Source organism: Quercus suber, unplaced genomic scaffold (assembly GCF_002906115.3).
Source record: "Quercus suber isolate HL8 unplaced genomic scaffold, Cork oak 2.0 scaffold_191, whole genome shotgun sequence".
In the NCBI taxonomy this organism is placed as follows: domain Eukaryota; kingdom Viridiplantae; phylum Streptophyta; class Magnoliopsida; order Fagales; family Fagaceae; genus Quercus; species Quercus suber.
In genome coordinates, this window is record NW_027069649.1 from 134,501 (window position 1) to 196,961 (window position 62,461).

The 62,461-nt window shown below is 35.3% G+C and overlaps 4 protein-coding genes and 1 long non-coding RNA gene across 11 annotated transcripts; 2 read left to right on the forward strand and 3 right to left on the reverse strand.

Annotated features, from left to right (window-relative positions):
• Positions 1-814: 814 nt before the first annotated feature.
• On the forward strand, positions 815-10,592 carry LOC112017956 (putative disease resistance protein RGA1). 7 transcript variants are annotated; one of them, XM_024050425.2, is made up of 12 exons: positions 815-1,755; positions 2,051-5,610; positions 6,465-6,585; positions 7,178-7,273; positions 7,928-8,042; positions 8,577-8,688; positions 8,835-8,961; positions 9,036-9,168; positions 9,268-9,388; positions 9,465-9,673; positions 9,879-9,992; positions 10,089-10,592. In XM_024050425.2, the coding sequence occupies exons 1-2, from the start codon at positions 1,256-1,258 to the stop codon at positions 5,487-5,489; spliced, it is 3,939 nt and encodes a 1,312-aa protein (XP_023906193.1). In that variant the 5' UTR covers positions 815-1,255; the 3' UTR covers positions 5,490-5,610; positions 6,465-6,585; positions 7,178-7,273; positions 7,928-8,042; positions 8,577-8,688; positions 8,835-8,961; positions 9,036-9,168; positions 9,268-9,388; positions 9,465-9,673; positions 9,879-9,992; positions 10,089-10,592. The 7 variants fall into 7 exon arrangements, with proteins under 7 accessions (XP_023906193.1, XP_023906192.1, XP_023906190.1 ...); XM_024050424.2 differs by having other exon boundaries at positions 8,835-8,949; XM_024050422.2 differs by having other exon boundaries at positions 8,835-9,168.
• A 2,776-nt stretch (positions 10,593-13,368) lies between these two features.
• On the forward strand, positions 13,369-15,947 carry LOC136069818 (protein TAB2 homolog, chloroplastic-like). The gene is made up of 4 exons (XM_065778810.1): positions 13,369-13,684; positions 13,931-14,103; positions 14,409-14,548; positions 15,587-15,947. Exons 2-4 carry the CDS (start codon positions 13,979-13,981, stop codon positions 15,607-15,609), a joined length of 288 nt encoding a protein of 95 aa, XP_065634882.1. The 5' UTR covers positions 13,369-13,684; positions 13,931-13,978; the 3' UTR covers positions 15,610-15,947.
• Positions 15,948-24,860: 8,913 nt separating this feature from the next.
• LOC112006925 (uncharacterized) lies at positions 24,861-31,585 on the reverse strand. Its single transcript, XR_002882414.2, has 3 exons — positions 27,418-31,585; positions 27,054-27,128; positions 24,861-25,197 (listed from the first exon to the last, which is right to left on the reverse strand). It is a non-coding gene; the product is annotated as an uncharacterized LOC112006925 (long non-coding RNA).
• Positions 31,586-34,748: 3,163 nt separating this feature from the next.
• On the reverse strand, positions 34,749-36,632 carry LOC112017672 (uncharacterized). The gene has a single exon (XM_065778811.1). It carries the CDS (start codon positions 36,494-36,496, stop codon positions 34,817-34,819), a length of 1,680 nt encoding a protein of 559 aa, XP_065634883.1. The 5' UTR covers positions 36,497-36,632; the 3' UTR covers positions 34,749-34,816.
• Positions 36,633-42,111: 5,479 nt separating this feature from the next.
• Positions 42,112-52,506, reverse strand: LOC111983211 (mannosylglycoprotein endo-beta-mannosidase; the record flags this gene model as incomplete). Its single annotated transcript, XM_065778795.1, has 10 exons — positions 42,112-43,236; positions 43,672-43,899; positions 43,987-44,655; positions 47,102-47,306; positions 47,394-47,563; positions 48,955-49,185; positions 49,498-49,546; positions 51,206-51,264; positions 51,409-51,636; positions 52,276-52,506. Coding segments are annotated over 10 exons (2,868 nt in total), but the record flags the coding sequence as incomplete, so codon positions are not given.
• Positions 52,507-62,461: the final 9,955 nt, after the last annotated feature.

Sequence of the window (62,461 nt, forward strand, 5' to 3'; positions counted from 1 at the left end):
AAGAAGTTCAATCAATTATCCAATTAGACTCTAATTGCACTCTAATATTGTGTCAAGTGCTTATAATATATATATATATATATATTGTGCCAAGTGTCATTCTAATTATCCCCTATTATTTGATGGCAGGTGTCTCTATATTGTAAATACACTACAATTTCAAGCTAAGTGTTCTTCTAATCATACTTAAGGTGTGTCAATTATGTTTACATCCAAATTTATATATCTAAACCAAGAAATTATATTTTTTTAAAAAATAATTTGAATTTAATATACTTCTATGTATTACCATATATATTTATGCTACAAAAACAGTTGAGGAACATAATCTAAAAACATATAGAAGCACTCCACTAATCCAACTTTATGGTCCACTTCTCTCAAAAAAAAAAAAAAAACACTTTATGGTCCACTTTGTGCGGTATATACAGTTATACACAAAAAAATAAAAAAAAAATAGAAAACACAATTTTGTTAAAACTTACTGATTTGTTGTGTGAGTTTAATAAAAAATTTAAAATATACAATTGTTGATCAGGATGGGCAAAACTTTGGCATGACCTGTCAACTTCAGCTTAGAAATATGGCCCTCTCAGCCTATTCAACATTCGACGCTGATGATCGGTTTAGATTGAGAAGAGTGGGAAGGGGAAAGTAGAATTAGTTTAAAATTAATTTTTTTATTAAAAGAAAATTTTATAATTTGTTGAACTGAAATTAAAATTTTTTTTTTCTTATTGTTTTTCCCATGCATGATAATGATTGTTGTAAGAAAAATTGGTAATTTGGTCGGTGGAGGACCCACCTTTAATTTGACATCAACCACACAGTCTTCATTGGATTCATTCTATGGGAAATTTCCTTTGTGTCTCGCTTTTCTGCTTTGCTTAATTCTTTTTTTCTCTCTCTTCGCACTGAATTTTCCTCTCTCTTTTCCTATCAACCCGGTTCTACTCCGTCAAAGAGAACCCAAATCAACTGTGCCAACGTACTCCGATCCACCGTGGTCAACGTCAAATAGAGAGAGAGCACCGATCTGTGAGCTTTGATCTCAGATCTCCAACAGAAATTTTCTTCTATCTGTGAGCACGTAATTGCAAGTAGACGGCAACAGTGCTGTGTCTGTCACTTACAAACTCTCCATCCAGTGCTCTGCTTTCTTCTTCCCCAATTTATTTTCCTTTCATGTGTTAATTCTTACTAGTTAAATAATTTTCTTAATACATATCTTTAATATTTTTCCGATAGCAAATCGATGGGCCCAGAAAACGCCTTCTCCTCATGTTTTCCTTCTTCTTCTACTTCTACGCGCAGAAGGACATGTGGATACGATGTCTTTCTCAGTTTCAGCGGCTCCGACACCCGCAAAAAATTTACAAGCCATCTGTTCGAAGCATTCAAACGGAATGGCATAATCGCTTTTAGGGACGATGAAAGTCTCGATCGAGGAGCATTCATTAAACCAGAACTCTTGAAAGCAATAGAAGAATCAGAGATTGCTGTCGTTATTTTCTCTGGAGGCTATGCTTCATCGAGTTGGTGCTTGACTGAACTAGCAAAGATCGTCGAGTGCATGTACAAGAAGACGCTGACAGTTCTGCCTGTTTTCTATGATGTGGATTCTAGTGATGTGCGCAAACTGAGGGGGACTTTTGCGGATGCCTTTGCAAAACATGATAACACTGAGAATGTGCAAACTTGGAAAGATGCTGTGTCAGATGTTGCTGGTATCTCTGGATGGGATTTACGGGATGAGTAAGAATTTGTTTTTGTTTTTTGTTTTTTGTTCTTTTACTATTTTTGGCTACTTTCTTTATTTGGCCACATGACAACTTTCATTGTCTCCTGTATATTACAAACCTAGGAAAAAATTATAAGCTTGAATTGTAATTAGGTTGAAAAACATTGCATGCATAATTTGTACCACATATGAGTTCCCCTTTTGCTGCTGAACAAAGCTAAGATTTTACTTTTGATGAATGTTTTATCCCTAAATTAACGTATCTAGCTCTGCCTCATCAAAATTAATGTTTTGCTATATTTTTTGCAGGCCTGAATCAACAGTTATCGAAGAAATCATTCAGAGGATAAATAATGAGTTGGATCCACCTGCTTTCCAAGAGATCGGATCGATTCGGGATGTCGAAGATGAACTTGAAAACATCAAGAATCGTTGCCATCAAGACAAGGACTTGCTCGAAAAGCTCAAGGACGCAGTTGATGAAGTAGATGACTTGTTGGATGAGTTCCACGCTGAAGCCAACACTGAAGCCAACACTGAAGCTTTACGACGAGGAAGGATGAGTGGGAATATTACTGAAAACTTCAGTGAAAAGGTACGCAGTTTCTTTTCAACTTCAAACCCACGTGTTTTACGTCGAGAGATGAGTCGTAAAATAACTGCAATGAAGCTGAAACTAAATGCAATAGCGGAATACAGCAAAAAATTTCACTTGAAAGAATACCATGTAGAGCCACCCGTGAGTATGTATAGGGAAGAGACTCACTCATTTGTGCTTGATGAAAAAGTTATTGGGAGAGAAGATGATAAAAAGGCCATCATAAAACTGTTGTTGGAGCCTAATAACGAAGAGAATGTTTCAATTGTTCCTATAGTGGGGATTGGTGGGTTAGGAAAAACCACACTTGCTCAATTTGTATACAATGACAAGAACATCAAAGAACACTTTGAGCTAAAAATGTGGATATGTATATCTGATGTCTTTGATGTGAAAATGATTATTCAAAAAATAATATCGGCTACATATAAGAAACGTAAAGACCATAGCATGGATAAAAAAAAAGAGCTTAGCATGGATGAATTACAAGATCAGCTTCGTGAAGGAATTAATCAAAAGAAATACTTACTTGTCTTGGATGATGTGTGGAATGAGGATCCTCACATATGGGAAAGTTTGAAAGACCTTTTAGTGGGTGGTGCTAAGGGAAGTAAAATTGTAATAACTACGCGTGCGAGATTGGTAGCAGAGATTACATGCCCAGCTTCAATATACACTCTTAAAGGTCTCAATGAAGAGCAGTCTTGGTTGTTATTCAAGCAAATTGCATTTAGAAAAGGGCAAGGGCAAGGGACCAATAATCCTAGACTAGAAGAAATTGGAAGGGAAATTGTGCGCAAATGTCAAGGGATACCCCTTGCCATAAAGTCTATAGGAAATGTATTGCGCTTGGAGAAAATAGAGCATAAATGGTCATATGTCAACAATAATATACTAGAAATTGCAACTCGACAAAAAAATGACATTTTTCCAATTCTAAAGTTGAGTTATGATCATCTTCCATCACAATTAAAAAGCTGTTTTGCCTTTTGTTCCTTGTTTCCTAAAGATTATGAGATCGATAAGGTGACACTCATACAACTATGGATAGTGCAAGGTTTTATCCGACCATCAAACAAAAACCAAGAATTAGAAGATGTTGCAGATGAGTATTTCAAGGATTTGCTTTGGAGGTCCTTCTTTGAAGAAGTGACAAATGGAAGGGGAGAATTAAAATACAAGATGCATGATTTAATTCATGATCTTGCACAATTAGTTGCAGGGGCAGAGTGCACAATAATGACTTTGGATGGAAACAATTTTGATGAAAAAACTCGTCATGTGTCACTTCCATTTTATAAGAACTCATCTTTTGTTGAAACTTCTTGGCTAGTTAGAGCAGAGAAGTTACGCACTTGTCTTCTAACAGTTGGAACTAATCTGGGGGCAAGGGACATAAACGAAACAGAGTTTTTGGATAAACTAATTTTGAGTTGCAGAAGATTGCGTGCATTGGGTTTAGGTGGAGTTTATTTGATGAGAGTGCCAGATTCTATTGAAAAGTTAATACATCTTACTTACCTTGATTTTTCTAATAATTGGAGTATTAAAACTCTCCCTAATGCTATTTCTAGACTTTGGAAATTGCAAACACTAAAAGTCAATGGTTGTAGTAATCTTAAAGAATTACCTAGAGACATTAGATTTTTGGTTGGCCTCAGGCATCTTGAGAATAGCAATTGTGGGCGTTTGAGTCATATGCCTGATGGATTAGGGCAAATGACATGCCTTCAAACGTTATCATTATTTGTTGTGAGAGACAACCGAGCTTCTACCTCTGGGCCCATTAGTAGTGGGCTAGACGAATTGAATTCACTAAACTCCCTGAGAGGAGAACTACAAATCTCAAATTTGAGATGTTTGGAAGATGTTTATTCAGAACCCATTGCTGCCAATTTAAGGGCGAAACAATTTCTTGATCGGTTGACATTATCATGGCATGCAAATGATCCTTTTTCTTGTTCTGATGACGACAGCGATGGTGATGAGAAGTTATTAGAGAGTCCAGAGAAGTTATTAGAGAGTCCAGAAGATTTGGACTCGTTATTAGAAGGGCTCCAACCACACCAAAATCTTAAATTTTTGTCTGTGAATGGGTATGGGGGTGTGAGATTTTCAAGTTGGCTTTCTTTGCTCACAAATCTGGTTGATTTATCTATATATGGTTGTAAGAGATGTCAACAACTTCCACGATTGTCTCAACTCCACTCTCTAGAATCTCTATCGCTTAATAAAATGGAAGTTTTGGAGTACATATCAGATGGTGATATAAATGAGGAGGTTCCTACTTTATCCTTCTTCCCATCGCTAAAGTCAATTTATATTGTCAACTGTCTTAATCTGAAGGGATGGTGGAGGAGCACATCAACAACAGATCACCAACAACATCCGCATCACCAGTCACTGCCTTCATTCCATCATCTTTCTAAGTTAGAGATTCGGGTATGCCCTAATCTAACTTCCCTGCCTCCATTTCCGTATCTTGAAGAAAGTCTATCTTTGCATTCAGTCAGTTTGAAAGCTTTACAACCGACAATAGCGATGACTTCTACGCTTCCTTCTTCCTCCTCTTTTTTGTCCTCTCCTTTCTCCAAATTAAAGTCTATGACTTTAAATTTTATAAAGAATACAGAGGCTCTACCAGATGAGTGGATGTCAAACCTGAGTTCTCTCAGGAAACTAAGCATAGAAGGAGGCTCTAAGCTGAAATCTCTATCTCTAGCTGTGCCCCATCTCACCTCACTCGAGCGCTTGGAGATTCGCAATTGTGAGCTGTTTGATTCGATTAATGACATGGGTGATGATGGCACCGAATGGCAGCATCTTAAATGCCTCAGTTCTCTGCGTTACTCAAACGTTCCGAATTTGAAGTCTATTCCTTCTGGGCTTCAACACGTTACTGCTCTGCGAAAGCTTGAGATTTCTAAATGTCCCAAACTAACATCAATTCCCAATGGGATTAGTAATCTCACGTCCCTTGAGGAACTTTACATTTACTGTTGTCCAAATCTCAAATCACTTCCTGATGAGATGGTTTCTCTCAAGTCTTTACAAAAGCTAACAATTCATGGATGTCCTGACTTAGAGAAAAGATGTGAAAAGGGAATTGGGGAAGATTGGTTCAAAATCGCTCATGTCCCTGTTATCTAAATTCGGAATTGGTTTGCTAAAAAAATGTGAACCAGTCCATTTTTCAGTCAGATCCTCTTGGGCTACCTAAAGAACACTAGCCCTCTCAGCCTCGACCATGCCACTCGCAACATAACCTCTGGTATGTCTTCTGCAATAGCTGAGCTTGGTAGCTCTTCACTTTTTACTCTCTTTTTTTTTCCCCTTAATTATCTTATATAATTTATGTATGGTTGCTGAGAAAACATAGTAAATTTTTGGGAATTCTATTCTTTATATTTTGTGTATTTCCAAAAAATAAAGAAATTTTTAATTATCTTTTTTTTTTTTTTGGGGTGGATTTCCAAAATATTAGAACAATAAATATACTCAACCATGGTATATAATTGTATTGGGTTCACTTTAGTGAAACTTTTATGTTTTTCACATTTTCTAACAATGAAAAATCCAAGATTGATTTGAAAGAAACCAAACTGTTGGAAATTGTTTAAAAGTTTTACTTTTGGTTATTTTTTCAACAAGAAAGATTTGGCCAACCCCAATATCATCCATGAACAAGTGCTTTTCCACTGGTTCACTCTCTCTCTCTCTCTTTTTTTCTTCATTTTTCTTTTTTGGAATGCAACTCTCTTTCTTAGTTTATTGGGTTTTAATTTAAGCCTTTTGTAAAAACTGATTTGATATTTTGATTCATGCAATGAGGAGCCAAGGATTCCATTGTTATATAATGGCCATACTAAGAGTTTTGTTAAGAAAGGTTAAAGTGTGATACTCTGTTTTGTTGTGAAGAAATTTTGCCTCAAAATTAAAGCTCTATGATATTCAGATTGCATTTCTAGGATGCCAATAGTGATGCACTGAAACAGAATTTAATGTTTTTTATTTTTCGTTGTTATTGAAATATTGTTATCCTTTTTGTCATTGCATAATCCTGCTCCTTTGTAATTTGTTTACATGAATGGCCTTAAAATGAATATGCCTTTTGTTTATAAACAGATTTAATGGGATTAATCATCGAGTGTGGATCATCTAAAGAATTTGAAGATTTTTGTGGAAAATATAGCAAAGGATCTATTCCCTGGATACTTTGAGGATTTCGGAAACTGATCTAGCTCAGGTACTTGGTTAGAGTCACCAGTAATCAAAGGTTATTGAGTAATTTGGAGTAGTGTTCCAGTGGGATCTCTGATTTTTGGCATTTAACACTATGGCGATATTGAGTTAATCAATTTTCTTCCAAATAAAAGAAAAAAAGCTTAATAAATATCACAAAGTCACTAATGGGGAAGAGGGGATGGTCCAACTAAAAAAGTTCATGTCCTATAGTTGCAGGGCCTGAACTTGGTTCATCTTCTATATTTCTAGATAAATGTAGATTAATTGTGAATCCTAATCCTTTGTAGAGACTCAAATGCGAATGTTCTTAACTCTTCTTCTTTGTTCTCTTTGTGTTTTTATGATGATCTAGTCCAACCCAACAACAAAGCTTTAGTCCCAAAATTTTTGTGATTGGCTCTGTTATACTGGGATAAAATCAAATGTATTTTGGAAAATGATCTGCTCCAAACATATCAACAAAAAAAAAAAAAAAAAAAATGATCTTCTCCAAAGTTTCTATCGGTCCATATATCTCTGTAAAAATTCAATCCTCTTTGTCCCCTTCAATTAAGAGCATAGTGATTTTTTTGGTCATTTGATTCTGTGTGCAGAATATAGGCAAGCTTGGAATATAACAGAAAAGATTTGTTGTTTATTCACAGCGAGTTGCTATAGCAATTATCTAGCCACAACCGAAAAATTAAGAGGTAAATTATTTAAGTTTCATATATGGTTATTTATTTATGTACTCAAACTTATGTTTGGTAGTATGGCATGGTTAAATATCACACCTCGGTGTAAACACTCAGAGCTTTACGTCTTCAAGGATAGATTTATTTTGTGGGTACCTGATATTTAGGATATTTGATGACTTTTTTGTGAAGTATCAATTGTTTGCTCATGTTAAAATTTTCCAAATATACTTTTTTTTTTGGTATAAGTATATTGCAAATATAATTATTTTACTAGACTATATTTGTGTTGCAAGTAAAACAGGTTGTCCACAACTCTCAGTTTGATGTTTTCTACTCTACAAGTCATTTCACCCTGTGACCATGAATCAGACAATCATTAATTGTGTTGTTGTTTATGATATACTATAATCCTATATTTACTTTTATATCTCATTATGTTATTGTTTGGGGAGGAAGGAAAAAAGAGTTTTAACTTTGGCTGATGCTTCACAACAGCAATAGTATATACTAAATTTATAGATCTGGTATCAGTTGACTTAGAAGGATTTAACTCATCTGATTCTTTATATTCATGCATTTTCTTTCTAAGTTCCCTGTGAATGTTAGAGACTACTCTCTCTCTCTTTTCATTCCTGATTTTCATTTTTGGTATGGTGAGTTTCTCAGTTATTGGAGTCTGTCTACCAGAGCTTTGAATCCTTAAACAAACAAGATTTCAATAGTTTGTGTCTTCCGACCATGCTGGTAAAACAAATATGGAGCAACTAGCAAAAGTAAATTGGTAAGTCTCTCATTCTCGTCTTTATTATATCTTACCACATTGATTAGGCTAAAAGGTTCATTTGATAAAAACATTGTTATTTCCATTCTTTTCCTTTTTTTTTTTTTTTTTTTTTTTAATTTAATTTCGATTGGCTGGAATGGATGAAAATGATGATTTAGTGGTAGCAATCTGATTACTACATAGTTTCAGATATAGCTTAATATCTCATTCCTTGTGAAGCATTAGTTTATGTTCATGTCAAAATATTGCAAACATTTACTTTTTACCTATGTACATAAGCAGTGCTCAGAAAGCATCACGTTGAAATTAAGTAGTCACAAGAACTATTTTAAGAAATAAGGTAGAGTTACATGGAATTTTTTCAATTTTAAATGGGAGGTAGAGTGGAGATAGGATTCAAACTTAAGAACACCTATTTTGATGCCATGATAAACTACCAGCTGTCCCAATAGCTTAAATTGATAGGAAATTTTTCCTAAGCTAAACATTATTGTAACAATTATAATGTGGATTTTGTCCTGACTAAACTAGGTAACTCACCTTTTACACAAAAGCCACCAAATTGTCTCTTAAATCTATGAAGTTGTTGCATCAACAGTCAGATCAGGGCTTGTTCTTTTGTGCAGTAGAGTGGAGAAAAAAGGTAAGATTGGATATTGATTAAAGTATTATGTCTACTTTTGGCTTCTTGTAGGATGAATGCTTTGACATAAGGGAAATTGTTGTTGCACACCATGGAGTGCACACCGTACACACAATTGATATGTGTTTTTGCTTCTCTCTTTGCAGGAATGTTGCCTCCAGCATGCTAAAGATCTATCTTTGTGTCATCAACAAGCATTTTGATGTTTTGAGGCTAAGATATATCACATTCTTAATCTGAATCATTTTCTCAAGTCATTAAGTACATTCTGATGTAAATTCTGTTTACAGTGTGTTTAGGCTGATTCCTATCTGGGTATTATAGATGACCATCAAGTTCTTGTACAGCCTCAGGTGGATATGAGAGAATTTGGATCTGTTACTGATAATCAACTTGCTACATCATTTCTCTTTTAGGAACAAGATCTATGAATCTATCATAATGAATATTCTAGCTCAGAATTTATCTAGCATTACTTAGGTATAACATTTTATCAATGGACAGAGCTTTTACTACCCCTAGTAATCTCTCTCTCTCTCTCTCTAAACTGTCTATCTCTTCTTGTTATGCTGGTGGCAGGTAACTTGACTAAGCAACTGTCAGAATCATTCACACCTGATAATGCCATCAGGTTTAGTCCATGATCAATTCGACAACAATTAAATGGTTTCCATTTCAAGGAACCACTTTCCTTCTTTGGGTATGCTCTTTATCTCATTTTTTTAATTCTATCTCAGCCAATAACCTTGCAGTCTGACATCTGCCTTTATCTGAAGTATAAAAAAATTGGCGGTTGGAGTGGAGTGCCAGGAGTGAGGTGGTCTGGTTAAAACTCCAAGTAAATATGTCACAATGAAGAAATTTTTCAGAAACTAGCTTTTCCTTGGAGATGAGAGTAAAGAATGATGTAGCTGAGCACCAGCCCAACCTGCCACAACTCATACGTGCTATTTAATTAAACAGAGCTTAGAAAATTTTGCCATTGGTAAATTTCATTCCATTTTCTTGTTTCATATCACCTCAACCTTGCTTGAATAGGTTTTTACATATACAATGATCCCCTCAAGATGGAAACATACACCATATGGAGCAGATCAAAAAATTTCATTTGTCACTGATCAAGAACTACTGAGCATAGATTATAATATGTACTTCTTTCCTAACTATGCCTGGTGACTCTTATTTCTCAGGTAACATTACAGTTGCCACCAATATCATCTCTTGACAACGTGAATTAGTAGCTGCATCAACAACTTGATTAGAATTTGTGCTTATGTGGAATAGATTGGCACTAAAATGTTCAGGTAGATATTGATTAAATAACTGTCTACTTATGGTTTATTTTAGAATGAATTGTCATATAATATGCAATCTATCTCATGACTACTTTTACTGTCCAGGCATGCAGACATTTACGTCACATGTTGGAGCAGATGGTGCAACCAGTAGCTCTGACTTCATTTTTACTTGCCCAGAGGAATTTTCATTTGTTATCAGTGTCTTACAATTCCCTGCTTTACAAGAAATGTGGATTACCAAAGAAACAAAGTGTTAAATGGTTGACTTAGTTGTGTATACATGTTCAACACCTCACCAAATTTGACTCAAATTTGGTGATTTTTTTATCAATAGGCTGAGAAGAGCAGCTGTATAGATAACCAGCCATGCATAGTTCTTTAAAAGACACAACTTTGGTCTTTTGTAAACCAGGTTTAGAGAATTTGAAAATTCTTGTGGTGTGCTAGTTGCGGTGAGGGAGAGTTATTTGGGTGTAAATGGGACTTTGGATTTGTGAGAGTGTTGTTGTGTCAATTTTGTAATCTCCTTATTTTTTTAGTGAAAATTTCTTCTGGATGCTGCCCGTGGACGTAGGCCTAAGGCCGAACCACGTAAATCTTTGTGTTTCTTGTGTGCTTGTTTCTTTTATTTTTCTATTTTTATTTCACATAAACCCACAATTTTTTGCATCACTCATAACAAATAAGTATCAAAACTTGCGCAATCTCAACAGAAGTATAACACTTTGACTAGGATGAAACTTCAAAAGCTTGTTTGGAATTCATGCACTAGCGATGGCAGGTATTTAAGATTATATGATGATCTCTGTTGATGATTTTTTTTATTTTTTTGAATGAGTGTGTCACCAACAACAATTGCAAGACCCTGATTTTAGTCATTTTCATGAAGAACTGAACTTGCAATGCTTTCTTTCTTTCTTTTTTTGGGTTGGCTTTTGCAATTCCTTGGTCACTGTTACTGTGAGGTATATGGTGTAGTATTTTGGTGAATCCATTTCTAAGTCCGTCTAAGTACTTGAATTAATGATGAGGAAAATTAGAGGCTCTCTCTATACATCAATGCCAATTTTTGCAATTCAAGTTTCACTGCATTGGAATTTTTTGGAGAGATACTTATTAAATGCTAGCAAGTTTAATTATGAAACATATACTTCAATGGAAATGTCTTTAATTTTGCATTCTTGTCTAGTTTCTATTAGGCAATCCTGTCTAGGTTCTATTTATTAGAGTACTCACATTAGTTGGTGTATAATAGAAAAAATTGTAAAGTAAAAAAAAAATGGTAAAATTACACCATTTTAACTAAAAATGACTCACATCAATCAATTTATAATTAAATAAATTTAAAAGTTTGCTCTAGCGTGTAAATTTACACTGGTACGATTCATTTTGCATTCAATTTTTTGTTCTTTTTTTTTTTTTTTTTTGGTATCCCATGGGTAAATGAAAAAAAGTGGATGATGGTTATTATACGTGAAGAAAGAGAAACAATTAAAGAAGAATATTGATATTTTAATAAAATGTTGTGTAAAAAGATAATCTGATGTGAAGTATTTTGAAAAACAAGTATGTGAAATAAAAAATAGAATCTTATGTTAAAATAGACATGAATTTTTTCACAAGCTAACACAAATGCTCTTACATTTTACCATTTAGCAACATAGCCAAACTTTGTTTTTTTGAATTTCACAAATTGAGGTAAAAAGTTGTGGTCGGAGACTCGTAATGAGAGAAGTTTGCTCAATTGGATTGGGCCTAAGCCCCTAATAGCAAGCCCACAAAAATTAAAGCCCAGAAATTAAATACTGAGAACTTTATTTCAGTTTGGGCCTAACCTAAGAGACCAAAGCAGTCCAAGAGGTCAATGGGCACGACCCAAGAGTTGATCAAAATTCGGACGCTTCAAAGGTCCAAATGTGGATTGATTTTCAAAGAGTTAGATTCGGATGATTGTGTTGGATTTTGGCTCCTACTAGACTTGCCACCTCCACCTGTATAATTTAAATTTTTAAATAAAAGAAAATAACTTACTAACACAATCTCTCAAAATTATGGGGGTGTTTAGTAAAGGAGTTTTGAGTAATATTATTTGGGTGTTTTTGATATACGTTTGGCAGTGTGAATGAAAAAGTGTAAAAAAATATGTATAACTGTCTTTAAAATGCCCAAAAAGTTGCTTGAAATGCCTGCCAAAGGAGCTCACATATCACTTCAGACATCCTCGTTGCAGAAATGAATGAATTAGGAGAATTTTGTATTTGAGGGTATGCCAAGCTAATTAATTGGTTGATTAGTAACTATTAATTAAAAAATATATATATATATATATAATTTTAAAAAAGTATAATTAACAATGCTCTTTATGGACTTTTTGGGAATCAATGAAGAAACTCATCCCATTCAAAAAAAAAAAAAATTTTTTTTTTTTTTTTTTGGTATCCCATGGGTAAATGAAAAAAAGTGGATGATGGTTATTATACGTGAAGAAAAAGAAACAATTAAAGAAGAAAATTGATATTTTAATAAAATGTTGTGTAAATAGATAATCTGATGTAAAGTATTTTGAAAAAAAATATGTGAAATAAAAAATAGAATCTTATGTTAAAATAAACATGAATTTTTCCACAAGCTAACATAAATGCTCTTACATTTTACCATTTAGCAACATAGCCAAACCTTGTTTTTTTGAATTTCACAAATTGAGGTAAAAAGTTGTGGTCGGAGACTCGTAATGAGAGAAGTTTGCTCAAATGGATTGGGCCTAAGCCCCTAGTAGCAAGCCCAAAAAAATTAAAGCCCAGAAATTAAATACTGAGAACTTTATTTCAGTTTGGGCCTAACCTAAGAGACCAAAGCAGTCCAAGAGGTCAATGGGCACGACCCAAGAGTTGATCAAAATTCGGACGCTTCAAAGGTCCAAATGTGGATTGATTTTCAAAGAGTTAGATTCGAATGATTGTGTTGGATTTTGGCTCCTACTAGACTTGCCACCTCCACCTGTATAATTTAAATTCTTAAATAAAAGAAAATACCTTACTAACACAATCTCTCAAAATTATGGGGGTGTTTAGTAAAGGAGTTTTGAGTAATATTATTTGGGTGTTTTTGATATACGTTTGGCAGTGTGAATGAAAAAGTGTAAAAAAATATGTATAACTGTCTTTAAAATGCTCAAAAAGTTACTTGAAATGCCTACCAAAGGAGCTCACATATCACTTCACACATCCTCGTTGCATAAATGAATGAATTAGGAGAATTTTGTATTTGAGGGTATGCCAAGCTAATTAATTGGTTGATTAGTAACTATTAATTAAAATATATATATATATATATAATTTTAAAAAAGAATAATTAACAATGCTCTTTACGGACTTTTTGGGAATCAATGAAGAAACTCATCTCTCCGAGTTGGCCTTTCCAAGATTGATTGAACCTGAAGAAATCGACCAACCCACCGTCATCTGATCCAAAATTTGATCGATTCGATGAGCTTGTTAGTCGGCAGCAGTTCTGAAAGATGTAGATTCGACAAAGTCGGTTCAAGTGACGGGTGAGAGGGCTTGAAACCCAACAAACCCGACTCGGACCAAAAACCTTCTCTTCCACCCTTTTTCCAGCGAGTTTTCTGGCCATTTAAAGGTTCCTTTGCCGTCCACATCAATATTTCGGTCAAATTTCATTGTCTTTGCCTCATTTTGGTGAGATTTTTCTTTCTCTCTCTCTCTGCAGATAAAAAGATCTCTTTCTCAACTTTTTTGTTATACTGAGAGTTTGTTTTGCATAGGCTATACCCTTATGTTTTTCTACAGTTCTGTTTGCTTTTTGTACAGTCCCCTAATTACCCAAATAAAAAAATTCTGACTTTGAGTTTGTAGTTAGAACTGCTCCATATATATATATATATATATCCTTGCTTATTTTTGGTTGAATTATTATTTTTTCAGTGCCTTTCACTACTTCTATGGCTGGAAGAAAGTTATGAGGCTGTATATATGCGTCATCCTGGTTTTCAAAAGGGATCTAAACCGCTTCTAGCATTAGACAACCCTTTCCCAATGGAGCTTCCTGAGAATCTGTTTGGTGAAAAAATGGGCTTTTGTCCAATTGCCAATTTCAGGTACAGCACAGCAGCTTTTACTTTCAATGATAATGATAGACAGATACTACACTAACGCACTCAACACAGACTATTTATGAAACGTTCATATCTATGTTGCATTTTAAACTGCATAATAAATTTTTTATGCTATTATACATTAGTAGCTATCAGATATTAGATACTTTTGAAGATTCAATTTTAGTATGATGCCATTTCACTAAAGTGTTGCACAAAGAAGTCTCACTCAATTCAAAAGCGGATGTAATGATTTTCTTTTTCAAGGATTTCACTTGCCTCTACTGATCTTACTTTCCCATTTTCAGCTGTGAGAAGGTCTCATCCTTGGAGACAAGATTGGTGTTTGGTGCAGGTCTAGATTTGGATTTACTGGGAATTGAAATTGATGATAAGACATTAATTCTAGGACTGGCTGTCGCAACTTCACGTGCTAGACCTTTAGCAGGTATATATTCCTTTTTGTATCTTCACCTCTCATAATTCTTAGTGATTTTATATCATGATCATTTTATTTGGTTTGTTTTACCAATATGTTTTTCACATCTTTTTGAAACTATCTCCAAAAACAGCGCACATTGGTTAGCATGGCAGCTATAATCTGCATTCGGGATAGTCTTAAGAAATTTGATTCTTGCATGTAATTTTTATATACAAAGTCCAAGTCATAGGAAATGCATGGTATCGAAGTTCCTAATACTGATTGTTAAGGTCTGGCATGTCTTGCCATGGTAGGTAGCAATTATGCACAGCCTCAAATTAGTAGTGCTCAATGAGACCTGCTAGATTAATCATTGCAATAACCAAAAAGTTAAAAAGTATTTCATTCTGGGTTTGAAGTGTAATCTGATTAATTTAGGTCCCTAATTACAAGTTAATTGAAATATACTTTTCATTTTTAAGATCGGTTCCAAAGCCAGATGGATAGTTTATGAGAGTGGCAAGAAGCATTATGCATTTTCTAATTCTTAACTGCTATAGGAGGATTCGTGTTGATAAGGTGCATTTGGAGTTCTAACCATAGTTACTCTTAGCCAAAGCTCAATGAGACCTGCTAGATTAATCATTGCAATAACCAAAAAGTTAAAAAGTATTTCATTCTGGGTTTGAAGTGTAATCTGATTAATTTAGGTCCCTAATTACAAGTTAATTGAAATATACTTTTCATTTTTAAGATCGGTTCCAAAGCCAGATGGATAGTTTATGAGAGTGGCAAGAAGCATTATGCATTTTCTAATTCTTAACTGCTATAGGAGGATTCGTGTTGATAAGGTGCATTTGGAGTTCTAACCATAGTTACTCTTAGCCAATTTATATCAAACAAGCAAGAAATAGGATTCCTCACTTCGCTACTTGCTCATCCACTTCTTTAATTTTGATTTAATGTCCATATCCAACTCTATATGGATTGTGGAGCAATACTTTTTCAATTTGCTATCTCATTCCAAATATGCCTTACGAACTTTTATGCTGCTTCTTTGGCTAGCATGTATCGTTATAAAAACCTAGTGATGTACTCTTGCATCTTGGTTGAATGGACTTGAAGTCTGTTCAATTGAGGTTGAACTCAGTCGTGCTTCGTTGATTTTATCTGTTGGAATTTCTACTCGCTATATCTATGCTACCTACAAGAAAACTCCTGTAACAACAAATGAAGCTGAAGCTTGGGAAGCAGCTAAAAAAGCCTGTGGAGGTTTACATTTCCTTGCCATCCAAGAAGACTTAGATTCGGATGATTGTGTTGGATTTTGGCTCCTACTAGACTTGCCACATCCACCTGTATAATTTAAATTCTTAAATAAAAGAAAATACCTTGCTAACACAATCTCTCAAATTATATCACTTCACACATCCTCATTGCAGAAATGAATGTGACTACTTTTTTCTTTGTTCTATTAATTTGTTCTGTGCCAGGTTTACCATTTTGCATTTGCATGTTATTTGACTTGGACAAAAATAAATATGATGCATTAGAGAAACGAAAAACATACAACGAAATGCAATGTCTTAGATGATAGTGAAAGTGGATGTCATTTCTCTATCATTTGCAGGTGAGAACCATTAATCTTATCAAAAGGTCTGATTTCTTCAACATCCCCCTTCCCAAACAAAATAAAGAGAAAAGAAAAACTTCTTGCATTTGCAAACAGACATAGAGTTATAGATAGAAGGAGAAAACGTGTTTCTACGTAGGGCATGCTTGGAAGATTAAAAATAAATAATTCTTTGTCAAGTGTGTGTATTCACTGGTTGAAGGTATACGTAAGGATTTTCTCATACAATTGACGCAAAACCTATTTTTCCACTAATGTCAACCAAGGATTTGTCAAGTGCTTGAATCTTAATATATAGAGGAGAAACAGTTGAAACAGTTGTTTAGAAAGGCTAAGTAGGAGATGGTGATAATGATATAGTTACGATAACTTATACAACAAGTTGGGAGCGAAGGAGGGAGAGAATCAAATTTATAAACCCACTAAGATAAGGGAAATAAAAACAAGAGATTTGAATGGTGTTCGGTACGTTAAAGATGAAGATCAAAGAGGTAATGAAAGTCTCATGGCTTTTCACCAAAAAAAGAAAAAGAAAAAGAAAAAAAGAAAGTCTCATGGCTTAGTGGTTGGCGTGACAATAAAGACATTGGTCGATATGCCATAATGCCACTGCTTGTTTACTAAAATCATCATAGATTATTAATGCTGCAAAAAATTGCAAAGGAAGTGTTAGGAAAATAAGAGGAAATTAAAGAGAATTGGAAAAGTTATTTTGATAAAATTTGTTACGGAAACAACATAAAAGATTAAAGCGATTTAGGTAGCCCATTAGCCCAATAGAGGATAGAAACCACAGATTTGTCCAAAGAATTAGGATGACTGACACAAAAAATGCATTAAAGAGGATGAATATGGGAATAGCCGTGGGACCGGAATTTCCATTGAGGTTTGGAAGTGCTAGGGTGATGTGGGTGTATGGTGGTTGACAGACCTTTTCAATATGATTTTAAGTGTCAACAAAATACCTATTTACAAGAGTAAGGGGGATATCCAAAACTTTACAAACTACCGTGAAATTAAACTTACTAGATAATTTCTCGCGCGATGCACGGACACTTTGAAAATTCATTTGAAATAATTTTTATGTTTTTTAAGACCTATTTATAATACTCATTTTATTGTATAATATTTATGTTTTACCAAAATATTGTTGAATGCTTTGAAACTCAATTTTCTTAATTCATATTTTATATTAAAAAAAATTGTCATAGAATTGGCTTCGGAATAATATTGAGTGGAATTGCTCTACTAATCTAAACTTTTAAGGTTGGAACTATCAAGTTTTTTGACATTTGTAGGAGACTTAACATATTATATTATTTGTAGACTATATTTTTAAAATTGGTTAAATGATTTTGAAATTGAAATTTATAAATTTAAATTCAAATCATAAAATACTTTCATATCCTAAAATTACAAAAATTCAAGCAACCTCCCAAACACTTCCTTAACCAAATACCGATCCCTAAATCTCAAACACTCATTTCATTATCTCAACAAAAGGAAATTTTATGTAAATACCGGCATAAAGAGAATGTGATAAGGTATAGAAAAAATAGTTAAAACAATTCCATTTATCAAGATTTAATTGCCTTTAGCAAGGCTTCCACATTTAAAAAAATAAAATAAAAACTTAATAGAGCACAAAAAACACTCTAAAATAATCATTGACTTTTACTTTTATCGTCATAGCTTATATTGCTATTGTACTAAATAGTAGTAAAAAAACTACAAAGGAACTTGTAAATTATGAGTTCTAAAACATTATAAAAAAAAACAACTAATCTCATCAATAATCAATTATAAGGTTTCTTTTTATTTCTCTTTAGTTCTAAAAAAATACATTTATGGCTTTCTCACACTAAATACCCAAAGACTTAAAGCAACCATAACTTTTACAAAACCCAAAACATCTAACCTCAACATCAAAACCATATATAATCCGTCTTCACTCAATAAAAAAAGCAAGCCCTCCTCCTTGGTTATAGCAAACTCATACGGGTTAAGATTAGATAGAATGACGAAGTTGGAGTTGGATAGGTATCATTGAAAGGTTGAAGATAAATGACATCATTCTTGGTCAGAATGTATTTGAGATGAGATGCATGAAGGGTTGTGGGCTATATATAAAGGAGTAAAAGTGCAAGAGATTTATCTTGAAATATTGAACCAAAGAAATCTAAGAGTCATACAAAGAATCTTTATTCTTTAATAGGAAAAGTCTTTGGCTTAACAGTATTTCAATTCTATTTTCAAATAATGCGCCACAAAAAGTCTTTGCTTTTATATATATATTGATGATTGATTGATATGAACATAGGTTAAGAAAGAGTGAATGAACATAGGTTAAGATATGCAACAATAGTATTAGAGAATCAATTTGGTTCTATGCCAGGACGATCTACCATGGGAGCTATTTACTTAGACGTCTAACGGAAAAATATAGAGAGGCATGTAAAGATATTCATATAGTTTTCATTGATTTTGAAAAAACATATGATAAGGTCCCTAGAGAAGTTATGTGGTAGGTTTTGGAGATGAAAGTTCTTCTAAAGTATGTTGAGTTTTTTTTTTTTTTTGCTGAATAAAGTATGTTGAGTTGATTAAGGATATTTATGACGGGCTATAACAAGTGTGAAAACAAGCGGAGAAATTAGAAGTGAGTTTCCTTATCATTATAGATTTGCATCGAAAATCAGCATTAAGCCTACATGGTCTTCATTGGAATTATTGTATATTGGCAATTTGTTCAGGTGGAGGACCAACCTTTTGACATGGTCTTCATTGGAATCATTGTATGTTGGTAATTAGCATTGGTGGGGGACCCACCTTTAATTTAACACGGATCACACGGTTTTCATTGGATTCCTTGAATATTAGTAATTTGTTCTGGCTATTGGCTGGCTTACTGCACCATAAGGACTAAGGTCCGTCACAACGACCTTGACTTTAGCTTCAATAATGTAAAGGGAACACCCTACTCCACATTGCACGGTTTTTTCTTTGCAAAGGGCCAATCACTGACATGTTGCTTCTTGTTATTTTCCACTTTTAAAACTTGATTCTTCTTAGCTTTCTTATCATTATCTTCTAAAAAAAAAAATTTCTTATCATTAACCAAAGTTTATTTCTTTTTTTCTTTTATTTTTTATTTTTATAATCATTAACCAAAGTCATTTAGGTCTACGAGAAATTGGACATAAAAGTGTGTTATCTTTTCCTTGATTTCTCTTGAAGTTTGGTAATTCTGTCTACGATTCCTCCTCTCAAGCTACTTTCACATTTGCGAGTACATTTCTATTGATGTATCATATCAATAACTAAGTCAATAAATGATTTCTATTCACTATGTTTCAATTATCTAAAGGTGACTTCTACAATAACTCTCTAATAAATATGGATTAGGATGACTTCTTGAGTTAACTTCATAATAAAATTCTTAAAATTTTATCTATCTATTTTGAAATGAGTAAATTGTGTTTTTCCATAACATCAGTAATTTAAATTAACACTAAAATTGTGATAGTCGATGTTTTTTAAAATGTTGAAAAAGTGGTAAAATATATTCCGTTCATTTGAAAATGAATGGTCGTGGGTGGATTGCTCTAAAATTCATGAAGGATCTTATTATGATTATAAATTCCATTTATCTTTGGAGGTCGTTTAGACTTTTAGAATATACAAACTAGTGTTATTAGATTTACATCTATAACCAAAATAATTAAATTAAATTTACAAAGTTTAATCCTTTTTATTTTGTACGACATTGTAGCTCTTAGCATCCACCACGTTACGATCTATGGAAAGAACCATTAGGAATTTACATTATATTCCAATGATTTTGCAATATTTTTGATGATTGGTTGGCTCAATGTCAAGGAGGGCTCAAATTTGGTGCAATTGAGTGGCAGACAAAAATTAAGCTGTAGATTTTTATGTAACCAGTACACTGGTTTTTTTTTGGTTTTGAAAAATGGGATTTAGATATTTATTGGGTATTGTTTTATGTTTATAGTTCCCTTGGAGCATTAAAATTTTTAGGCTTTATATAGTATACTCACTCAAACACATGTTTTTAATTTTTAAACAATATTACATGTATCATTACCTATATTTTTAATTTTTAAATGCACGGATCAAAACACCTCCATAATATTCTAAAAAAAAATTTGCATCTAAGTTTTATTTATTTATTTTTAACAATCCAACCTATAAAAAACGTCTTTTATTATTGGTCTGATAAGACAAAGGAAGATAAAAAGATAATTGGTCATCAACAATCGATCACCGATTTAGAGAGATCCGATCGCTGGTCATCAACTGGAGGCAGCAGCGGACGACAACGCCGACAAGGACAACAGCGGATATTATCAGAGATTTGACTGAGCTGAGGAGTGCGGTGGCCGACGAGGGAGAGAGGTGATCTCAGGTGAGGGAGGGTCTGAAGGGAGGCGATTTTTCTTGTGCTTGAGGACTGAATGATGGAGATCTGGTTTGGTTTCTAATTTTTACTTTTTGAGCATCTTAAACGACGCCGTATAGGGGAAAAAATAGCCACAGTGATGCCGTTTACGCTGCTTTGACTCTTTGGGAAATTTCCTCTGTGTCTCACTTTTCTGCTTTGCTTAATTCTTTTTTTTCTCTCTCTTCGCACTGAATTTTCTTCCTCTCTCTTTTCCTATCAACCCGGTTCTACTCCTTCACAGAGAACCCAAATCAACTGTGCCAACGTACTCCGATCCACCGTGGTCAACGTCAAATAGAGAGAGCACCGATCTGTGAGCTTTGATCTCCGACAGAAATTTTCTCCTATCTGTGAGCACGTAATTGCAAGTAGACGGCACCAGTGCTGTGTCTGTCACTTACAAACTCTCCATCCAGTGCTCTGCTTTCTTCTTCCCCAATTTATTTTCCTTTCATGTGTTAATTCTTACTAGTTAAATAATTTTCTTAATACGTATCTTTAATATTTTCCGATAGCAAATCGATGGGCCCAGAAAACGCCTTCTCCTCGTGTTTTCCTTCTTCTTCTACTTCTACGCCTAGATGGACATATGAATACGATGTCTTTCTCAGTTTCAGAGGCTCCGACACCCGCAAAAAATTTACAAGCCATCTGTTCGAAGCATTCAAACGGAATGGCATAATCCCTTTTAGGGACGATGAAAGTCTCGATCGAGGAGCATTCATTAAACCAGAACTCTTGAAAGCAATAGAAGTATCAAAGATTGCTGTCGTTATTTTCTCTGGAGGCTATGCTTCATCGAGTTGGTGCTTGACTGAACTAGCAAAGATCGTCGAGTGCATGTACAAGAAGAAGCTGACAGTTCTGCCTGTTTTTCATGATGTGGATCCTAGTGATGTGCGCAAACAGAGGGGGACTTTTGAGGATGCCTTTGCAAAACATCGCATTGATAACACTGAGAATGTGCAAACTTGGAAAGATGCTGTGTCAGATGTTGCTGGTATCTCTGGATGGGATTTACGGGACACCGTGTCCTATATTGGGCTTTGGACCCTGGCCTGGGTATATGGCCCATGAGGCCAATCCCCTTCTACCCGGCGGCCCACCCCCGGGCCACGCATACTGCAGGCCCAAGCCTTGCCTCTTCATCGTTTCTCGGCAACACCTTCCCAAGCAGTGATAGATATTTGACTCTCGGGACGCCCCGCGCTGTACCTACCCGGCTGTGCCTCGGAGAGGCACCGCTGCCGAGAACTATCGTAGAGGTGGGAACCAAGTTCCAACGCCACCCTCACCGTTTCCCACTCCCACCTGACCACCCACTTACGATCGATCATACTGGACCGCCGGTTGCACTCGTTGGCAAGTAATTATGACCTCTCCACTAAACTATGGACTATAAATACAAGAAGTTTTGAGAAGACAAGGGTTGGAAAAAGGGAGGGGAGAGAAGAGTGGCAATAGAAAAGTGAAACAGAGAATATCTGAGGGGAGAAAGAGGAAGTAGTGTGTTGCCGAGAAAGAGAAAAGTGATCTCATTGAGTTCTTAGTTGGAGAACTATCCATAGTAGGAAATTCAGCCCAACAAACAAATAAGTTGTGAGCCCAAGTGGGGCTGAGCCCATAGGCCTCATTTGCGACTCGTACAGCTTGAAAAACAAACTCATATCTTATTAAGTCTTTCATTAATTGAGAGTCTGGACCACATCTCCAAATTAAATGGGCTTCATAATATACTTGTATTGGATTGTGCTTGAGTTTGAATTTGAGTACGGCTTGATTAATGAATCAAGCCAAGTCAAGCTGAGCTCAAGTTTTTGGACTTTCTTACAAGCTCAAACTCATATATAATTTGTAAGCTTGGTTTAAGCTTAAACCAAATTTGAACATTTTACATTTGTTGTTGGGTTGAGTTTGAATTAGGCTCAGCTAGTTTACAACCTAAATTTCTAACAAAATTTCTACACATTTATTTGCATCCTAAGTGTAGCATCAATTTGATGAATTGCATAGTTTATTTATTGCCTAAAGATAGTAGTGAGTGCTAGTTTTGAGTATGTTTTGTATATTAGTATTTTGTTTGAGATAGAATCCATAATGTTTCCTACAAAATTGCTTATTCAATCTTGTTCTTTTATAAAGGGGGTTTGCATAATTCTAATCCCAAGCAAAGAATAAAGTTGTTCAAGGTCCTTTTCTCCACAACAACAACCAAAAAAAAAAAAAAAAGAGAAAAGAAAAAGTTGTTCAATGTCCATTGAAGCTTTCTTTAGGACTAGCAAAGCATAAAGTTATTTTATACTTATTGGTTAAATCCAATCTTGTTATGTAATATGCCCCAAATACCTTCCAAATTTCCAGTCTTGTCATGTAATATCTTCTTACTTGAGCCCCCTAAAGAAACCGCACAACTCTATCCTTACTTTGTTAGAGAAATGTAAAACCATGACTGAGTTAAAACAATTATAAGGGCTGATGATCACTACATTAGTTATAAAAAATGTAATTCTTTGTATAGGCTAACTGATTTTTGTGCAATTTTTTTTACACTAAGGATACGTTTGGTACGCTGTAATAGCTCATGTAATGGAATAGCTATTCATATGTAATATCAATTCGGTCATTTGGTTACATCTTTATTACATGGATTAATTATTACATTGGAATAACTATTCTTTAAATTGAAGAATAGCTATTCCTCTTTAAAATGGATGTAATAGCTATTTCTCAGTGTATATAATAGGTTTTAAAATTAATATATTTCCAAAAATGTAAAGTTTCCTTATACATCTTCTTTTACAAGTTTTCCATATGTAACAACCAAACTAATGAATAGTAATAATTATTTCATTACAATGTCTTCTATTCCCAGTAATAAAGATTACTATTCCTAATGTAATCTGCATTCAGTGTACCAAACGTACCCTAAGATCTCAATTATGCAAGTACCTCTTTGCCACAAATTTTTTTAAAAGCAAGTTCAAAAGTTACTTACGCAAATTATGGATGTTCATAATCCCATTGTGAAAATTGGGTTTTACTTGGATGTGTATGCTTCTACTGGTTTACTCCTATTTATTTTTTTGACAAGTTGGTTTCCTCCTATTTATCTGTTATGTTCAGATTGGAAGCTACATAATTGAAAAGCAATTGACTTTATTTCAAAGTGGAATGTGGTGGTCAGGACTCGTTTGATTGCTCAGAATGTAAATGACAGTTGGGCTAGCTAGGCTAAAGAGATGTTTAACGATTACCATACTTACAGAATATGGGTTCATGGTTGTGTCTACCAGCTTGGATATGATTCTACTGATTCAAATTTAGATTTTAATATGATAATTGCAATTGATATTATAGGTATGTATGCAAAATGTGACTTCTTCAGATATGCAAGGGAACTGCTCGTCAAACTTCCCCAAAGAAATTTGGGGCATTCCATTCTATGATTGGTGCTTATAATCAGTATGGCAGGGTTGAGGAAGCATTATGTTTGTTCTTTGCTATGCTGATTGCTGGAATTTTTGTTTGGGTAATTTTTTTTTTTAGTATGGTGTGGATAATGTTACTGGGATTGGTCTTGTGGAAATCTAGGATTGAGATCAAGTGCAATACCTAAGAGTTGAGATTGATAGTTGAAAAAAAACAACTTTCAAGTTCAACCCTTGAATAAAAAATTTTAGAAAGTGTAAAAAACTTAAAAGTAAAAAAGTAAAAATGGTAAAAAAAAAAATATATCTATGCCAAAAATTGGAGATGCAATATTATTTCAATTTATGTTTCATAGGCAATAGGAAATTTTCTAAGCTGGATTCACTGAAAATAAATCTACTTGATTTCAATTGGAAGACTTCTCGAGGAAAAAAAAAAAAAGATTTTAATTTGAAGTCAATTGGCGCTGTAACTGAAATTAGAAATTCTATTTTGTGCAAAATTAGGAAGTTCTTCAACTCTATTTTCTCACAAGTCATTTTGCACCCTTTGTTAAAAAATTTCTATTACATTAATCTTACGACTGAATCTCTGTGCTCATAAAGGCAATGGCCAATTCATTACACACTAAACAAAATAAAATAGCTAGCTGGGAATTTAGATAACACAATCCAAGCATGATCTCCTAGAATATTAATTAAATGCCAACGAAAAATGGGTTATCTCAATTTTTCAAAGGCCTAAAGAATTTTTTTTTTTTTTTTTAAATTATAAGAAAGGCAGTTATTTTATTTCAATAAGTAAAACATGGATAACAAAAGCAGCAAAAAGTAGCTGCACGGTAAAGAAGTTACAACAACACAAGGAAAACACATCAGTCAAACAATAACCTCATACAAAGCTGCATTCTTCTTGCTAGATGTCCATATTTGTGGATTCTCTCCTGTGCACATTAATGCTGCATCAAGTATATATTTAAATGCAGCATTGCCCAAGCCTTTGTGAAGAACAACTTAAGCCCCCTAAAATCTGAATACACCTCCTGCTTTAATGAGGCAACCAGAACATCCATAATATGTTTAGGAAATGCAAAAGCCATCCCATTTCCATTGATCAAGCCTCCTCTCCAATCCCCTGTCCATATTCTGTCTACAAGGAATTGGACTTGTTAGCAAGAAGCATTTCACAATTTGGTTTAATCAGAATTCTTAATGAAGGATGAAAAAGATGATAAACGGAAAATTTCCATGTAATTCAACCATCTTAGTGAAACAAGTTGATGATTGCTAAGTATAAAGTTGAAGTTACAGACAATTATTGATATTGATTGCACTACTTGAGCAGCTAATCAGTGAGAAGAAACAATGTCATAAAATTATAAAGAGAAAGAGTTACGTTAGTTGCACAAGGCACGCTTACATGTCTTTATGTAAAAATATTTAAGAGTAACTCAACTCAATTTAACTAAGCTAAACCTTTTTACAACAACATTGGGGTGGGCTCTAAAGATCCTAATTAACTAACAACGGTTATATAGCCAAATTCATTTATTTTAGACAAGGTAAGTCAAGAAACAAGAATCATAATAAGCTAATCATATGCACACCTGTGGGTATATAACCAATTGATGCTCATAGAAAACCAACATATCCTTTTAGTTTGACAAACAGACATAGAGAATTGGTACAGAAAGGGGAACATTTTGTTAATCAACTATAGGTCTTAAAAGATAATGTAGCACACACCATCTGCTAACTTCTTTCCCTCCCCTATTTGGCCCTTATCTACAAAGTTTGCAAAGTAGGCAAAACCACTTAGAAGTTCAACTAGCTTTTAAATCAGGAACAAGCTAATAATCCAAACATCCAATTAAATTGAGAGATTATCCGACCAAACATAGAACATTAGAAATATTTGAGTGGTTAGTAAATCAAACCAATGACTGTCCCTTCCCATCTTGATCCAAGTTGTAGAGAATGAGCTTCTTATGTAGAACTTATCCTTCATCTGTCATGTGTCTAAACAACTCAGCCAAAACCCCATATATGTTTCCATATTGTGCATGCATTCTGTCCACAACAACAAAGCTTTGGACTTTCTTTTCAATCTCAATCCAACTCATACCTGTTTCTTTTGCCACCTCATTTCCCTTATTCTCTTAATAGTCCTTGCTCTCTCTTTCCATCTCCCTTTAGAAGAAAATAGATAGTGGACAATAAAATATAGGGTGCTAGGTTTTTAGGTGCCGTTGAAAAAAAAAACTGATCTGCAGCATATATTCCCATCTCTGAATCACCATGAATGCTACAAGAACCAAGGAATGCTTGCCAATTCTTTGGTAATCCATCAATAATATGTTTTGCTTTAGTAAGAAGTTCTGCCCAACCCAACAAGTCAACAACACAAGCATAGTGTTCCGATCTTAGACTCAACCCACGATCTTTAGCCATGGATTCCAATAACTCCATGTCCCTTTCAACTAAGCCAACATGGCAGCAAGCATGGAGTACGGACAGCAATGTAACATCAGTTGGCTGTATGCATTCCAATCTCATCTCTTCATACATTTGTAGTGCCTTGGAGCCAGCCCACAAAGGACAAAAGATGCAATTAAGGAGTTCCATGAGACTGAGTTCCTTTGAGACATCCAACTGAAGACTGATCAAATCCTCCAAATCCCTGCACTTGGAGTAAATGTTTATAATTCCATTCCTGACAAAAGTATAATCACTAAAGTTCTATTTGATAAGCATGAGTACTTCTTTCTCCACAACCTCAATCTCTGTCTTGTTAGTTATACATAATTACTATTATAAAGTTGGCAACATTCTCCACAAACATTAGAAATGATAATCAAATGCAACCCCTCTCTGCTGTACATGTCTCTGAATAAACAGAATTGTACAGTGCAACAAAAATTGAGGTGAGAAACTCTAACGACAAAGGACAAAACCCACTGCAATCTAAAATAAGAAAAGAGGAAAAAGATAAGGTAAGAAACTCACTACTTTAGCAACTGTTCACTTTCCAATGCCAAGTTCTTATGCAGTCTCTTGTTCCATCAAAGATCCTGCATTGCACTTATATTTAATAGAGGACTTAGAAGTTAGAACCTGGATAGATGGCTAATGAAAAAAAAAAAAAAAAAAAAAAAAAAGGATATCAGCCTATCACAAAACCTACTAACTATAAAACGCCACAGAAATCAAACAAATACTGTATCTTGCTTGTGGAAGCAAATAATAATAAGTTAATTACAGTAAGATCATTTTGTCTTGGGGATCTGGGTAAAGAGGGGGGATGCGGGGAGAATAATCAACAAAAAGTGATAGTAGGATCAATGTGGAAGGATTATAGCTTAATTCTTACATCTTTGGCTGCTGTTACGCCTCGTTTTTCAACCACAATGGGTTACAAAAAGTGATAGTAGGGTCACACAGTATCAAAGATACTCAGTTCCTTCGCAAAGAGCAAAGCTCTTCTGCAAGCTAGAGCTTCAACAGTTGCTGTTGAATATGGGATTGGGATGTGCTCAGCCAATGATCCAATCACCTGTCCACAAGCATCACGAATTACCACACCTAGACCCACTGCATCCACATCAGAGAAGACAGCCCCGTCAAAATTGATTTTGTTCTGATTGGGTATGGGAGGTACCCATCTAGCAACCCTTATAATATCTGCCATGCCCCTGCTGACACTGACCTGGGCAGACTTGAACTCCAACAGGTACTGCTCTGCCCTTGCCCGTAGCTGATGGAATTGGAAGACAGGTTCGCCCACTCATGCAGCATTTCTTCTACTCCAAATAAGCCACCAGATCACGGCCAATAGATCTACATCCACCCTATCCTTCCTCATGAACAACACAGCCAAGAGATCAGCAAAAACCATAAACTTCTGTCTAGTGAGTTTCATCAGCTCTTCATCATCTTCCCATATCACAAGTAGCCTCCGGCAACTCCATAAAGCATGACCCGTATCTTCACCATTAGACTTACATTTGGACAGTAACTTGAATTACCACCTATCTGCGTAACAGGTTATGAAGTGTTGGCAATGCTTCATTCACTGCTCTCCAAACCAGATGCTTTACCTTGTGTGGTACCTGCAGACTCCAAATACACTTCCAAAAATGTTTGTTCCCTCCATCTGAAGAGCTACCTGGCAGCAAGTTTCTGTTCTTCTGTGCTAATAACTGGTAGGCTGATCGGGTTGTATATTCCCCATGTTTCGAGGGCAGCCACACTTGCTTATCTTGAGTGTTATGCCAGCTCAAGGGAATGCCTTTTATCATAGTGGCTTCATGAGGCATAATTTTTGGTCAATCAAGGCAGATTTCCATATATGCAAATCTTGGTCAATAATGTCACAGACCTTGAGTCCAAGGGCAAACCCGATACTGTTGATATAACTTTGGAACCCAAAAATTTTGGAAGCCACTTATCCTCTCGGATCTGAATGGATTCACCATTTCCAACTCTCCAAATCCTGCCGACTTCAATAACATGTTTGGCTTGAATGATGCTCTTCCACGCATACAACCCTTTATTTAAGTTCTCACACTCCATGATAGAACAATTAGGGAAAAACTTCACCTTAAATACTTTATGGAAAAGGCCTTCTCATTATTGGCAAGACGCCAGATCTGTTTAGCCAAAAGTGAATCATTGAACTTACTTGGCTCTCTGAACCCCATCCCTCCCTCACCCTTAGGCCGGCACATCTTCTCCCAGCTAACCCAGTGTATTTTCCTTTGTTCACCGCGATATCCCCACCAAAACTTCCTAATGAGTGACTCAATATCATTGATGAGACCTTTAGGCAATTTGAAGCAGGACATTGTATAAGTAGGAATTGCTTGTATTTGCCTTGACAAGAATCTCCCTTCCCGCTTGTGATAAAAGTTTCTCTTTCCAGCCCTTCAATTTCTTCCATATTCTCTCCTTGATGATACTAAATGACTTCTTTTTTGCTCGACCAACCAGTGAAGGCAAACCCAAATAGTGCTCATATCTTTGGGTAGTGGGGACACCCAAGAAAGTGGAGACAGCATCTTGAGTTCGAGATTGGGTATTGGAGCTGAAAAAAATGCTTGTTTTTCCAAGTATAAATAAGTGTATCATCTTATAGCATGTGTACTTGATCATGACATAATCTAAATTCCAAGTCATTACAAAATAAGCTAAGATTAGAGGCTCTTCAACTTGCCTCAACAACAGACTTTGAGTAACACAGGAAAAATGATAGCAGTTTTGAATTTCATGGAAATTTGATCTCTATTTCAATTTGAAATGATGCTCTAAAGGTCAGGTGTTAAAAACAGGTGTACAATAAGGTGTGCAAATAGCATTCAAGTATTTTAAGTGTCAAACAACTATAGTATCACTTTTGAAAGTGCTTATTAATAACAAAAATTTATGTTGCCTCTTCATTCAATTTGAAAATTTCACCTAATACTAAGCCAATCTATACAAACAAGCTCAAGAACTTCATCTTTGATATCCAACTTACCATTTAAACCAAAAACCAACATACCTCTAAATCTAATCAAGCTCACCACTTTCATTCTCAAAATGATTCTCCATTTTCAGTTCTTCTTTGTTTCTCACTTACTCTTGGCAAACTTAAGTTGAGTCTCCATTTTTAAGTTCTCTATTATTTGCGACCTCAATCTGTGTCTCAATTTTTGGGCTGTCATTATTATTTACAAAGCCCTTGGTTTCTACTAGCATTCAAGGACCATTGTGAATTTTTGCAAATTCTGCCCCTGAAAGATTGATTTCAAAACCATGGATATTCCAAAAGGCGATGAAAAAACTAGCTGTAAAATCCTACTAACAATAAAATCTTTGAAAACATATGGTCAAATAATGACCAATGAAATTGTTAGGGCAGATTTTTTAAATGAAGAGGCTTGGAATTCATTTGTGCAAAACGCAGGAGATATAGTTTGAGTCCAAAGATATTACTATTTTTGCAAGAACAATTGCTAGGAAATGATGTGATTTGCCTTACAGTGATCCAGACCATGGGTAAGTCCATGACTAACAAAACAATAATTAAGCTATGCAAGAATGCACTCGGCCAACAGCTATGTCCTGTGCCTCATTATGGGAGTATTGAGAAGGACATATATCTACCGCTAAAATTGAGCTATAAGTCTTTGCCAAGCAAAAGTCTTCAGCATTGTTATCCAACTCCATCTTTGAGGTTTCCATCAAAACCTAAACCATCATCTTCACTCTCTCCCACAAAGATGACCTAGAATTACCCAAGCTAGTACAGCATTCAGCTACTGATACTGATCATATTCTACCCCCCGCATCATCTTCCAATGTCCATCTAACTCCTACATCTTAGACCTTTCAGTCAAAGACGAACCTGCCTTCTTGTAAGTGCCAATATCTTAGCCAGATAATGGACAATGTCCCATCATTGTTATTAACAAACACCCAACTCGAAAACCAGAATTATTGATTGAAGAACTCTTAAAATTCAACCTTGATTTTTACACATAATAGGACATTTTAGATGAATCCTTGAGCTGCACTATTATTTCAACTTTAATCAGCTCTGGCATCTTTAGAGCTCACTAACCAGTTATGAAGTGGGGACTAAAAGAATACACAAATACATGCTATCATCAAAAAAAGAAATGCTGAGCAAGATAAGTGACAAACCATTATTAAGGTCATAGAGAAATTACAGAATTGTTTACAACTTTTCCCCCCATCTTGGGTTAAAGAAAATGACCACTTTCACATTCTTGTCATAAAAACTGTATGCAATTCAAATGAATAATAGTACATGCCTTTATTTCCATTATAAACTCTTACAATGTTTCCAAGTCAATAGATGGGTGAAGGAGCTATTTCTACCTGGATGGTGACATTATATCACCAATTTTCCAGTGGGTCCACTACCAAACTCAAAAGATGCACACTTCTTTCTAAAATGAATCACCTTGAGGGAAACAATTAAAGCGAGTCATTGAATTGATCTATTCAGAGGAAAACCAAAAGTTTTTGTTTTTGGTGGTTTCACAGCCTGCTTTTCTCGATTCTTATCTTCTTTAAGATTGCATGGTTGCCCTCATTGGCTATTTTGGTCATCACAACTTTCCTCTTCAATCAAGAAGATTTCTTCATACTTAATGCAACAAAGTTTACATTTTTGGTATATTGGGACTAAGGAAAATAGTAAACACCTTTTAGAAGAAAAGTCCAGCTTTACATTTTCACATATGAGGGCAACCATGATCAATCACTCAAATTCTAGGTTTGATGATAAATTGTAGTAAATTTAAACTCAGTTCTCAAAAAGACTCTGAGATCTCAGTTTTATTTTTTAATAAAGTTAATGTGGTAAGTTATCAAGAATAAAATGCCAATTATAAATGTTAGTAAAGGACTTCAGAAAAATGAATATAAGTCATTTAAGAAGAAAAAAGGGGTATAGGGAAGCTCAAGAGATGCCAAGCACTTTGTCTTATGGTGGCAAATAATGCCAACTATGGTAATTGAAGAGTCATCAAGAGANTTGTTTCATATTTTTTTTTTTTTTTTTTTTTTTTTTTTTTTTTTTTTTTTGTGAATAAATTATAAGAACCAACCATCGTGGGGATGTGATGAACTTTTATAAATTGCATATAATCTACTGTATCAAGTTTGAAAAACCAAGGAAGCTTACACATTTAAGCCCAAAAAAGCTTTCAACTTGGTTTAATCTTCTCACTCACAAAAAACATTAAAGAAATTGACTGGTAAAAGACAGTCAATTGTTAAGAAAGTATTTATATGAATAATTCATCAATTTTTAATTTTGATGGGAAAAAAGGACTGCTAACCCGTTTAGAACAGGCCAGGAAAAATCCTATGTTGCCAAATAAGACTAGTACACCAAGATGAGACTATAGTTATCGTTAGCAAATAAAAACTTCTTTCAGCATGCGCCAGTCTAAATTCTAGTAGATCAAAACCGCTACATAAAACGAAAGAGTACAATCCCCCATGAAAATGCTCACTAACTTTGTGAGACCCCATTTCAATGTAATCTCGAGAGAATTCAAGAATAATCTCACATATAGACATCTCAAGGTGTGAATCTGAATGCAATTTAGCATTCACCATGCCACTATCTTCTATGTAACACTCAGTTGAAAAGACAATATCCATACGATCTCAACCTAATTCAACACAACACTTACTTCAAATTGATCTTTTATTTGTGAATCCTTTGACATGTCTATATAACAACATTTTACATATCAATGAACCCAAAAAAAAAAAAAAAAAGTTTCCATGCACCACCAAAGAGCCCAAACAAGGAAATTTTCTCAAACACCATGTGCCCAATAGGCAATAGCTCACCCATGCTTCAAAAATAAAAACCCAAGACCATATTGGATATCATGCCTTAAAATAAAATGGTCCATGTAATACAAACTTTGAGTAACACAGGAAAAAATGAGCTACTGATATCATATAGAATGAGCAAACATGAGATGCTCTTCAATTCACCTAAATTACAGACTTTGAGCAACATAGGAAAAAATTATTGCAATTTAGACATTCAAGGAAATGTGAAAAACAAGCATATAACAAAGTGTGCAAATAGCATTCTTTTGCTAACATCAGCCAATAGCATAAAATTCCAAATATCATGTGTCAAACAACCATAGCATCACTTTGGAAAGTGCTTGCTAACAATGTAATTCTATACTCATTTCATTCATTTTGACATGTTTACCAGGTACCAAGCCAGTCAATACTTGTAAGCTCAACAACTTCATTTTGGATGCCCAACAAACCATTTAAAGTAGAAAAGAAACATACCTCTTATCAAGTTCACCATCTTCACCTCCAAAATGATTCTCCATTTTCTGGCCTTCTTTGTTACTATTTACAAACTTGAGTAGAGCCTTTATTCTTAAGCGCTTTCTACAATTTATGATCTCATGCTAAGTCTTCCTTTGGGGGATGTCATCATTATTTACAAAGCCCTTTGTTTCTTTTGACATTTGAGGATCATGCCATTCGGTTTATTCACTGCCATTGTGAAATTCTGTGATTGATTTTGACAATTGTGGGAATATAACGAGACAATGACCAAGCCAACTGTAAGATCCTACTAACTACATAATCTTTGAAAATGTATAGGCAAATGATGAGAAATCAAGATCTCAGGGCATATAATCTGAATGAAGAAGAGGCTTGGAAATCATTTGTGCAGAATGCAGGAGATATAGTTTGAGCCAAAAAATATTACTATTGATACAAGAGAAATTGCTAGGAAATGTTGTGATCTGCAACAAAAGGAAAATCTTACAATTTCTTAAAAATTTGGCATGAGAATTATTTCAACTAGCATAATATTTTAAAAATCATATTTCATGTCAATGAATAGTAGTCTAGCTAACACTAAAAAGTTGTAAAAAACAAGAATGTGTAGCTCTTGCCCAGAATTAGCAATATCTATTATTGCCTAGTTTTGCAGCCTAAAAAAAGGATCAAGATCAACTTTGTTCCCCCCACCTAGGTTGCGAAGACACTGTCAATTAAATCACCATTAGCCCTGGCCGATTGAAAAATGCAACTTCCATTTTCTTTTTCTGCCCCAAATTAAAGTACCCCAACAACTATAACATAAACATGAGTGTATAACATAGACACGACACTTGCCAACCTCTATAATTGAAAAAAAAAAATCTACAAGTATGATCAACAAGGGCATAAATAATGGATGTTATCGAACAAAAACTTCAGAAGTATAATAATTAGATGCCCTAAATTTTATAAGTCCTATGTAATTGATTCTTCAAAGCAAGAAAGGTCCAACTAACATTTTGTAAACTAAGCCCTGAACTTATCAAACGAGATTTGAAGTAGTCTCTATGCCCAACAAGGTTATAACAGATTAGCTAAGAGTACATTCAATTATACTAGATAACTCAACCAGCCAAGTTATTAACAATTACTGCTCCCAAATCACCATGTTCTTAACATGCATCAACATTTACGAAGTAAATGGTGTACCTTCAGTTAAGATAATAGACCAATATTCCTACAGAGATGATGTATAAAATTTATGTTAAGAAAAGATAAGAAAAGAACCTCACCATCTATGATAAGAGGAAGGGCACTTGATAATCATGTAGAATCAAGTTTTTCGTGGAAATAATAGCAGCAGTAAAAATAATCATAACTAAAATAATGATATAACATATTTTGATAAACATGTAACTATGTAATAACCTAAAATGCTGTTGAGTTTATGCATTCATGTTTTGCATATAAATGCACCATTTTCCTCTCCAAAATAATGGGCACCCACCTATTATATAAGAAGAGGGCTAAGGGCATGGACTCAAGAAAAATGATGCAGTCTGAATTGCATAGAAACAAAGAGAAGAAAAATTAGTCATACAAAACTTATGAGAACTAATTGTAGTTTGCCTTTTAGTTCTAGTATTGGATCATCATGTTCCACACCAAGCTCCAACTTCCCTTGCTAAAAAATGTGCCAAAAGATATTAAAAATTTAAAAATCCTATTATCTACGGGTTTCTTGTTCCTAAAAGATGAGAACAAGGTTGGGCTCAACTAGATATAGCCAAGCATAAGTCAATACAATGTATTTATGTCCTATATGAACCATGTTTAGAAGAAAGAGAGTTAAAAAGAATTACTGCAATGTCATTTGATGAATTTCACACATTAGATATTCTGTGGACTAGTCTAGAATAAAATAAAATTCAAAACTACATTTACACTTCCAATGCACAATATTCGTGCATGTTAAAATTACATTGGACACATTGATAGATAAAACTTATGCAAGGATTATTACATATGTGACATGGTGGGTGGTCTTTAGTGTTCTCAATAAGAGTAACAGGGTGTGGGTGGCAGTCAAATGTGTAAACACCTCCAAACTTGTAATTTGGGTATTCCCCAAGAATACATTTGGGATGAGCAGGATAACTACAATCTTCACAGTAATAGAACCAATGTTTTGAGTCTCGTTCTTCTTCACAAATATCACAATAATATTCACCAGAGTCATCTTCACGTCTATAACATAGAGTGAAGGGATGCTCATGTTGGTTGTACCTCGTTGTATGTGGTAGTGTAGCGCATTTATAGTCTAGTGCAAATTCACAACTGGTACAACGGAATACTTGGTAGCTTTCATTACTACAGCAACTACATTTCTGTTGGTGTGCGATGTAGGAGAGGATAAGTGGATGCTCATGACCTTCGTGGGTAAGGATGTCTGAGATCAAACTACATTGAACATCTAGATCAAAGTCGCATTTCTCACACCTATAGGTGAAGCCATTGCAAAACTGAGAACAGGCATTACACCGAAAACACTTACTTGGTTCCATTGGGAGGAGATTGAGTGGGTGTTGATGAAGTGGATGTCGTTTTTTTGGGGGTAATTTAGCACAAGATTCATGAAGAAAGAATCTACACTTTACACAACTATAATACGGAGGGAGAATGGCTCTTACGCACCCGTCACATATTTGGTTAATTGGAACCTCATTCGTGAGCTTTAAGTCATGCTCGTGACTGATGTGTTTAATTTCTTCGACTATTTGAGTTCCGTCCTCCTTAATATTGGATTTTTTGACTTCGTAAGTTGCTGAGCCAGCCGATTCATTCAGCTCTGGAACTTCATCCACATCTTTAAATTCCTGCAAATTTATGTCCTCCTTGTTCCTGCTGTTGATAGCACAATTGAGGTGGGCAACGAATTCGCATCTGGAGCAATAGTAAAGCCCATAGCGTGTGTCCACCTTTTGAACACAGAGTTGGCAAAATTGGGTGTCGGGTTGATGGAATTCAAGAGAAGAATGGGTGAGGTGGAGGAGGTGCTTGTGACGCACAACTTTGACTATGCGTGGGAAAGAAGCACATCTTCTATGAACCCAGAAACTGCATAGATGACACAGGTAGGGCGTACCTTTGCCTTCTTTGCCGCAAAGGTCGCAAGTGAATGTGCACGACTTCAAAAAGGGGGTCAAAGGGTGGTCGTGGAATTCAGCTTCCATGGTGGTGAGCGGTAAAGAAGCGCATGTGAAGTGAAGGTTGAAGTCGCGGCGGAAACAGCGATAAGTGTATTGGTTGCGAGATTCATTGCAGAGTAGGCAATTGCTAAATTGAATTTGTTTGCCATAATCTATCTGATAGGGAGAGAGAATAAGAGGATGGATTGGGTGCAAGGGATGGTGCAACCCAAGGGGCAGTTCTGCACATGATTTATGATGCCTGTACTTGTACCATCCCTCTTCAAATCCGCAATTTGTACAATAGTAGCTAGGACCATAAATTGATTCTTGGCACCCACAGCAACTTCTTCCTGTCCTGTCGTTTTGATCGAAGAGCAAGGGATGCTTTGAATCGCAAAAATGTAGAAGCTGCTGCTGCTGCTGCTCCATCTTCTTCTTTCTATCACATGCAAAGTAACAGTGACAGTCACGGACAACATCAAATTTGTTTAGAGAGAGAAATTTAAAAAAACAGAGAGAAAGAGAGAGTGCGTGAGAGTGAGAGAGAATTGGTGGGTTTTAGACTAGAGTTGAAAATATATACAGCAGCAAAGCAATTTAGTTTTTTATTATGGGTGAATAAATTTTAGAATTGTAAAAAGTAAATGTAAATAAATAAAAGAGGGATTTGGAAATTGGAAGAAGGTGTGGTTTTAATTTAATTAACAAACACTCATTCAAACCCACGCCTGTTCTGTTTTCTTTCTTTGTTTTATTTAACATTTATGGATGAATTTGGGCGTGACTGAGCAGCAGCTTAAGTAACGGAGTTAATGAATATTAGATGCGAATGTTTTAACTTTAAAGGGCTTGCTTGCTTGGGTGTGGCGTGATGAGAATTGCTGCTTTTTTCTTTGAGTTGAATATATAGCAACAATTTTGTTTTTAACTTTTATGGCTTTGTATGAATTAGAATCAGAGATAGAATGTAAAAAGTATAAAAAATAAATAAATAAAAAAGGGATTTGGGCGTGACTCACCACAGCAGGTTCATTAGAGTTTGATCGTGAATTCTTTAAATTAATGGCCTTGGGCTTGGGTCAGTTTGGTGTGGCCCGTGGGTATTTATTTATTTATTAATTTGTGGGATTTTTAATATTTAACAAATATTCATTCAAGCACCCTATTCTGTTTTCTTTGTTTCTTTTGCTTTCTTGGTTCATACGGTTTGGGAGCCTTGAGCAGAGGAGGAGGATGCACTGAATTTGGGTCTAACTCAGTACGTGTTTGTTTCGTTTCAGTGTGTAATAAATGAGTAACTAAAGAAGTCGGAGTTGGATTCAATGTTTAATGGCCTTTTTATTTAACAAAGATTCAAACACCCCCCCAGTTTTCTTTGTTTTTTCTAGCTCCATATGGTTATGGAATGAGATGTGAATGTTTAAAGGGCTTGGGTGTGGCCTGTGGGTATTTTCAATTTTTTAATATGAACACTGAAAGGCATAAAAACTATTGTAAATATTGGAATACTTTTAATTGATTTTCATTAAAAATTAAAGTTATTTATTTTTGGGGAAAGAATAAAAGTATTGTATAGATGGGAATTATTTTACTTGATTTCATTAAAAAAAAAATGTGATTAAAAAAAAAAATGGAATGCACCTAAAAAGTTAGGAATAAATAGTAAGAATGCTTGCACAACAAAAATTCAAACTATGTTTTTAATTGATCCTCCATTCTTGTTAGTAGAAAAATTATAATTTTTTTTTCTTTTTTTTTTCTTTTGTTTATGTCAATATCCTAAATGGTTGGAATATCATTTTCATTAGTTAGGAGACAACATCAAGAAAGATCGCTATTGTTTTAGTATTTCTTCTCTTTCTATGTGAGTCATAAATTGAAGCTTGTAAAAGTTATATATTGTAAGCTTTTATTTTAATTTTTTATCATGTTTTTCCGACCTACCATTTGCATTGAGCCACCAAATCTTGACAAAAATATATTTAATTTTTAAAACTTTTTTTTTTTTTTTTTTTTAGCATATGTGCTAGTGCTAGATGGGTGCTCAAAGGGAAACCAATTATGGCAATGCCATTCCCGAAATAGGGGAGGAAAAATTTTGTGGCAATGCCATTGCCGAAAATGGGAGGAAAAAAAAATAGTGGTTGCCGAAATTTGGGGAGGAATTAAAAAAAAAAAAATGTGCTACGTCCACAATATTTTTACAACATTTTCACAACAAATCACAAGTGATTAGTTATTATTAGTTTAAATTTGAATTTAACACTGAGATTACTTTTTTAATCCAACAATAACAACTAGTAACAACCTGCCACTTAGGATCTGTTATAAAATTGTGTGCAAATATCATTTCTCAAAAAAAAAAGTGGCAATTGATTTGTGGCAATGGCATTGTCGAAATAGAGGGAAAAAAAATTTGTGGCAATGGCATTGCCAAAATAGGAGGGAAAAAAATTTGTTGCAATTGGTTTGTGGCAATGCCATTGCCGAAATAGAAGGAAAAAGAAAAAAATTTGTTTGATTTTTGGCAATGGCATTGCCGAAATAGAAAGAAAAAGACATTGGTTGGAACTGTTTAGGTGCTGTTGCAATTTTCTTCTTTTGTTAGTGCTGGTTGAATACGGACGAAATGGGTAACTATTTTTTTTTCTATAACTATTTAGTTAGTTAGCCCGGTTCAGAAACAATATTGATTAGTAGCACCTCGAGTCTCAGAAAGTCGAGTTTGGATCTCGAGTTTCTAAGACTCGAGGTCTATGTGGCGTCTACGTGGCGTCTACGTGGACCTCGAGTCTCAGAAACTCGATTTTTAAATAAAAAATCTAAGTCCCTCTTCTATCAACCAAAATACCCAAAAAAAAGAAAAATTAAATCACAGAGAGACAAACCAAAATACCCAAAAAAAAAGTTCAGATCAGAGAGAGAGAGAGAAAGAATCTAGAAAAAGATGCTGAAATACCTGTGCTCATCAGAAAAAAAAAAAAGAGAAGGCCGGCAACCCCAGGCCGGCGCAACCGGCGCCGCAGCGCGGCCAGGGTCGCGCGCGACCTAGGGCAGGCGCGGCCAGGGTCGCGCGCGACCCAGGCCTCGCGCGCGACCCAGGCCTCGCGCGCGACCCAGGCCTCGCGCGGCCAGGGTCGCGCGCGACCCAGGCCTCGCGCGGCCAGGGTCTCGCGCGACCCAGGCCTCGCGCGGCCTGGGTCGCGCCGACCCTGGCCTCGCGCGGCCTGGGTCGCGCCGACCCTGGCCACGCGCGGCCTGGGTCGCGCCGACCCTGGCCGCACTGCAGCCCCGGTCGCGCCGGCCTTTCTGGGTTTTCCTTTTTTTTTTTTTTTTCTTCTGGCTTGCGGCTTCTTCCTTCTTCTTCGGGGTTTTTTTTTTTTCCTTCATGCTCTATTTTTTTTTTCTTCATGCTCTAATTTTTTTCTGGTTTCTTTTGTGGGCGTGTGGGCTTAGACCTCGAGCCTCAAAAACTCGAGTTCCACGTGGGATGCTACGTGGAACTGGGGCAGGTCAAACTATAAAAATCGAGCATTAAAAACTCGAGATATGAGCGCATAACTCGATTTTTTGAGACTCGAGGTGCTAAAAAAAAAAATAGTTTGAAAACCTTGACAACTAATTATATTGTTAGCATTTTATGGATAATTACCCATTTCGTCCGTTGAATACCCGGCAAGGGAGCCATTGTGCTCGAACCAGAGAGGCTCTACTGGTTGATACTTGAACCAATCGAATTACTCTAGCATCCTTACTTTTTGGGTGGTGGGTCTTTCGGATGGATGTATGAATGGCTATACTTTGCTTCTACTTTTATGTGTCTATAAGAAGAATTAATCATCCATAATGAGTGTTAACAATGACTCATAAATTGTAATAAATTGCCAAAAATCAAACAATTTTTTTTTTTCTTTTTCCTTCTATCTCGGCAATGGCATTGCCTCAAACTAATTGCAACAATTTTTTCCCCTCCTATTTCGGCAATGCCATTGCCATAAATCAATTGCCACTTTTAATTTTTTTTTTTTTTTTTTTGAGAAATGATATGTGCACATCATTTTTACAACAAATCCTAAATAACAGATTGTTACTAATTGTTATTGTTGGATTAAAAAAGTAATCTTAGTATTAAATTCAAATTTGAACTAATAACAATTAATCACCTGTGATTTGTTGTGAAAATGTTGTAAAATTATTGTGGACGTAACACTTTTTTTTTTTTTTTAATTCCTCCCCAAATTTCAGCAACCACTATTTATTATTATTTTTTCCTCCCATTTTCAGCAATGACATTGCCACAATTGCCACAAATTTTTTTTCCCCTATTTCGGCAATAGCATTGCCACAATTGGTTTCCCTTTGGGATAGCAGGAATTTCGGTAATGTCATTGCCAAAATTTAAAATTTTCTCTCTCCGACTTTTTCACTTTCTCATACTTTTGTTAGAATTTCGGCAACACCTTTGCCGAAATTTACTCTCTTTCCTCAATACCCTAAATAACTTGAAACAGTGCCCATAACGCAAATAAACTCAAAATTCAGCAATATTCAGCCAAAAGACTCAATAGAACATAGCATAATTTTGGTTGGTTTTAATTATGTTGTGCCTTTTGTGCGAGATAACTTGCATTTCCTCTAAAGAAATTGTTTTGCTCCCAATAAGTTTAGTACACCAATGAGTCAACGACATCTTAACATAAAACTTGTAATAAGACAGTCAAATGCTAATTATATCTTATATTCAAAAGGTTCTATTAAAATATTTTGTGTGATTCTATTGTAATGACTTAAGAGATATGCATAATTACTTCACTTTCTTTTATCATATTTTTATGATATTAATTTATAAATGTCAATAAAGATGTTTATTATTAGTTAATTTAACTAGCTGCTTTTAGAAAGGAGATTAGTAACTATAGTTAATTGGCCACTTGAACATATTAGTACATTTAAGAATTTTTTTTTTTTTTAAAATTAAAGACAGAATTTCTACTTTAGCCTAATCTAATTGTATGTGTGTGAAGCTCCATTCTGGAAACTTGAACCCCGACCTTTGCCCCCTCACATCTCACAAGCATTTATATTTGTAGAGTGACTATCACACTAAGGGTGCGCGGTAATAAGAATTTAGTTTTAACACAATTGGGCTTCGTTTTTAAAGGTAGTACAAATACTACTTAAGCTTGTTTTTCCCTTTTTTGTCTTTTGTTTCCTCTTTCCATTTTCTTTCTTTTCCAAAATTACAAGTATTAGATTGATGTAGAAAAGAAAAGTGATATATCATGATACTCTTTCATAAAATTATAATAGGACTATCATTCCTTTATTCAAAAACATTAGATAAAGGAAAAAAAACAAAGGAAAAAAAAAAAATGAAATCTAGGTCTATAATAATTCTTACCATCGTTTAGATTCTTTCCTAATAACCAAAAAAGAGAAAATAAGAAACAACATCAATTATTCTTACCATCTCTTGAAATTCTTTTCCAATAACCAAGAAAATATGCCACAACATCAATATTTGTTACCGTCCTTTTAGATTCCTTTCTAATAACAAAGAAAATAAGATTACAATATTAAGACAAAGATACTTTGAAGAAGCACACTTCTTTGTTTCTTTGCGTACAATCTACTCAATCATTTTACTAATAGAACAAGAAACTGAGATTCCTATTGAAGTTCAAGTTTCATTTTACACAAAAAAACAAGTTGATATCAAGTAAAGAATGTAGCTAAGCATGCTTTAGTGTTTGCTGGTTTTAATTCTTAATGCACATTTTTCACTTAACCTAGGTAAGCCAATGCAACTCAAGACAACAAATTCAAGCCAACAAAACCTCCAGCTGAAAGCCAATCCAGGCAGGGAAGCTTAGTACAAAGCCAATCCAATTTAATCTGTGAAATGCAACAAGGCAGCTTCTTATTTGTATGGTTTCAACTTTTAATTGAATAAACGCCCTTCTCTCCGTATCTTTCTTTCATTCCATCACTCCCTTAATCAAGATATATAATGACATTAAGTACTGAGAAAACACACATAAAAAGGAAGCAAATGATAAAAAGTTCCATATCTGCAAATCATTTACACATGGAGTTAACACTTAACACCATATATTATAAATTTGAAGGTATTTCACCTAAGAAGAACTAGATAACATTGGCAGGTTCTCTCAATTTGTTTAGCTGCTTCATTCCCAGTATCAATGGTGAAATAAGTGACAAATGTTTCTCCGACCAAAACAGGACAATTAAGTATATTTCCAGCATTCCAGGAACTTGTGATAATGATTTCCTCTGTAAAACTTGACCTCAATAGATTTTATACTTCCACAAGGTTGCAAACAAAATTAAAAGAGTATTATTTACCCAGTTCAATGGACAGTATGCCCACCATGGTAATTCCAGCCATGAAGCGTAACTCGAGGTGTGACACCCGGAGGGACCTTAAAAGTGATCTTAATGGGCATAACCTCTCCAGGCACCAGCGAGAAATAGTTGTCCGAGTAATGAACAGGAAGAATTCTTGTGTCCTCTCCTTCCTTGTGGTCTGTCTTCAATGCATGAACAGAAAAGTGAAGGAAGAAAGCAACTCCTACATCGGCCCCATTTACTTCGGTAACCTTCAAACTACCATTTTCCTTTGTGAAACATCTGAAAATCCTCTGGAACAAACCAACCTCATGCTTTTCATCTGTCCCACTAGTTGCAGGTTCCAGTGAGGCCATATCAAAAGCACCATTACCTTGCTTGGCTGTGAAATTGTTCATATATGTTAAACTTCTAGAGTCAGCTTTCTTGGCCACGTTTTCAACATGCATTTCAATTTCATAAGTGGACCCTTTGATGAAAACCTTGGATGTAATCTTGAGGGGTATTTTTTTCCTTCTGTATGGCTCCAGAAGCTTGTAATCTCCACCAGACAGATGCAACCAGTAAAAGTTCCTAGATAAAATACCAAAGTCTGATGTGTGGTAGAGTTTGAGGAGAAGGAAGAAGACCGGCTTTGGGTTTTTAGACTTTGGATACTTCATCTCAACTATGGGTACTGTTTTTTTGGCTGGAGCAGAGAGATTTTCAAAAACTTTGTAGTACGGACATGTACCTTCTAGATCCCAGACCAAGGCTTCAATAGCTATGTTGGATAGTTCCTCAGACGTAGTATTGACAACCTGCTTATGGCAGGATCAGAAAACAATTGTGAAGTTACATACTATCTGTGGATGGGATTATTTTAAATAGCATCAAGTACGAAGAATGTCTTCTAGTAAAATGCATTAGTTTCGTATATGTCCTCTTCTGAAATATTCTTTAGTTTAAGAAACACAAACTTGGATTACAGCCACCCCTCTGGTCTAAGTGGTCTTGTCAAACCACACATAAAAAAACAAAAAAGAAAATCAGCTACGAGAATATTTGCAAGATTTTTTTTATTAACCTTTTATTTTGCTCTGTCAAAAAGAAAACATCAGTTTTATTGAATTCAAAAGATTACTCAGGCTCAATAAGTGATCTATGAAAAAACTTCATCGGATATTAAATATTCATTGAATTTCAAAATCCAATCCAAACTCATAAATTATAACTCTTACTAGTGCAGAATTTACCTCTATAAAATATGTAGCCAGATTCAGCTGGACATGGATTGGCTCTGCAGCACAGCGACAGCCATAGAAACCTGCCGTTTGGTCTAGGAGATGATCATAAAATTGACCTCTAAGACCAGTCCAAGGGTTCTGTGTCTTCCAAATCAGGACGCCAGTGTATTTACTCCACATACGGGAAGTCCAGCCCTCCAGCAGAGCTCTATATTGAATGTAGTTAGCCAGCTGAGCCTGATGATCATTTCAAGTTAGGTCACCACAAAAAAAGAAAAGAAATGAAAAAGGCATCTAGAATTGCTATGGAAAAATTTGATTCACCTTTAAACAAAAATCATCAAGATCCTTTGGGGTTCCATAAAGTTCAATCTGATCAACACATTTTTTTGGCTTTGAATAGGGAATGTATTTATGGTATTCCCATATTGGGTTTGGAACTTCTTCCGTGTAGCCATTTGGAAGCTTCTTAAACAATGGAATCTGCCAGCCTTCTTGAGGCATAGTTGCTCTGATAGTCTCTGCAACAGGTATTCCAACAGATCCAACCTCAGGATTGAATCCATGGCTGTAAAAGTCATTTTTAAAAAATGCTTCAGGATTTTGGATTTCATAAGGGCCATCAGTGAAGCCCCCCTTTCCATCTGCAAACCCATCCCACAAGGATCCTTGGATGTAAACACGTGTACCATCAAGATATTGGCTAGGATCTTTTGACACTGCAGATAAATCTTCAGAAGATTTGCTGATTTCATTGGAGTTTTCAAAATAAGGATGGAGTCTCAGGTCATTTTTCAAAGCTTTGTTGATGTCATCTGGTGGAACTTGCTCATTTCCACCTACCCAAAGAGCAAGACTTGGATGGTTCCTTAGAAGCTTGACAGTGTCTCTTGCACATATCAAGAAAAGATCATGATCCTGGGGACCATTTGGATTTGATACCGGGTCACCCCGTCCATCAACGTCTCCAGTAATCCAAAACTCTTCCCACACCTACAAAAATCAAAATCAGCCATATGGCCCAAGTTATACTAGAGTAATTTAATTGTACAATAACTTGAATATTAAATCCAAAGTAGCATATTGGAATCCTTAGGTTTGGTTAGCCTCAAGCCATATTTAACCCTGTAGACAGGTTTGGGTCTCAAAAGGATGAAACATTCAAAACAATGCAATGCAGAATTAGAAGTACCAATACTCCTACTGCAACATACCAAACAGTAGACAATGTCAACTAATTTTTTTGAGAAAAACAATGCCGAAATAGGTTAATTGCAATTAAAAAATACAACTGAACTCAACAAAGCCATTATCCTAAGTAATTTAGTTAAATCATTGATAATGGAAATAAAAGATAGAATACAGAATGAATGCATTCACTAAAATCTAGACATAACTTTGGGGACAAGATATAGAAAATTTGATTAAGACAGTATTTAATTATGTAAACAAAGACCACTGTGCTGACTAGTAAGGAGTTCTTTATTTAAGTTTCAAAGCATTCGAGAACAAGAGGTGGCTAGAAATATATAAGGTCTAAGGCAGAGGCAATCAGAAAAGATAAAATAGACAATTGTCTAACTGAGTGTGTAGCCTTAAATAGAGGTCAAGGTCAAACGATTACGATAATAATCCAAGTAGCTGACCTGAGAAATTAGAAATCAAGCAGTGCTGACTTGTACCAAAGAAAATTAAGAATTTTCTTGCAAGCACAGTCTTGCTCATGTCTTAAATTGTTCCCACAACATCAGTTATGCTTGTTTTTAAATCAAATTTGAAACTTCAAAAAAAGTAAATGAATTTTGCTTGTGACACACTATTGCCACTTTGTCAGTACTCTACAATTTAAGGTAAAAGCTTTGTGGACAATTTAGGTCAGAGAAAGCTAATACCCTAATAATTTTGAAAAGCAGTATAAAAATCAACAATGCCATAAATTTATGGTAATTTTCATCATGGGACTGATTTTAGTGATTAACTTACCATCAACTTATATAGTTACAAAATTACCATCATTCTCAGGAAAGTACTGCAGTTTTTTTTTTTTTTGATAGGCAACAAAAAAATATTATTAATAATCATAGCCAACCCAAGTACACTGGAATGTACTAGAGGGGCAAAAATCAAGAACCCAAATTACAAAGATCAAGTAAAATAAGTGCTGCAGATTATAGTTGTTAGCTTTTTTCAGTTATAAAACTCTCTACAAAACTTTCTTGGCACAGCATCCTACACTGCAAGCATCCCATGACAATACCCCTCAGTATAAAGCCTACAAATTTTGGTAAATCTGAAAACTTAGATGTTCCAGAATTTGTCCCAATCTTACTATTACCCACCCACCCATCCCCCCCCCCCACCCCCCCAAAAAAAAAAGTAACACACACACACCTATATAGATATGCGCGCGCGCACACACTCAGTGATAGTGTAGTTTGAATAAGAGGTCCACATAACATGTGCCACTAGGGACTATGTCCCATTGATAGTCAGTTAGCTTTGTTTCTGTTAAGGAGAGTAGTTCCTGAGGGGTCCAGATTACCTCCCATCGATATACATACTGGGACATCATTCTAACTCAAAAGTTTCATCCAATTGGTTAGCGCCCAACTATATATAACAACCCTTCAATTTCTTTACTTTTTCTCGATATGGGACTCAACCCTCACACATGCACTCACAATAGATCTCCCCCTCCCATGTGATCCTCTACCACGTCAACCTAGCTTCCCATTGCATGTGAATCTTTCACAAATCAAGAGTGTTACGGATACAAGAGTTGCAACAAGTGCAACGAGAACCAAATTCACACGAACTGCATCAAAGCCAAGCCACTCATTCAAAATTTCAAACGGAAAGTTGAACCATAACTCTAATAACAATTTGTTGGGTTGAGAAGTGTTCCTGGGGTCCACCAAGAGCCCATAGATATATATTGAGGTACCATTCAAACCCAAAAGCTTAAGCCAAAGGTTTTAGACCCAACTATGCCCATCAACTGCTCACTTTCATTACTTTTTCTCTTCATGTGAAACTCAACCCTCACAAATGCACTAAGAACAGTTGCTGACTTTGGTATGGTTTGTTTTTCCTCTTCCTGCTGTGTACAAGAAAGAAAATAGTACTGCCTAGTCCTATTTGGTTGGGTAGTCTCCACAAGAAGTCACCAAACCAACTTTGTAGTTATCTTTGTTATTTGTAAGAAAGAGCTCGTTAGGTGTATTTGGGGTTGGGTTTGCAAATGCTTTGTGCTACTATTGTAGTTATCCTCAATGCCGCCCATGGACATATTGCTAAAGCTGAACCATGTAAGTCTCTATCTCTATGTTCCCTGTGTGGTTTGTTTGTTCTATACTTCTATTTCTATTTTTGCATACACCCTCCATAATTGTTCACACACGCATACAAAGAGAGAGAGAGAGAGAGAGAGAGAGATCACCAGAAGTCCATAAATATCACAATAATGATAAAATTCTGGCCTCTCAGCCAATCCACCACCCCAACAGCGAATCATATTAAAATTCATATCAGCATGAAACTTGACGTCTGTTTCATAACGTTCCTTTGAAAGACGTAGTAACCCATCTGACAATATCCAATTACCACCACGGATAAAAATAGGCTGTCCGTTGACCTTGAACAACCTGTAAAGCAAAAATTTATAGACTAGATGTCATAATATCAAAATAAAAACCTATGTAAAATGTCCTAGAAGGCATATAAAGCAATACCTTCCACCTGTGGCACTATCAATATGGCTCTCAATTTTTCGGAAGCCAAATAGATGACTCCAAGCATCAGACTCTCCATATCCCTTCACATCAACAGTAATATGAACATTGTACAAGGATTGTTTTCCCATACCATTCGGCCACCATAAGTCAGGCTTGTAGAAGAAAAGCTGCAAATTCATACCATTATCACCTACAACAGAAGTATTGGAGAGCCTAAAACTGGATAAAAATGCAACATATTTGAATCCATAATAATCGGATGCTCCAAATGCTCAGTAATCAGAAATTACACATCTCTAGATACCATTTTGGATAATTCCAGGCAGGGATAAGTAACAAGGCTATATTCCTTCTATTCTTCAGGCGCAGTATGCAATTTTTTAACTTGGGGGTGGAGGGGGTCATTTATGCTTTTTCGCCTCTTTTTAACGGTGATAAATTACCTATTCTCCCAAAAGATACGCTTTTGGAAAATGGTGAATTTATCACTTAAACATAATTCTAACACTCCCTTTCACATGTGGGCCTAAACTACAAATGCATATCATTAAATGAGAGGTAGAGTAAAGCCAAGGATTGAACTCAAAGTCTCCTGCTCTGATACTATGTTATATTACTAACTCTCCAAAAGTTTAAACTTTTGGAACAATCAGTAATTTAATAAGGTATCAAAGTAGGAGGTCCTTAGTTTAATCCATATTTAGGATATGATTTTTAAATGGGAGGTGGAGTGAAGGAGACAAGGATCATATTCAAGACCACTTGCTATGATACCATGATAAATTACCGATTCTCCCAAAAGCTTAGGCTTTTGTGAAATGGTGAATTTAATCACTTACCCATAATTCTAATTTCTAATAAATGGTAATGTACAATATCAATGAAATGAATTCATTACCTAAATGTACAATACCATTGTATGATTTTGTAAGATATTGAGAAGGGGAAAAAAATCTAACTTCAATAACCGAATCATAAGCAGAATATATGAGTGTCATAGACAGTCTACATAGATTAACAAGGAAAACTGTAGAGGCCAACAATAGTTCAGCTTTAAGACGTGCTCTAGCAAAAATCTGGCAGTTGACAAATATGTATGTGTGTGTGTGTGTGTGTGTGTGTGTGTGTGGGTATGCCAAGTTTCAAAAGCATGAGGAAGAATGTATTAATAAATAGACTTCTATGATAAGTATTATAGGTTGCATAAGATGCTAGAATAAGTCAACAAGTCTTCTTCATCTCAATTGGGAAGAAGGATGTAGATAGCTCACATAGCCTAGATCCTAAATGTTAACAAGCCAGTCTAATCTTCTTCTTCTTTTTATAAGTTTGCCGGTCTTATCTTGTTTTTTGATTTTCCATACGGGGATAATCCAATGTGGCATAGACTTAAAATTGTGCTAAAGATACTACGAATAAAAGAAGTTTGCTCTTAATGGTTGATAACTTCTTGGTAAAACAAGAGTATCTTAAATTTTGAATGGCTTAAGAAAGAGTGGCAAGCTGAAAGAAGACTATTCTAAATAAAATTCGCATAAAAATGAATGCTATCACTGACCTCAGGAAATGTATATTGCACTTGTGATCCAGCAGGGATTGACAAGTGTTGAGTCTGAAGATGCTCTACTAAACAAATGTTTCCCTCAATTCCCGTTGTTACTTGGATATTCAAAGAACACTCAGCAACCCAAGCACTTCTATTTTCTAACTCTGTTGTAGCATGCAAATATACCCTCTTGTAATCGTCAAAAAATGATGAAACCAAGTGGGGATCAATTATTTTCACTGGCTGCATCAAATAATAAAGCATCAGTATCTGAATTATCTAATTACAATAAGCATCGAAGTCACCTGAAGGAACAAAAGCACCACTAAATATTGAAATTCTAACTCAGAAAGAATTGCATGACCACAAATAAAAGTTAATAAGGAACTACACAAGAAATCTACACTACATGTTTCATAACCATGCATATGTACAGCTTATGAGAGTACTATTAATGTTTACACTACTGCATTCATTTAAAAGTTCAAATGTCATTAACATGATATTTTATTGCATGTCTATTGTTATGGAAGGAAGTTATGCAATATAGCTCACCCCAGTTATAGATACAGACACCTCATCCCATATGCCAGTGTTCCTATCCCTGTAATCATAGAAATGTCAAGTACTTAGAAACAGAATTATTTTGCTTTGATATATTCTATGAATATATGGTTCATTCAACTGGCAATGGAACATATGGATAGGTTACAATAGGACAAAAACACATTCTTTAATGCAAAAGACACAATAAGAAGTGAGTGTACATGGGATTTCCTTTCCTTTATCATGGGAGGATGCATACAGAAGTTCCAGCATCATGTAACTTCCCCTTTCAAAACCCTTTTTTTCATTAGTAAATAATTCATTAAATAGCAGAGGTGCAACCCATTTGCAAGGGAAGTATGCAAGAGATGCAACAACAATTATTAATGAAAATTACAAAGATCAAGCATCTAAATTAGAAATGGAAAACTATCCTAAAGCTGATATCCACTCACTGTATACACTCTATATTATATGTCCATATTTTGTTCTTCCAGGTCAAACTTAGTTAACAAGATTGTGTGTCCCTTAAAATTCCTGACTAGTAAGTCCACCCATGCTCACAGCTAATCTCTAAACTTACCGTCAGCAGTTCACCAATGCATTGGTCCTTTTTTGTACCAAGACACCCTTACATTTATTCTCATAATTCCTCTTTTTTACTCAAATGCAGAACTGCCATGAATGAGCTGCATTAACTACATAAGAACGCAGTTATCAAAATGGCCAGTTGTGAATGGCTGCCCCCCAATTTTTGATGCAGTGTACATGGAGGAAGAGGAACAATCGGAGTTTTGACAACACAAAGAGAACCATACCTGATCTCAAATTCATTTTCTTTAGAACTTTGTTCGATTGGATGTCAGTTTTGTCTAGTCTTTCTTTATGTTTTGTCATTGATTTGATAGATTCATGTACTCTGTATGATTGATTGTATGGTCTTCTATTGTTTACTCCTTGTATAGTTGGGTAACTCAACATTTTATATCAATAAGAATTGCATTACTTTTCAAAAAGAACAAAAAAACTACAGAAGAATTATTTATATACTTGTGATCCATTTTCAACCGAATCATTCTCCACCGCATAACTGATCTCTCAATGATTTATCACACTGACACTATTCACTAAAAATAAGTTTCAAATATCTATAGACAGTTACTTGTCTCATTTTGGTTCTGATAGGGAATTTCAAATAATTTCTTATCAATATGCAGCTACTGTCTCTCATCTTCCAACACGAAACTAGAGATAACAATATCATTATGAAAAAAAATTAACCACAATCATTGGGTCATGCCACGTGGTGTTGTGGATCTTATAGCAAGTTGGTCAGGCAGGAATTGTATACTCAAAACTAAGTTTCTTTGCAGTATGATCCCTCATTGTCTTATGTGGGTCATATGGAGGGAGACGAATACACATACTTTTGAAGGGGATGAAAGGTTGATTCATGAGTTGAAACTTTTCTTCCTTCATACTTTGTTAGAATGGGCAAATGCGTTGGGTTTTGTTACCTTCATGTCTCTACCTGACATGCTTGATTTTTGTACCTTCATTATTGTTTAGATTTTTTCTTTGTTGTCTCTTAACACACTACCTGTGTGCCCTGTTTCTTTTTTGTTTTTCTTTTCGATGTTTTTCAATTTCAATGAAGTTTATTACTTATCAAAAAAAAAAAAAAAAAAACACAGTCAAAGGTAACAAACATAGTCACCTTATAGGAGCCATCCAATCCCAACCCTGAACATATTGTGTGGCAACATCTTTTCCAATCTACCATGAAAACACATTATTGTTAGATTGCATGTCTTCCAAGCATATCAAAATTAAGATTTTTACTTCATCACTCCACTCGCATGGGATCCAAATCATAAGTGTAATTCTAAAATTAAATAGGTTTTGGATTTAGCTATAAACCTCATGGTCACCACCTTGCCCTCCCTTAGGGGGAATTCTCCCAGGATGATCTGGTGGATGAACAAGAACAGCAAGCAAGTTTTGACCATCAGGATGCAGAATATCAGTGACATCGAGAGAATGCCTCTGAAACATCCCCTTTGGCATGACCTTTTTGTGCCCATTTAAATATACTTCTGCAGAATAATTGATTCCACGAAAATTCAGATCCAGGTGCTGATTTCCTGACTGCAAAAGGACAAGCAATTAGACCCTTTTCTCTTTTTCTTCTTTGTGTGTGTGTGTGTGTGTGTGTGTGTGTGTGTGTGTGTGTGTGTGTGTGTGTGTGTGTGTGTGTGCGTGTGTGTGTTGGGTGGGGGGGGGGTGGTCAAATTTGACACTGAGAAGTAGAAAGACTTAGGAATTGCCAGATTCAAGACAAGTTTGATAAATTTCAACACGATTTGAAATGTCAAAACCAGATAACAATTTCTAGAATTTTATCCTTTTTTTTCTTTTACTTTTTTTTCTTGGTAGGGTACTCATGTACCCAAGGGGATTTGAAACCCCAACCTCACTCACCACCCATACTTATTTGTGTTGGAGGTGCCATTTGGCCCAAATGGCATTGGCAAATTCCAGAAAAACAAAAAATTTCAGACCATCTTTTGGTTAAAATCTGACCCAATAACACTGACCAGCTACCCAAGTACTGACAAATTACAAGAAAATAGTTCACAAAAGGTTGGCCAGGAATAGGCATTGTCAAGTTGAATTTATAAGGAATGCAACCAAAGGAAATCTTACAGTTTCAAAAAAATTGACATGAAAATCATTTCAACGAGTATAAAATCTCAAGAACATATTTCATGTTAGTAAATTGCGTACCAGCTTACTCTGAAAAGTTGTAAAAAACCAGAATGTGTAATACTCTCTCCCAGAATCAGCAATATCTATAATTGTCTCATTTTGCAGCCCATAGAAAGGATCAGGAACGACTTTGTTCTCCACCAAAGTTGCCAAAACACTGTCAATCAAATCACCGTTAGCCTTGACTGATTCAAAAATACAACTTTCATTTTCTTTTTCTGCCCCCAAAGTCTCCCAACAGCTATAACATAATCACGAGTATCTATAGATACAACACTTGCCAACCTTTGTTTCTATGAGCAATAGTGAATGTTATTGAAAAATAATTTCTACAAGTATGATCAACAGAGGCATAAGTAGTGGATGTTATAGAACAAAAAACTTTACAATTATAATTAATAGAGCCATAAATAAACAACAGACCAGCAGGGAGTGCAAGTAAAATATGACCTCCTAATTCCAAAGTAAATGTTTATGAGGTAACTTGAGCAGCTATATCCCATGCTCAAAACACAGCAAACAGAAGAATAGTACACTGGTCTTTTTTCTTTTCTTTTTTTTGGAAAAGTAAGAAAGATGTATATTCAAAAAACTACTTTATGCAAAGAAGCACAAAGCATATCGAAGATTACCAAAAAAAAAAAAGAGAAAAGCAAAAACAGAGGAAAAAAAACTAATTACAAAGAAAAAGAAAGCTAAGGAACAAAGGGGGAGATTCACTAGATGTGAGTCCCCAAGCCCTAGACCAATCAAAAGGGGAACTAGAAAAAAGAGCAAGCAACTGGTCATTGGATCTATCTAAGTCCTCAAAAGTCCGCCAGTTGCGTGCCCTCCAAATGCACCACATCAAACACAACGAAGCTAACTTCATGCTTGACAGTTTATGTGTCGAACTACTAATGAACCTTATTCAATTTCTTAATACCATCTGATTTTCTAATTGTAAAGCAATATGCAACACTTCACATCTCAAAAATTACCACCATACATTTCGTGCTGTGGGTAACCAAACACAAATGACAAAACTAAATAAGTGTAACCAATTCAACACATTATTTACTTTTTTTGTTTCTATTGGCGAGATTTACATTAATTTCATGAATTTTAGTGAAACATAAGACCAAATTCTTGCAATTACAACCATCACTAGAATCCGTCACTGTAAAATTTATGCCAAATATGGTACAAAAGAACTCCACAAAAAAAAAAAAAAAAAAAAAAATCTCCAATACACAAATTTGAGACCTAAATCTCATTCAAATTCTTCATATAATTTAATCTTACAAGCACACAAGACTACATTGATACACATGGCTTCACATTTCAAAAATTCTAACAATACATTTGGTTCCTACCCTAGCCAACACATTTTTTTACTTCATCAAAAATTGTGATGAGTAGGGTAGAAACCAAAATGTATTGTTAGAATTTTTGAAATGTCAAGCTGAAATGCATTCTTCCTACCCTACCCAACACATAACTTACAATATCCAATAAGTTTAACCAATCCAACCCATTACTTACATCTTGGTTCTTATATATAAGATTTACATAATTCCAAGCAATTCAATGAAACAGTACACATATAGGATTGGGCTCAATTCCTTTAACATAAGTCACACCACTTAATAACTTATTTATCATGCACGCCAAATTCATATCAATCAGGTGTCATTTAATATCCAATCCATAAACCCATCCATTTACTAATATACGTCACAAAGACCCCTTAAAACACTAAATCTATGAAGAATTTACAAAAGAAACAATTTTTTTTTAATTTTTTGTCATCTTGATATTTGATGAGCACGACAGTTAGAAGTACACATAACCCAATACCAGGTTTGACAAAATACTTTACCAATAAAACGATATTACATTTTGTAAGTTGTAAAAATAATTAAAATTTGGCATAGAGAATCAAACATTTTAACATGGCGATGCTTGCAAAGCTAGGTTGGATGGTGGCTTTGAACAAAGATAGCCTTTATGTTAAGGTGCTACTGGGTAAATACTCCCATAACTCAGATTGGCCAAAGGGAGGCAAACAAAGAAGGGCCTTGCGGATATGGAAGGAGATAGAAAGCACAAGAGATATTATTAATAGCGGGGCTTGTTATATGGTAGGCGATGTTTTAAGCACCAATGTATGGAAGGATCCATGGATCCCATGGATTGAGAATTTTAAGCCAAAACCTACAAATGGTGATGTTCCTAAAATAACCATGGTGGTGTCAAATCTTTCTGGAACAAACGGACAGTGATGGAATGAAGGGCTAATCTCAAGATTGTTTGAAGATAAAGCATGTGATGTCATATGGAAAATTCCTAGGAGATTTCCCAAGCCTGACAAAATGATTTAGCTAGCTATGTGATAGGACCAGGGAGGGGAGTGATAGGATGAGATGGAAGGTAAAGAGTAACGGGGAGTTCACTGTGCGATCATTTTATGAGACTTTGCAAGGGTCACCTCCTATGCCTTTCCCTTGGAAAGGCATATGCAGGTCCAAGACTCTTAGGAGAGTTTCCCTTTTTGCGTGGACGGCAGTTTTGGAAGCTCAAAATTCACAAGAAATTGAAAATGTTAATGTGGAGAGCTGCTGTGGGGGTATTACCAATGTGGCACAACTTGACACGCTTTTTGGAACTTGAAAACACAACTTGTCCTCTATGCAATTAGCTCTGGCTGGAATTTTATAGTTGACAACTTTCAGACTGAAAATTTAAGTTGACCCTTCTAAAGAACCATTTGATGCATGTATCCCAGGAGAAGATTTCACCTTGTTCACAGCAGTATCAATGGACTTCATATGGAAGCTGTGTAACAGAGTGATCTAATGAAGAATGAATCCACCTGAGAGATATTCCTCATAAAGTGAAGAAGCTATGGGAAACCCAGGGGAATCTGGGTAACTAACCTCTAAAATCAAACTTTATAGTTAGTTGGCCCGGTTCGGAAAGAATATCAGATAATAGCATCTCGAGCCTAAAAGGATCGATTTTCGGGAAAAAATCGACCCTTTAAGAATCGGTTTTTATGTTTTGACGTGGAAAGTCGCCTACGTGGAAATCGAGTCGTATAAACTCGGTTTTTTATATAGAGCCTTAGAAAGTCGATTTTAGTGCCTTGATATGCCACGTATACGCCACATAGATCTCGAGACTTAGGGACTCGGTTTACTAAAAGTGAAACCGAGTGTCAGAAACTCGATTTTTTAAGGGTAATCACCATCTGACACGTGGTCTGTGTCCCTCTCCATCAAAGCAGACAGACTTCACGTGTTGACTGTTCACTGAACTCTCAGTCCCAGCATCATACGTCCTGTCTCTCAGTGCTTCAGTTGGCATTTGTCTCTCAGTGCTTCAGTTGGCATTTGTCTCATATGTTCACTGCATTTTTCTCATACATGTTCACTTTCACATTTACTTTCACCTGTGAGTCTTCCCTCTCTCACTCTCCCTCTCACTCTCATACAATTCCAGCATATCCTCATGTCAGGTAAGGGTCTCACTCTCTAGTTAGTTGTTAGTTATTAGTTGTTGGTTGTTTGGTGTTTGGTGTAAGGGTCTTTAATTTATTTATTTATTTATTTTTTTTTTTTTGCTTGAGTATGAAATTATAATCATTGATTTGGTGATGTAATTGCTTCATTTTGGTTTTGCCATCTACTAAAAATATCAAATGTTGCTCCAAAAAATAAGAGCTGCCCCTTACTTTGGTCATTCGCTCTTTTTTGTCCACTTCGGTCCACTTCGGTCTCTTAAGTCCACTTCAGTCTCTTAAGTCCACTTCAGTCAATTCGGTACATTCAGTCCACTTTGGTCATTCACTCTTTTTGGTCCATTTCGGTCCCATAGGTACACTTTAGTGCATTCAGTCCAATTTAGTCTATTCGGTCCATTTTGGTCTATTAGGTCCACCTTGGTACATCCAGTCCACTTTAGTCCACTTCAGTCCATTCGGTCTATTCAGTCCAGTTTGGTCATTCACTCTTTTTGGTCCATTTTGGTCCTATAGGTACACTTTAGTCCATTTAGTCCATTCGGTCCATTTTGGTCTATTGGGTCCACCTTGGTCATCGAGTCCACTTCGGTCCACTTCAGTCCATTCGGTCCATCCAGTCCAATTCGGTCCAACTTAATATAAATCATAAGAAAACAAAATTAAAATAAAATAGTCATTTAACATAAACGTGTAATGTGATAAAACCACTGATGAAAGGTCTAGACAAGATGTGGCTGAAAGTTGGTCTGAAATGTGATTGCCCCAACCTGCAAAAGAATAGTGAATCAAAAGTCAGTTTTTTTTTTCCCAATCGCATAAAGAAACACTTCTTCAAATTTAATCTCCAAAACCTAAATTTACTATAATTTGAAGTATCAACCTTCACATATAAGTACAATGAAAAATCAGCCTTATTTTTAACACATATCAATAACTGAGAACTTCAGAGCAGCAACATATTGTATTTTTATGACCTCTACACAATTTTAAATTCACAATTTAAGCATCCATGTAAAAAAACAAACCGGGTGAAGAAAAAATCCCAAAAAATAACTAGAGCTTTCTCTCGTGATTAAAACAGAGTACCATCACACCATTAAACATAAACTCAATCAAAATTTCTAAAATTTCTATAGACTTGTGAACAATTGCATCTCATCATAGGAACAACCAACAAAGCACTAAAATTAAATCCTCAGCAAATATAAACAAACCTAACAACATAATTCGATTTCCACAAACCAATTCAATCTCAAACAACATATATAAAGTTTCTCAAAACAGAACCCACAAACCTACTAAAATTAAATCCTCAGAAAATATAAAGTTTTGTCCTTTTTTAGAAATTCAAAACAGAACCCACAAACCCACTGTTTCTTGGCAACCAAACGGTGAAACCCATTATATATAAACATTGTTTCTCACCTTTTTTTTGGTTTTCACAGACTGCGTAGACTGATCAAAGCTCTGTGAGTGAGATTTTTCTACTTCGGTGGACTTTATCAAAGAGGCCTGAGACGGTACACCTCGCTGTGCCTTTACCAAACTCTTCGCAGAAGAGGGTGACTGAGGGTGACTGAGTGCAGACTGAGTGAGAGAAGAGGGTCACTAATGGTGGAGAGGGTGACTGAGAGAGGCACTGAAGTGTGAGAGTGAGACGGAGAGGGAGAGTGTGAGTGAGAGACCGTGAGACTGGAGAGGTGAGAGAGCTCTATGAGTGAGACTGAAGAGGTGAGAGATGAAAGACTGTGAGAGAGGCATTATTTTAAAAAAATGTCTCTGATTTCTCTGATTCTTCACACATGCCAACTGAAACAGACAAGACAGGTGACCATACTAAAAATCAAGTTTTTGAGACTCAATAACCGAGTCTTTAACCCTCGAGATCTAGTGTCGTCCACGTCATTATCATCGCCAGGTGTAGTCCACGTGGATGCTCGGTCAGAAATCGACTTTATAAGACTCGAATTCCTCGTGTACTCCACGCGGCAGTAGACCAGGTCGATTTAAGAAAACCGAGCTTGAAAGAGTCGATTTACTTAAGCGAAAATCGAGTCTGATAGACTCGAGATGTTACTAATCTATATACTTCGTAATCGGGTCCAACTAACTGTATAGTTGTACAGTTATGGTTAAATACCAATTTCGTTCCTTAGATCCTAACCGTAGACTTTAAGTGTCTGATATTGCTTTTCCACAAAAAAAAAAAAAAAGTGTCTTGATATTGACAGTTTATTTAATACTAGTGCTGTACCGGTTATCGTTTTAGCAGGTCAAGTAAAACCGAAAAAAGGAAGAGAAAAATCCGTTTGGGTTTGTTCTCTAATCTGATTTTAGGGTTTTTTTTTTTTTTTCAAAATAACCAAATTCTTCAAACAATTTCATTAGTTAGTAAGGTTTTGAAATTATATAGCAATCTAACAAATCAAGTGCAGAGAACTCGATTTTGTTGTGCTAAATTGAGTGAGAAGAGGTCGAGTTCCATGGAACTTAGGTCTCCAAGACTCAATTTCCTTACCAGGCTATAAACTTCATCAGACCAAAATGAAGATGGGGATGGAGGAAACCAAATTAAAAGACCTAAACATCGAAAGACCCAGAGATTGTTTCTACTATGGAAACCAAACGCAAAAAACATAGAGATGGGTTGCAGAAAACAAATGAAGTTTACCTCAGATGGGTAAAACAACACTTTTTAAACCATAAGTAAGCAAAGTGATTTCAAGCCAAATCACAGGTAAGTTTACTGTAATTACCCCTAATATTTAATATGATTTTATATATATCGAATGCTTAAACTCCTTAATTTGTTATTATAATGAACTTACCCCAATTGTGTTAATATTGTCCACTTTGAAACTCATACCCTTCATAGTTTTGTTCTTCCACCAAAGCACCCAATAGCGAGAGAAAAAGGTCTCTATACATTAGAGGGAGATCATTCCTTACGAGTACATTCCCATGTGCTTATATAGGCAATGTGGCACTTTAGGATTGCTTCTCCCTTTAGTCCTTCACAATCATGATTTTGAGAATATATTGAATGCTTGATCTTTCATATAGTATGCCAATTGAATTATTTGCTTAATCATTCATATTCAATCTATTGTACATCTTGTTTAAGTACTTTATTATTTTATCTTCTGATTAGGTGAGTTGACCCTCTAACCTAATTAAGTTAAAAATAATCCAAGTTCATATAATAAAATATTATGCAGATCTTTGAATCCTTAGTGTTTTTCTCCATTAATTTCTCTCAAATTTATTTTGCTATTTTCATTTGTAGTTTTGATATTATCTTGCTTCATCTTTATTGAAAAAACAAATAAACAACTATTTTTGTTTTTTGCTTAATAAGGGAAGTTCTTACATTAGTGTCAATCATTCCTCTGCAGATCAATTTCGGACTCAACAAGGAATTATTACTTGTGATAATCTAGCATTATTTTAACTGCAGCAAAACTTAATCTTAAATCTACTGTTACCTCATTTACTATTCATGGACGTGACCACACTCAAACTCATTGACTTTTCTACTCTTGATATTGTCACACGAACTCCTTGCTCATGACTTCAAGAACCTCTTGAAATTTGATCTCTATAACAAACCATGGGATCAAGGGCGGAGGGAGGGGGGCCAGTAGGGACATGGCCCCCCTTGACTTTTAAAAATTCTTCCTCCCTCTTGTATTTTCGATAAAACAAATAAATAAATTTGGACATAAATTTTAGTAACGGCCCCTATATTTTTACGAAAAACATGTAATGCATTTATATATATATATATATACACACACACAAGATATAAATTCTACTCTAGCCTAATTTAAGCGTATATATGTGTGAAACTCTCTCTTGGAGACTTGAATCCCGCCCTTGTCCCCCCACAACCCACAAGCACTTATACTTGTGAAGTGACCATCATGTCAAGGGCGCATGGTGGTAATGCATTTATATAGTTAATTAACACAATTTTTACTCCCTCTATTCTCTTATGCCATACATAGCTCATTAAATTAAAGTGTATATAATGTATCCACACATAATTTAATTATATTTTGTTTTTATTAAATCAAATTGTATATTTTTAGACATGTCAAGACTTAACCTTTTTTTTGGGCAAAGATGTAAAGACTTATTTAATGTAAATACATTTGTTTACATAATAAAATATCATATCTTAAATCAAAATTACAAACATTCCATGTATAAGTAATTAATAATTAATATATATTTAGCTTCCCCCTCTAAATAAATTTTTTGGCTCCGCCACTACTTGGGATGGTTTTATGGCTTCAACCTTAATCTACACTATGATTGCAACAACACTTTAACCGTATTGATTTTTCTCTATTTGCTTTTAAAACCATGGGTGGATGCTAGGTTTTCTCTCTGAATAACTCAAGTTATCTAGCATCTACAACCTAACTAAGAGTCTTGTTTAATGGGCATTTATATAGGCTCTCTACTTAGGGTTACAAAAACCCACTTGTATAGCAAACTTAATTAATATTAAGTTACATCAACAATTGAATATGCAATTCTCGATCGAGGATGTACTGAGATTCTAGAAGCATCATTTCTTCAACAGATCTTAGGTCTTACTTGACATATCTATCTATTTAATTAATTGCTAATTTTTCTGTCTTCCGTAATTCAGTTATCTTAATTAAAATGAAAATTTTTAAAAACATAACTATCAACACATCCTCACCACCTGGCACCATCACCATCTTTTGTTGACACCACATGGCCCACTACCACCCCCAACATCCATCGTCAGCCCCACTAGAAATTAGAGATGTGTTTTACACTGCTAGACACAACCATTCATCATCACCATTATTGGGTATTGGTATTTGTTTCATTGGCAAATGCCATCATCTCTAATTAAAACCCGTTAAGAGACTTGAAAATGACAAGGAGGTGGTGGGTACCCATCATAGATTTGAAGAAGAAACTTGTTAGTGCGATGGTAAAATTTTCACCACTGCATACTCTTGATGCGATGATCACTCCATAATTATAAGTGCTTGTGGGGTGTGGGGAGCAAGGATCGCTGTTCAAGTTTCTGAGAGAGAGCTTCACACACATATACGCTTAAATTATACTAGAATAGAATTTCTATATTGTATAAAATAAATAAATAAAAAAGAATATAATGTGGTAATTTTATGCTCTAATTTTTTGTTGGAAAAATGGTTTACTAGGTCATGGACACTTACCAAAAACCATTAAAGTGTGAATGAGAATTTGATTCCATAAGTGCCGGTCAACAGCCTTATCCATTAAATAAGTTGTGCAATCTCTTCTTCACGTGTAAGTCTCTGCCTCTTTATGAGTTTCAGGACCTTTCCATGGATCAAGAATATTAACAATACTCCTTTGTTGGTTTTTTTTTTCTTTTTTCCCAAGATCATTTTTGTGGGTTTTATGGGCTTGCTTGGTGTAGTATACTATCACCACTCCAACTGCAAATGGGACTAGTCCCTGCTATTCATTTGCGAAATACACTTAACCCAAAAGATCTAAACCCAATGGGTATGAACTCAATTATAGTATATTAATAACTCATTTTTCTTATCATTATTCAATGTAAAACTTCACTTATACATATACACCTAACAATACATTTATTATTTAATGACCTTGTTCACAAAATCACATAAAGGAGATTATTTGTGCATATAATTCCAACATTTTTCCTGTCGGTAGTGGATGGCCTACAACTTATCAACCTATTAGTTGAGAATGAATAAAGACTTTGGAAAGAACGAATAAAGAAGAAACATGAGACTAAAGACTATTGTGGATTTCTTCTCTAGGTTTTCTTTGTTTTGTTTTTTTGGCAACCTATTGAAGGTGACAAAGTGGTGTCAATGAAAAATGGTGGTGGTACCGATGGAGGGATGTGTTAAGTGTTAACTGTTGTAACTGAGTTTTATTTTTTATTTTTTTTTATTTTTTTTTATTTATTTATTTTGAGAGAGAGAGAGAGAGAGAGAGAGAGACGGTAACTGAGTTAAGAATGGCAAAAAAAAAAAAAGGTTAAAATTAATTAAATAAATAGACATCTATAAAATTTTTATTTTTGGAATAACGAGAAGGCAGAAGAGAGATTTGAATTCCTTTTTGTCTTTCTTTTTCTCTCTAGGTTCTTTTTTAGAGAGAGTCGGCAGCAGCAGCCATGTCCTTGATGCGTTTCAGATGAGCTTGCCGATGTTTGCACCTTCGTCAACTATGCACATCCACATCTACATCTGATAACACCCACCTCCTTTTGTCTGCCTTCAACGAAGACACATTCCACCACCACTTTTTCTCCATCCCAATAATCCATGATTCACTCTCTCTGGGATCCCCCACCCCACTCTTCACACTCCCTTCACATCCTATGGGTCTCACTTCTTCTCGATATCTCAACCCCTTGTTCTGCTTTCACGGCCCTAACGATCACAACCCTATTCTCACCTACAACCCCACCACCCAATAAACTCTCACTCTTCCTTTTGATCCTCCAATCCCTGCTGCAACTGCAACTACTTAGGACGTCAAAACCCATTTTGGCTTCGACCCTATAACCAAACTCCACAAAATCCTTCGTGTGAAATGGATAGAACCCATTCCACAGTCAATTCCTAGAGTTATTAATATGGAGTGCATGGTTTTGACACTTGGCAAGGGGTCTTGGAGAAAGAT

Bases quoted from the DNA above. Each gene is read 5' to 3' on its own strand.
- LOC136069818 (XM_065778810.1), top strand. From the start codon at position 13,979: ATGCGTCATCCTGGTTTTCAAAAGGGATCTAAACCGCTTCTAGCATTA. The intron at 14,104-14,408 runs GTACAGCACAGC...TCCCATTTTCAG, and splicing joins TGTCCAATTGCCAATTTCAG to CTGTGAGAAGGTCTCATCCT. The intron at 14,549-15,586 runs GTATATATTCCT...TTCTTTGGCTAG, and splicing joins ACGTGCTAGACCTTTAGCAG to CATGTATCGTTATAAAAACC.
- LOC112017672 (XM_065778811.1), bottom strand. From the start codon at position 36,496: ATGGAGCAGCAGCAGCAGCAGCTTCTACATTTTTGCGATTCAAAGCAT.
- LOC112017956 (XM_024050422.2), top strand. From the start codon at position 1,256: ATGGGCCCAGAAAACGCCTTCTCCTCATGTTTTCCTTCTTCTTCTACT. The intron at 1,756-2,050 runs GTAAGAATTTGT...TATTTTTTGCAG, and splicing joins GGATGGGATTTACGGGATGA to GCCTGAATCAACAGTTATCG.